Source organism: Delphinus delphis, chromosome 3 (genome assembly GCF_949987515.2).
Source record: "Delphinus delphis chromosome 3, mDelDel1.2, whole genome shotgun sequence".
Lineage (NCBI taxonomy): Eukaryota > Metazoa > Chordata > Mammalia > Artiodactyla > Delphinidae > Delphinus > Delphinus delphis.
Window position 1 is genome coordinate 60,194,058 of NC_082685.1, and position 70,763 is coordinate 60,264,820.

At 50.7% G+C, this 70,763-nt stretch overlaps 1 protein-coding gene across 1 annotated transcript; it reads right to left on the reverse strand.

Annotated features, from left to right (window-relative positions):
• Window positions 1-23,086: 23,086 nt before the first annotated feature.
• On the reverse strand, window positions 23,087-55,566 carry TGFBI (transforming growth factor beta induced). The gene is made up of 17 exons (XM_060006929.1): window positions 55,379-55,566; window positions 50,614-50,712; window positions 40,967-41,031; window positions 39,575-39,735; window positions 39,095-39,259; window positions 38,702-38,848; window positions 36,523-36,664; window positions 33,740-33,952; window positions 32,768-32,905; window positions 32,058-32,203; window positions 31,329-31,465; window positions 30,358-30,488; window positions 27,855-27,979; window positions 26,306-26,408; window positions 25,642-25,721; window positions 24,226-24,250; window positions 23,087-23,751 (listed from the first exon to the last, which is right to left on the reverse strand). The coding sequence occupies exons 1-17, from the start codon at window positions 55,510-55,512 to the stop codon at window positions 23,711-23,713; spliced, it is 2,052 nt and encodes a 683-aa protein (XP_059862912.1). The 5' UTR covers window positions 55,513-55,566; the 3' UTR covers window positions 23,087-23,710.
• Window positions 55,567-70,763: the final 15,197 nt, after the last annotated feature.

A 70,763-nucleotide genomic window follows, 5' to 3' on the forward strand; every position in this document is an offset into this window, starting at 1 on the left:
CTGGGAGAAAGGACTACGGAAAGTACTCTAGGTTAAATTTAAATCAGAAATAAAGATTGTAAGCTATGGTAAGATGAAAAGTACAAAAACATTTGGGAACAAGAGCACTGTAACCTTTATGGTTGAATCTAAAATCAAATGATGACGGGGGCTTTTGATATCAGTGTTAAATGTTAAGAAAGATGGGAAGGAGTAAAAGCTTTGGATTGAGGTTTACATAGAGGAATGTCAACAAGAGTTTCATTTGGGAGATCTCTGATTAGAGGAATAGAGGTTTAAGTTTCTTTGGAAAAAAATTAAAAGTTAATGCCATTGGAGTTAAATTCTCCTACCAAATGACTACAAAAAAAAAAAAAAGAGGAAAACGAAGCGAATAAAATATGTGTATCTCTATGTGCATAAGTGTGTATATGATTGATGGGATAAACAGCAAAATATTAACAATTGATGGTAGGTTTATGGGTAACATTTCTTTTTTAATTTATAAAAACAATGGAACAATTAAATTCTATGTGTGGAGGCAGGATAAGTTTTGCACCCCTTAAGTACAAGGGATCTGTTTTCATTTGCCAGGACACTTTTGGGGACTACCCCTCTCCAGTTCCACACTCCTATTCCCTGATCCACATGATTGGGTGCAACTGATCCCGGGCAATCAGATGGCTCTGTCCTCCTGGCAGTTGGTTCAGGGATGGGTATAAGATCCATGAATATGTGACTTTATGACTCAGAATGCACACAGTAATCTAGCTCTTTTATCTGAAGTAGCATGATGTCATCGTTGCCTAGTTTAGAATGAAGCCACGTCAGAGTAAATCAGTGAGGAGAGAGAAGGAAAGAGAGAACAGACGGAGCTAAGAAGACCGAAAGGGACAGACAATGACAAGCTTGACTCTCTCTACCCTGCCAGTTTACTCCTTAGGCTCCCCAGTTGTTTAAATCCATACCTTTTTTTTTTTTTTTTTAACTTAAGATAATTAGTGTTGGTCTCTGTCACTGTTAACTAAAAGAAACCTGACTAAGGCAATGTCCCAGCCCCTAAAAGTTCAGGATATGTTACTAACTTGACCTGTCTGGGTTTATTTTAATCAAGAATGCTTTCCCTTGCCAGCATGATATGATTTTAGCCCAAGATAATTTTTTTTTTTTTAATGAAAGCCACGGCCGTCCTCATTCTCCTTATGTATAAAAAATCTGAGGGGGCTCCTCCTCTTATCATTATCTTTGTTCCGCCAAAGAGTGTTGTTTTGGGATGGTTCCACTGCCCTCCTCAAGCCCTAAATCCTCATCTGCGTTTCCTAAATAGAGACTCTTGTTCATAGAAAATCTGCCCCCACTCTCACTGTTCCACCTCATAATCCCCTCTCACTTTCTCCCCTGCTCACTAAACTCCAGATACGATGTGAGTTTTTTGGGTTTTTTTTCTATCATGATCTCAAAAGTGCCAAACTTTTACCCAACCCCAGAGCCTTCGTCCTTGCTGTTCCCCCTGCCTGGGACTTTCTTTCTTCTGAGATCCCCTCCTTCCTGCACTTGGCTGCCTCTTCACGTGTCAGCTTGAATATTACTCGTGATATTCCTTCTCCCTGTTTCCAGGACAATCTCATCTAAGATCTGGCGTCAACTTTCATTTTACCTTTTACTTTTCTTTCACAGCATTGATCATAAAGCATAATTACACGGTTAGCTGTATTTCTGCTATCACGTGTCTAATATCTCTTCCTTTCCCTAGACAACAAGTCCTGTGATGGCAGTGGCAGGGTCTGTTTCATTCAGGGCTCTATCCCCAGTATCTAGAACAGTGCCTGACACATAGTTGGCCCTCCCTAGATGGTTGGTGAATGGATGAGTGCAGGCTAATGACCAGCCATTAATACATTGGACAGTTCCTGGAACACAGTCACAAAGAGGCCTGCTTTCAGGAACAGGGCATCTCTTATAAGGCTTGCCAATGAGACGCTGCATAGATTAATGGCCTTTACACTGACTTCAGCCCAACAATAAAAAAAGAATCAGGAAGGAGTGTTTCCAGGAACAGCCTAGAGTCTGGAGAGCAAATGGATGGCATGGACCTGGGGAAGGTTCCATCTTCCCATCTGTCTCTTGTAGACTTTGGCCAGGACTCACTTGCATCCTCTGTACAGAGTGTTTCAAGGCCACTGTTCAACCAGATTAACTGGGAAATTCCTGGCACAAACTTGTTTTCATACCAGGAGAGGGTATCCATCAAATTCTGAGGATGCATTAGAAACATCTAAGCAGCAAAGTTGGAGAAACTTCCTAACTAAGGTGTTAGACTCTCAGATCAGAAGGGAAGGGAGTGCTTTTAATATTAGAACCAAGGTTTTCCATTTTTTGAGCATTTTACAAATTATTTCTCAAATAGAGACTAATGCCAGAGCGAGGGATTTAAACTCAGCAAGGTCTGGGTTTGAATCGAGACCTGCCAGTTACTAGCTATGTGACCCAAAGCAAGTTACTTAACCTCTCTGGGCCTTGGGGTTTTTGTCTTTTTCCTTCCAAAATGGAGGAAGGAATAATATAATATCAGGAATAATATCAGAACCTACCACGTAGGGTTACAGTTCATGAGTGGGCATTAAAACGTCATAATCAAAGCAAAGCACCTAGCATAATCCCGGCACCTAACGACCCCCCAGTACTGGTTAGCTATTGTTATCTCATTGTTATTGCTGTTCTTGTAGAAGTAGGTAAAGCATCTAGAATGGTGGTTAACTGGCACATAGCAAATAGCAGTTGACTCCTGTGATTCTCTGGGGTTCATCAAAGGTGGTATCCAAATAGTTAACTCCTCTGGCACCAGCCAATCAGAGGGGGGCTAAGCATTTACCTTTTGGTGGCTGGATTTGCGGGAGGTGAGGCGCAGGCTACCATGGGGCAGGGGAGGGCAGGGATGGCTGTGGGGGGGGTCATTTTAGGGGATCTGGGCAGTGGCTATTTACCAAACAGTTCAGAAATATTTCTGCATTTAACCCACAGGGTGGCAAAGCAGCTCACAGTCAGCCCTGGAGCTGGGACTGAGTTAGATCTCGCAGGGGATCTCAACCCACAGGCACTACTGACTCTCGCCCAGTTAGAAAATCACCTCTGAATACTCATTCACACCTCTAGGGTCATCATCCATCCAGCCTCTGGACCCTTCTTTGTTCACTACCCGCATAGGAAACATCATCTCCCTCCACACCCAGTGACCTGTAGCCTCAGCGACACCTCCACCATCGCACTTTGGCAGGGACTGGCCTCTCCCTGGAAACCCTTCCCAGTCCTCAAGCCTCCCTCCATGTTCCCCTCTCTCCCCGCCCCCCATACCAGGCCGAGTAAGAACCAGCACCTCCCTCATCTGCGACACAGCAGCCTTCTCACTGCCCTTGTCTGCCATCCCCTAAACCCAGCATGAGGCCCTCAGGGGCCCTGAATGTTCACCCCATTTCCCACTCTCCAGCAGGGCTGCCAGACCCTCCAATGGTCAGAGGCCTTAGGGCTAGGCCTGTCTTCCCACCCCCAGCTGACTCTGATCTGGGAAATGGCTGGTCTCTATTTTGAGCGGAGGGACGTGTCACACCTCGGGGCCAGGACATCTCCCGCCTTGCCAAAACACCACAGTCCTAGAGTGCTTAGCCAAAGACATTTCAGTTCCGGTCTGCAAAAGCTGTCAGGACCTTTCAAGTTGCTTCAAACCTCTGATCCTCCAAAAAGTAAATCTTATTTTCTCTTTCTTCCCCACCGTTGGCTATATATAGCTCCACATACAATAGCAAACCTTGGAGGGCTGAGCCCTTGGACAGGCTTGGTCTATTGTCTTAACACCCGCCCACATGCAGCCACAAGCCACAGCCACCCAACTGGGAACTGCCTGCAGGGAGGGGTCCACAAAGAGAGCGAGGGAACCAGTCCAGCCATTTCAAGCCCCACATGTCCTGGTGCTGCTGCTTCTTTGCTGGGTAATTTTGGAGAGTTGACTTGAGATCTCTGAGCCTCAGTTTTCTAAACCGTCAAAATATTGTAAATTTGCTGAGAGGGTCAAAAGGATTACTGTACATATTTGTCAAGAATCAAACTCAAGCCTGGCGTTATGGTGGTTGCTAAATAAATACTTGCTGTTAGACTTGGGGATGCCAAGTGGTGGGGTGTGGAGGGATGGAGTGGGAGTTTGGGGTTAGCAGATGCAAACTATTACATATAGGATGGATAAACAATGAGGACCTACTGTACAGCACAGGGAACTATATCCAATATTCTGTGCTAAACCATAATGGAAAAGAATATGAAAAAGAATATATATATGTATAACTGAGTCACTTTGCTATATAGCAGAAATTAATATAACACTGTAAATCAACTATACTTAAGTAAAAAAATACTTGCTCTAAGTTATGTTTATCTGGTAACTATTTGAAATCTCTGGCTGCTTGGGCAATTGAGAAAAATGTCTTTTTCTGTCACTCACAAACACAGCACACTCACAGATACATGCTTAGAAAAGGCTATATGCTCCTCATCTTTCTAAATGTTTCACCCTTATCTTTTGATGGGCTATCATTAAGCTCGTTCCTAACATTCGTGGACCAAAAGGCAGAGTATTAAGGGAGGTCCGTATACTATGGGCCTATATACTAAACAGCTTTATTGAGGTATAATTGACACAATAAACTCCACAGGATAGGTTCTGATATATGCATACACCCATGGAACCACAATCACATAGTGAAAACATCTAATACTCCCCAAAGATTTCCACCCTTTATAGTTCCACTCTCCTATACCTCCCACTCCACCCCCCACCATTCTCAGGCAACCGCTGTTCTGCTTTCTGCCAAAATGGATTAATTTGCCTTTTCTTTTTAATTTATTTTTATTATTTATTTATTTATTTTGCGGTACATGGTCCTCTCACTGCTGTGGCCTCTTCCGTTGTGGAGCACAGGCTCCGGACACGCAGGCTCAGCAGCCATGGCTCACGGGCCCAGCCGCTCCGCGGCATGTGGGATCTTCCCGGGCCGGGGCACGAACCCGTGTCCCCTGCATCGGCAGGCGGACTCTCAACCACTGCACCACCAGGGAAGCCCCTGCCTTTGCCTTTTAGAGTTTTATATAAACGGAACTATATAGTATGTACCCCTTTTGTTTGGCTTCTCCAGCCAAGCATAATTATTTTGAAGTTCATCCATGTTGATGCAGGTACCAATAATATTTCGTTCCCTTTTATTGCTGAGTAGTATTCTACTGTACGGATATAACAGATTATTTATCCATTAAACTGTTTGTGAATATTTGAGTTGTTTCCTGTGCTGGGCTATTTCAAATGAAAGTTCCAGGAATATTCCTGTATAAGATTTTGTTTCTATATATGCTTTCTTTTCTCTTGAGTAAATACCTAGTAGTGGAAGGCCTGGATCATATGATTTGTATATATTTAGCTTTTTTAAGAAACTGCCTAACTCTTTCCCTGCCAGAGTGGCCATACCATTTCACATCCCCATCAGCAGTGCATGAGTTGTCCATTTCCTTCCCATCTTTGTCAACACTTGGAATAGTCAGGCTTTTTCATTCTAGCCATTCTAACAAATGTGTAGTGATAGCTTACTGTGGTTTTGTTTTTGTTTGTTTTTTTTGCGGTACGCGGCCCTCTCACCGCTGTGGCCTCTCCCGTTGCGGAGCACAGGCTCCGGACGCACAGGCTCAGCAGCCATGGCTCACGGGCCCAGCTGCTCCGCGGTATGTGGGATCTTCCCGGACCGGGGAAAGAACCCGTGTCCCCTGCAGTGGCAGGCGGACTCTCAACCACTGCGCCACCAGGGAAGCCCTTACTGTGGTTTTAATTGCATTTCCCTAAAGGTTAATGATGTTGAGGATATTTTACCATGTGTTTGTTTGCCATCCACATATCTTCTTTGGTGAGCTGTCCAAATTTTTGGCCTATTTAAAATAAAATGACCTTGTTTTCTTATTACTGAGTTTTAAGGGTTCTTTTATAGTCTGTACACAAGCCCTTTATCGGGTACATGATTAGCAAAGATTTTACTTTCAGTCCATGGTTTTCTTATTCTCTTAACAGCATCTTTCAAAGAGCAGTTTTAAATCTTCATGAAGTTCAATTGATGAGTTTTTCCTTTTATGAAGTATGCTTTTTGCTCTCACATCTAAGAAACCTTTGCCAAACTCAAGGTCAAAAATATTTCCTCCTAAAAGTTTTATGGTTTTTAGATTTTACTATGATCCATCATTAGTTAGCTTTCAAAAATAATTCCATTTTGTATATGGTGAGAGGAATGGCTCAAACTTTTTTTGGGGGGGGGCATATGGATAACCAGTTATTTCAGCCTCATTCATTGAGAAGACTACCACCTTCTCCACTGAACTTTGCAACTTCGTGGAGAATCAGTTGTCTTTATATGCATGGGTCTATTTTTGGAGTCTCTGTCCTGTTCCATTGACCTATTTGTCCATCTTGATGCCAATATCACGCTGTTTTAACTATTGCCATCTTAAAGTCAGGTAGTGTTAGTGCTCTAGTTTTATTCTTCCTTTTTAAAGTTGTTTTGGCTACTCTAGGTCCTGTAATTTTTATATGAATTAAAAAAATCAGATTATCAACAAAAAATCCAGCTGGGATTTTGACTGGGAGAGTATTGACTCTATAGAACAATTTGGAGGGAATTGACAGCAACATCGAATCTTTTGAGCCATGAACAAGGTATGTTTCTCCGTTTAGTTAGGTTTTCTTTAATTTGTCTCAGCACTGTTTTACAGTTTTCTGTCTATGGGTCTTGCACATGTTATATTCATCCCGAAGTATTTCATAAATTTTGTTGCTACTGTAAACGGTATTTTCGAAAATTTCAATTTCAGTCGTTTATTGCTGTAGATGAAAATACAATTGATTTTTGTATGCTGATCTTGTATCCTGTAACCTTGCTAAAATCCCTTATTAGTTCTAGTAGCTTTTTGTGTATTCCATTGGATTTTCTACATAGACAATTGTGTCATTGGCCAATAAGAGCAGGTTCACTTCTTTCTGAATTGGATAACTTATTTCTCTTGACTTATTGCATTGAGTAGAACCTTCAGTGTAATATTAAATAAAAGTGATAAGACTGGACATTCCCGTTTGGTTCTTCATCTTAGAGGGGGGAAACCATTCAGTCTTTGACATTTAGGTATGATATTGGATATAGGTCTTTTATAGATCCCCATTATCAGGCTGAGGAAGTTCCCTGCTGTTCCTAGGTTACTGAGTATTTTTTAAAAATCAGGAATGGATATTGGATTTTTGAATGCCTTTTCTGTATCCACTGCTATGATTTCATGTGTGTTTATGTATCTGTGTGTGTGCATGTGTATGTGTGTGTATACATATTTTTTTAGTTTGTTAATATAGTGAACTATATGCTAGTTAACCAACTATATGAAGGTTAAGCAAACCTTCCATTTCTGGGATAAACCCTATTTAGTCATGATATTTTATCCCTTTTACAGATTGTTTGATTCTGCTAAGATTTTGTTTAGAATTTTTACATCTATCTATGTTCATGGGGTATGCCGGTCTGTTGTTTTCTAATAATGAGTTTTTCTGGTGTAGTATTAGAGTGATGCTAGCAACATAAAAATAAATTGGCTTCTCTTTGGGTGGGGTCTGTTCTTGGGAGGATATACTGAGAAAAAGGCCCACATAGACCCTGGAAGACCATCAGGGCCCTTCTGGCAGGTGATTTTGGTATTCCAGTCACCTACAGTATGATCTAGAAGAGTCCTGGGGATGCATTTTCCCTTGGTTCTTCAACAATTCTTTCTTGCCTCATGGAGAGCTTTGCAGACAAGCCTCTTTAAAGCACCAGGCATAGGGCAGGGGCCACTTTTGCCCAGGTCTAAGGCACACCACCTCCAAGAAGTCTTCTGGAATCCTGACTCGCCATCATCTGGAACCTTTGCCCACTTTGAATCTCACCCCCCTCCCACTGTCCTCTGTGAATCACGCAGGTAAAGACACTCTCTGAAGAGTGTTCAACTTCTCCTTGCTACCACCTCTTCCCCAACAGCCTTGAGACACGCACAAGGCTCTCATCTGAAAGCCCAACAATAAAACAAAGCTCTCCTCACTCCTGAAGGCCCTCACCACCCTTGCTTCCTCTCTCCTTTCACAGCCCAACTTCCAGAAAGAACTTAACACCCTCACTCTGTCCACATAGCCTATTCACCTCTCAATAAACACGACTCTGACTCTCATCCTCGTCACTCCTGCCAAGGTCACCAACGAACTCCTTGTTGCCAGTCACTTGGGAGCCCTTCTCTGCTTGACCCTTCAGGGCCTTTGGTGCTGTTAGCTACCTCTCCATCTTGATTCCTCTTCTGTTGATTTCTCTAACAGCCTGGTCTTCCTCCTGCCTCTCTGGCTTTTGTTTCTTCCACAGACTCCTACATACTGGTGCTCCCCTGAGATCTAGTCTCTCTTCTCAGACTGATCACCTAGTTCCAGATGACTTACCCCATCCCCATCAGGAGCTACATACATTTGCTCAGGTTGTACACTGCTCAGCTCCAGAGAGCCCCATTCACATTGTGGTCATTCTGAAAGGCAATGCCCAGATTTGAAGTATGCACAACATGGCCATGTGGCTTCCCTGCTTGTCCACGGTCCAAACATAACACTTGACATCCTACAGAACAATGGTCTATTACATCTCTTGGCTGTGAGGCTTTCGAAGGCTGAATTCACCTCTTAATCATGTCTGAGGGGCCTGGCACACTGTAGATGATTTTAAGGGTGTGTCCACCACCCAATCCCAGCCAGTGTAGATCTCTCCACTGACAAGGGCCACCATGCCATAAGTGTGGGGCTGTACTTCCTTTAGACAATGTGTCCTTTTGGACTAGAGGAAAAGATTGTTTGCTAACCCTCCTCTCACCAGACACTCCCATTCTTTGAGCTGATACCAGCTGTGAATCTTACTCTACCTCTCTGAGTGTCAGTTTGCTCATCCAGAAAATATGGTCTACCTTGTAGTCTAAGGCAAGGATTATTGAGGCAAAGATGTCAAAACCACCCCTGACTTTTGGCGCCTTCACTCCACTGCACAGCACACAGGATGATAGCCCTGGCTAAAACCTACCCCAGGAAAATTGTTTCTTATTGATCATAAAGGGCATCTAAAAGAGAAACGGAGCCAAAACCCTGGGAAGCGTGTTCTGCCTTAGCCCCTGTTAGCTCTCAATGTCAATTCTATTCCTGCTTGTTAGTATTATTTAGTTATTCATTCATCCACTCATTCAACAAATGTTGAGTGCTTGCTACTGCCAGGTGCTGTTGGCAGGCATTGGGAGATGGGGATCACATGTTAGACAGATATGGTCCCTGCCCTCATAACACTGCACTCTGCCACACTTGGAAACGTCTGGGTTTATTTAGGCGTGAACTTGCTAGTACAGGAAATACACAGGCTGATTAGACAAAGAGTAAGGGGTGGGGAACGGGGATGCGGAGAGTAGAGAGATGGCTCTTTAGACAGCGTGTCTACAGGAGGGCCCTCTGAAGAGGTGGCATATGAGCTGAGTATTAGAGACGAGCTTGTAGGGTGGGGAGATCTCTGAGAAAGAATGAAGGCAGTAGAAAGGGCATGCTTGAGGAACTAGAGGAGGCAATGTGGTTTTGCAACAAAACAAGGGAAGAGGAGAGTGGCACGAGGTACTATGAGACAGGCACAAAGGCACCAGAGCAGCCAGCAAAATGAAGTCTGGGTGGGATTCTAAGAATGAGAGGAGGTCTATCAGGGTTCTGAGCGGGAATGAGTTTAGGGTTTACAAAGATGGGGGATTTCTTACTGTCCAGGGACATTTGCCCACCAGGGGGAGCGCCTGGAATGCAGCCGCTGAGTCCTCCCCTTTCTGCTGGCCAGTTCTCATTCCTCAACCTGGCTCAAGGCACCACAGCCAGGGCTGGCTCAGATCAGGGGCTGGGAATGGATAGAAATGAACGTTGGCAATTGCTTTGGTAAATGCTTACCAAGCCTACCGCATGCCTGGCCTGAATGAAGCCCATTATGACAGTGTATCTTCCCAGGCCTCCATCCGGTAAATACTATTAGTAGGCCATTTTTGGATGGCAACACGGCAATTACAATTTTAAATGTGTATGTTAGCCCAGCAATTCCACTTCTGGGAATTTATCCTCAAGATGTATTTGCCTCTGTTTGTGAGGAGGCTTGGGCAAACATGTTCACTGGAACAGTATTTGTAAACTGGTGCAGAAAACAAAAACAACTTCAATGTCCAGTCCTACAAGGAGAATGGCAAAATAAATCATAGTTCATGTTCTCTTGGGGAACTATTATAAATAATGAGATCTCCCCAGATGCTGTTGTGGGAACATCTCCCAGACACACAGTGAAGTTTCCCACAAAGCTGGTGCAGTACAGTCCTATCATATAAAGCAAAGCAAAACAGAGCCGTAACTCAAACAAAGTTATGTGTTTTTATTTACTACTATATGTAAGTTTACAGAAAGAGGACTAGAAGGAGGCACAACAAACTTTCTGAAAATAGCTGTCACCTCTGGGGAGGGGTTTGTATTGGTAGCCGGGAATATGTCAAGTATAGCTTTTATTGCCTGTAATGGTTTTAATTTTTCATGTGGTTTTTGTTTCATACAGCATGAATATAAAAAAACAGTGCAGGGACTTCCCTGGTGGCACCGTGGTTAAAAATCCGCCTGCCAATGCAGGGGACACGGGTTCGAGCCCTGGTCCGGGAAGAGCCCTCATGCCGCGGAGCAACTAAGCCCCTGAGCCACAACTACTGAGCCTGTGTGCCACAACTACTGAAGCCCATGCGCCTAGACCCCGTGCTCTGCCACAAGAGAAGCCACTGCATTGAGAAGCCTGCACACCACAACAAAGACCCAATGCAGCCAAAAATAAATAAATTTATAAAAAAACTATAACAAAAGCAAAAAAACAAAAGAAAACAGTGCAAAGTGTGAGTTTGAAGTCACATAGCTAGGAAGTAGGGGGAGCTGGGGTTCAACTCAGGTTGGTGGCAGCACGGTTTCTTACATAATGGATTTCTACTGTCCTCACTCACTCATTCATTCACCACATGTTTACTGAGTGTCTACTGTGGACCTGGCACTCTGCTAGGTACAGGGAAACAGTAAAGAGCAAAATGATAGATCTGTCTAGTGGAGCTTACTAATTATTTGAAATATTTTAAAAGACAGATTCTACAGATAACTCTTCCCCTTTCCTGAGAGTCCAAACTTTGGTTGTGTTCCTGAATAAGTCTGTCACTTTTTGCAATTTCTAATGTTTCAGTTATTTAGCTCTGAGTCTCAGTTTATTCATGTGCAAAATGGGCCATCATTAACAACCTCACCGAGTTTTTCTGGTCATTAAATGAGGAAAATGCTTAAGCCAGAGCTTGGTACCTGGTGTGTGCTCAATAAACTGAGACATTGTTATCCTTGAGGTCTCAGCCCCTGTGTTAGCAATTTATGGTAAGGTCTCCATCTAGCTTCCGAATCCTCCAAAAGAAAAGAAGTGGAGACAAAGGGGCGGGGTGGGGGAAAGGAAAAACAAGTCACCCTACTTTATCCTAGACATGGATTTTCTCCTGAGCTATGGGCCTTTAAACTCTTGGGCCTGTGGGCCCCATCTCGGCTTTCTCCTCGACTTCGAAACCCTGATTAATTCACTCACCTTCCCATGCAAAAAGCACTTGCTGACTACAAATTCTGTGTCTCCAGGACCCAGCTCAACGCCTGACACGGAGCTAAAACAACCTGGCCTCAGCCCTTGGCAAGCTCAGAGACTGCTCATGGGTCCTCCCGCCACGGATTCCCGGCCCTTTCCGTGGTGCCAATAGAAGGGCGGGTGTGCGGGGCTGAGAGGCCTCACTATGCCTGGGACAAGCTCTCAGGCACGGAGCTGGGGGCAGGGAAGGACAGGGTGACGCAAACCACTCGGGGGCGTGGCGCAGATGTAGCCCCGCCCCTCCTCGTCACTCCTTCAGCCTTTAGAAGTTAGGATCACTACTAGCTATCCGGGTTGGCTTTAGCTGAAGCGGTTACTCAGTTCCGTTGGACTTTCTGATTCCTATATTGGGGTTTGAGACCCGTGGGTGCTTTCTCATCCTTTTGTCTACTGAATTAAAAATCCTTTGATGGCTGGATGGAGCGCATGGAATGGGTCACTCTTGGGTTCCAAGTCAGTCTGGTCCTAGATGACCGACTGACCAACATCTACTGCAAGGTCGGATAGGTGCCGGCAAAAAAAAAAAAAAGAAGAAATGCACGCGACTAGAGGTTTACAGTCAAGGTCAGAGCCCCCGACCTCGAGGCCGTGGTGTGGATTACGGATATCCTACATATACGAGTACAAACAAAACGCCTCTGCAACTTTAATACAATCACGGCCATTTATCTTATCCTTGCCGACTTTTTTTCTGTGTGTGCTGCGGTCAGTGGACCACATAGTGAGATCTCCCGTTCCTTACACCTCAGCTGGCCCTCCCTTGCAACGCGGTTGTACTCCCGTGGAACGAGGCCCGTGGAACGATCGGCTGCGCATCTCCCTCCCAATTAAAAGATCTCTGCCCTTATCTTTCCTCCACCTGGTTTCCGTCATGATCTGCAGACATTGTACGTGACTTGGTTTAATGTGGGGTTAAGCCGCACTCAGGTAGGACCTTCGACCTTCGTAGTGTCTGCCCCATCTAGCACTTTGTAGGCCAGATTGAGCACACAAACGCGCACAAGTATTTTTGAGATGAAATGCCTGGAAGTGGAGTTGCTTTCTTCAGGGCTTTAGAAACGTGCTACCTTCCGGAAAGGCCGGTTGGTATGAGGGTCTTTGGTTCTTGAGGAAGGAAATCCCAGCGACCCCGGGGAGGAGGAGACAGCGCGCTGGGGGAAGGGGGCCAGGGGCATGGAGAGGGTCTCCTGGAGGCACTCTCAAGCTACATTTCCGACTCTCCTCTCGGCTCTGAAGGATGGGGACCGCGCACCAGCCCACCTTGCCTTCCACCCGCCTTGGATCACGCCACCATGTATCCCGCTTTCAAGTCTTCTCAGGGGCCGCTGCCCCCACCCCCTCGCCTCACACTGCTCAGCCCGCAGGCTTGGTTCAGGCCTGGGGCTCCCAGCACCTCCCTTCAGCCTGTGGGCGACCCAGGCAGAGAGAATTCCTGGAACCACGTGCCCTCGGGCGATGGGTGACCAAGCCTCGTGTGGTCCCCTGATGCCCCTCAAGCTGGTGGGTACGAAGAAAGCTGAGGCTCGTGCACCCCTTCTTCTCCCCACCAGATCGGCAGCAGGATCCTGAAAGAGGACTGGGAACAGCGGACAGCCCGAAAGCAAACACCCCTCATCTGGGGGAAAATAGTCCTGGCGCAGAAAGAGGAGCTTCCCTCTCTTCTCCCATTCACCCACCCACCAACCACAGGACCTTGAACCATGCAAGGGGGAGAAACTGAGTGAGAGGGGAACTGGTGCGCTAGGTCCAGCTTGGAAGCTGAGCTATTAGCTGTGACGGGGGAGGAGGGAGGGATTAAACTGGACCTTATTCAATCCTTATTTTCTAATTTTACCTGAAGAACACAAATTACTTAACTAAAACAAAACAAACCAGCAAACCCTTACTGCCATGCTTCAGAGGACTCACCCCCAACAGTCATTACGAGAGGATCTTGTTAAAACCTCACATTCCTGGGCTGCACCTCAGGCAGCCGAATCAGGATCATTCAGTGGTGCTCTGGAGTCTGCATTTTTAAAGAACTCTAGGAGAATTATTTCATACCTCCTCCCCAACTGATGGCCCCGTCTTATACTTCATAAAATAATTCACGTACACCCAGGAGAATTTCCTCACTTTCCTGCCACCAGAGCCATGTCTCCATTTCCTAGCATAGTTCTTGGCATGCAACAGGCATCCGATATATATCAATTGGAAGAATGAACGTTCAGAGGGATAATCCCACCCCCTCTTCTCAGGGAGGTGTTAACTTTCCCTATTTCCTCAGGCCAGGGAAATCCCTTTGCTTTCCAGAAGTGGACGTTTAGGCTCCAAAAAACTGATGCATTCAATTGAGAAAACAAACAAACTCTGTATTGCTCTCCCTGGCAGGTGTTGGTGAACCACTACATAGACATCTTGAGAGAGGGCTGAGCCAGATCTCATTAAAATCATAAAGTCAGTGGCTTCCTTTTAAGAATGTTGTTTTTGCATATTTGCATGATGATACCAACACGGCTGGAAACTGAGGGATTCATGCTGGGTTCCAGATGAGGCTGGCAGGACCTTTCTCTGCTTCCTGCTCAACCTGACCTGACCCCCTGGGGAAACAAACCTTTGCCTTTGGAGCCCAAAGCAGAGAAGACAGAGAACCAGACACCACTTCTCTGCCGGCCCTGAGCTGCTGCCCCAGCAGATGTGGCCATTTATCTAACAGTGGTTCTCAAACTCTGCCCTGCATCAAAATCACCTGGGAAGCTTATTCAAATTGCTGGCTCCATCCCGAGTTTCGAATCCAATAGGTCTGAGGTGGGCACCCCCAGATTTTCATTTCTGACCAGTTCACAGGTGTTGCTGTTGTGACCACACTTCCCAGGACTACGAGTTTAGGAACTTTCGTCTATGGCAGTTCTTCCAAATCTGATGGGACATTTGCCACTCAAAGTGTAACCCCCAGTCAAATAGCATTAGTGTCACCTGGAAACTTATTTGAAATGCAGACTCTGAGCTTCCATCTTAGAACAATTAAATCAGAGTCCTCATTTTAACAAGTCCGAGAAGAACCGACCTGGGGTGTGTGTTAAATATGCTAATTTCTGGTCTTCTCCAGGACCAGCTGAAACAGAATCTCACAGGGCAGGGTGTGGAAATCTGCATCTGTAACAAGGTCCCTAGGGGGTTCTTAGGCAGGGCAGTGGTAGAGAACCATTGCTCTGCACATTAAAATCACCAGGGGAGGTCTTGAAACTACTGAGGTCCCAATTCCCTTAAAACGAACTAAAATCAGAATCTCTGACAATGAGGTCTAGCCTTTGGGATTTTAAAAAGTCCCTCAGGAGTCTAACAGGCAGCAGAATTGAGAACCACTGGTCTTGGGTCCCTGCTGGATGTATGGGTTCCCCTTGGCTACCCAAAGTAGTGGTTAGAAGAGCTTTGAGTCAGAGTTGGGTCGGAATCCAAGAGAATGTGTCCTAGCGTTCAAATTATTATGGTTGGCATGGGGTGGGGGGGCGGGTTGGAGGAGCTCCAGGGCCCTTTGTGATCCAATTTCCCTCTTACTAGCCGGCTCTGCAGCCACCTGTGGCTACTATAGGCTAGAAACTTGCAGGCTGTTAAGAATGTTAAAATGCAAAGGTGGGCACTTGTTCCGAGAAGCCCCCGTGAACACGCATAGGCCCAGCTGATGGGCATCATAATTTGACAGTCAAGTGTAGTTCCACTGTGTGTGGGTGCCCTTGGGGTGACAGCTAACCCACCGGGGGGGGGTGCCCTAGAACATGTGAGGAGGGGGTGTGGCCAACCCAAGGTAGTTCTACACCCCCAGCTCTCAGCAGGTCTCTTGTGGGTCTGGGACAGTTTTAGAGGCAGGGGATCACCCCACTTCCAGAGGAAGGGCCGTGACCTGCCCGGTGGGGCTTCACAGAGCCTGGTCCTGAAGCCCAGCCCCAGAGACCCCCATCTTGGTCCAGGACACAGGCTTTTCACGGAGCGAGGGCAATTCAGAGGCCCCCGCAGATGCTGAGTAAAGAAAATGAAACTAAACTCAGGCTTATCACCAAACATGATTTTTCTAACGTTGAAAATACAGTTAGAAAGTTGATCAAAGGGTTTTTCATTTTAATTGTTTACCCGTTTAAATGTCTATGTTAGTTTCCATTGCCCCGTAACAAGTTACTGCAAACTTAGTGGCTTAAAACACCACCAACTATTTCGCGGTTCTATGAGAATTCCGGGTGGGCATGCCTGGATTCTCTGCTCAGGGTCCCCTGGGCTGAACTGACAGTGTCAGTGGGCTCTTACCTGGAGGCTCTGGAGAAGAATTGGGTTCTATGCTCATTTAGGTAGCGGCTGTTGAGGGTCTGAGGGCCCCATTTCCCTGCTGGCTGTCCGTGGGCCTGCTCCCTGCTCCTAGAGCCGCCCGTGTGCCTTCTCACTTGGTCCCCTCCATCCTCAAAGCAGTAACTCCGCACGGAGTACTCCTCACGCTGCAAACTTCTGACTGCCTCTTCTGCCACCAGCTGGAGAAAGTCTGCTTTTAAATAAGGGGCATGTGATTACATTGGACCCACCTGGATAATCTCCCTTTGGCCATCAAGGGAGTGAGGAGGTCAAGTAGGCCATCTTATAATTTGGCCTACCACAATGCCTGTTTTATCTTGAAACTTATTAGTAATTTATTTGGGCACAAGAAAGGAGGATTACAGTATGTAATGAATGCTCACATTTTCCTCAAAGACAAAATCTGGAAGAATCTGTCGCAAGAACTTAACAAAGACTATCACTGGTTGTTAGAGTTATAAGTCATCTTTACTTTTTCTTTCTGCTTCTCTATATTTTCTGAACCTTTTGCAAGGAGGAAGTGTTAATTTTACAAAAGGGAAAAAGTTATCTTCAAAAGCTAAGACATCTGACTCTATTAGATGTTAAAAGATACTAAATTAACACCAATTTAAGTGGTGTGATACAGGTACAAGCACAGATATGTGGATCAAAGGAACAGAAAAGTGTGGTCGAGACATAAGCTGATACCAATAATCAAATGTATCTCCAAGAAGGCAAAACAAAATGTTGGGGAAGGAAGGAACTGCTGGCTTCCTGGGGATGAGAGAAAAATTTGGAGGTGAAATTCCCAGTCTTAGACTAAATCAAATTCAAATCGGATTGAAAAGTTAACACGAAAATGATAGACATATTAGGAAATAAAACTAAATGTACAACTAAGACCTAAAGCTAAACATAAGGTTAGAAAGATGAAAAAGGGCTTTTGTTTTTAATCATCCACTGGTGTAAATTCCATAATCTCCAAACATGGTTGATAAATACCTTCAAAGATCTATTTTCTGTAGGGGGTATTCCTCCTAGATGAACGTCTCAAGTATTTAAACTGTAAACCACAAATAAAGGTGTTTCCACATTACTCAGGTACCCAGGGGTTCCCACCAGTGGGGATTCTCCCATGTTGCAAACTGTTTAGGTTCTGAGTAAAGGTCTTCCCACACTCCTGACACCCGCAGGGTTTCTCACCGGTGTGTGTTTGCAGGTTTGCCCAGGTGGGCTGCTCTGTGAAGGCTCTCTGAAGGCCTTTCCACATCACACCGGGTTACGACTTCTCTCCTCTCTTTTTTTTTTTTTTTTTTTTTGCGGTACGCGGGCCTCTCACTGCTGGGGCCTCTCCCGCTGCGGAGCGCAGGCTCCGGGCGCGCAGGCTCAGCGGCCATGGCTCACGGGCCCAGCTGCTCCGCGACATGTGGGATTCTCCCGGACCGGGGCATGAACCCGTGTCCCCTGAATCGGCAGGCGGACTCTCAACCACTGCGCCACCAGGGAAGCCCTCCTCTCTTGCTGTCAAGCTGCCACTGTCCCATTGAGGGACAGCCACGATGCCCTGTTGTAGGCTCATAAACGGGTTGCGCTTTGATGGCCTACTCATTCGATATCTATTGACGACCTACTGTGTATCTAAGCTAGATGCTTTGGGGCAGACTTGCTTGCCGCACCAAGAAGCGTGCAGTGCTGTGGAATTCGGGCCCGTATGAAAGTGTTCAGAATAGGACTCGAGGGGGAGTGGTCATCGAAACTGTGTTGTAGGTCCCTGTGCATTCCTCTGAGGAAAGGGTCCCCAGTTTTTGTCAGGAGTCCCTGGTTTATGGAAGATTAGGAATCCCTGCTCTAGGCTGGAAGTTACTAGGATCTGAATGAAGGTGTTTCTTCTCCGAGTTGGGCTGGGATTGGAAGCTGCATCTCGGCACTTCAGAGACTGTTCTTCCTTCGTTCTCAGGCACGTGTGGAGGAGCTGCATGACTGAAGAACGGAGGTCACAGGGTGCTTACACATTGGCCCTGTGTTCACTCTCCTCCCCCACCACGGTGGGACTGACCTTCTCCTCCACTTCCGTCATCCTCACGTCTGGGAGCCCGACTGAGAGCTGTCATCAGGGAAAGGGCCCTGCGTACAGATGGCTTCCTTGAACTTGAATTATGTATGAGCTGTTGCCAAGAAGCCACAGGGACTCACTGGCCCCCCTGACAGTGAAGAGAGCAGTTTTCCATCTGTTCATTTAAAAACTCATTTCCACCCAAATAAGGATATTTAAAGGATATTTAATTCTCCTCTCTCTCTCTCTGCTGCTCCCAAATCTCAGACCTTCTTCCTTGTAACAGAACTGGAGGAAGAGGATCCTGGAAAGGGGGAGTAACTCTCTGAGTATGAAACTTCCTCCCCAAAGTTGTTAGAAGGTCAGGTCACCTGCTTGAGATGAAGTTACTGGCTCTGTGGTGTGATTTTTTTTTTTTTTTTGGCTGCACTGTGCAGCGTGGGATCTCAGTTCCGTGACTAGGGATCGAACCCGTGCCCCCTGCATTGGGAGCGGGGAGTCTCCTTCGATGTGATTAAGTAGCCATATGTCTGTTCTCTGGACCCAGATGTTCTCCCTGACCTGGGGCCTGGTGACCCATGAGTGTGCTCTCTCAGGGAGTCTTCTTAGCCAAAGTGGACTGAAGCTGCCTCGGGGACAGGAATGCCCACGAGGCCACCGTCTGCTTTTCTGGAAGAGACCTGAGAAGGGTGCTGGATGCAGGCTTCCTCCAACCTACATCCATGAGAGCCCCCCAGAAGGATACCCCAACTGTCTAGGAAGCCTCCTCTTCCTTTTCAGAGAGCAACAGGGCCCTGAGCCTGCCATGTTGAATGAAGGGACCATTTGTGCTCTGGAAACCAGGCTCTGGGGTGACACCATTTGAATACTTACTGTGTGCCAGGCCCTGTGCTAGGCGCTGGGACCTGGGGGTGGGACAGAGTCCCTCCCTCACAGCAGATCACTCGCTAGCAGGGGAAGCGGAAAAGGAAGTTAGGGAATTACTCCAAATAAGCTATTAGGGCTGTGATAATGGATTCACAGGGAATGGGGGGAGGGGTTTCTGATCCAGGCATAAAGGATGAGGTTGAACAAATAGATTATTTCTGAACAAAGAGATTATTTCCAGTCTTTCATTTACCTACAGGTTTATCAGTCCTTGAAAATGGCATCCCTTCAAGCACTCAAACCAGAAAATGCACCTTCTCACCCCTCTTTCCCTCTCACTCCAGATTCAAGTCCTCTTGCCGAGGTTTCTGATGACATTCACGTGGCCAAATCCAATGGGCACACCAGTGATTTCACATGGTTGTTGCTCCCTCCTTGAAAGGCTGTCCTCTGGTGACTTCCAGGCCTCCTCACATATCTTCTCAACCCCTTTGGCTGCTTTCTCTCCCTCCGCCAAACCTCTAAATGCTGGGGCAGCCCCAGGCTCTGTCTGAGGCACTGTCCTCTCTCCATATTCTCTCGCTAGGTGATCTCACCCAGTCAGTGTTTTTGAACAGCACCTACAGCATTTGATGACACCCAAACACCCCATCTCAGGCCTGACCTCTTCCCTGAGCTCTAAACGCCTTTCTGACATCCCACTTGGATGTTGAACGACTTCTCCAAAGTAAAATATCCAAAACAGAACCTTCACTTTTCTTCTACTGGCAGCTTCTCCCCCATTCATTTCTGGGTATACACCCAAAAGAACTGAAAGCAGCACTCAGATATCTGTCCACCCACATTCATAGCAGCATTCTTCACAACAGCCAGAAGGTAGAAGCAATCCAACTGTCCACTGATGAGTGAATGAAAAACGAAAATGTGGTATATACACAATGGAATATTATTCAGCCTTGAAAATGAAGGAAACTGACACGTGCTATGAGGAGGATAAAGCTTGAAGACATTATGCTAAGTGAAATAAGTTGGTCACAAAAGGAAAAACGCTGTACGATTCTGTTTATATGAAGTACCTGGGGCAGTCAAATTCATAAAGACAAAAGGTCGAACCGTGGTTACCAGGGGCCGGGGGAAAGGGAGAATGAGGAATTCGTGTCAACGGATATAGTTTCAGTTTTGAAAGATGAAAAGAGTCCTGGAGATGGGTCACACAACAGTGTGAATGTACTTAATGGCATTGGACTGTCCACTTAGAAATGGTTAAAATGGTAAACTCCACGCTATGTCTATTTTACCACAATAAAAGAAATCTGATCACGGCGCAGCTCTCCCAGCGATAGCCCACTGTGGCTCCTGTCAGAAAGATAATGTCTAAAATCCTTACCGCAGCCCACGAGGCCAGGCATGGTCTGATCCCAGATATCTATCTCAGCAATTTCCTCTCCTCTCCCCACTCTGGCCGCACAAATCTCTCCAGCACGTGCCTTGGAGACTTTATGCACTTCATGTTCTTTCAGCCCAAATTCTCTTCCCCAGCCCCTCACTTTTCAGGTCTCAGTGTCAACTCTACCGCCCCTGTCACGCAAGGAGCTCCGTCGCCTGGGGTACAGATGGTTCTGTGGAACCCGCCCCCAGCAGGCCAGAGCTGGAAGTTTCCTGTGGGGCAACCAGACCTCAGCTGCTGTCTTCCTCCCCACCCAGAGTCCTCCCCCAACCCAGGAGTAGGTGTGGAGTGCAAGGTATCTGTGCCTGAGGCTCTGTCTTGGGCCGCTCAGGCCATTGGAGGGGTGTGTGTGTGTAGAGGGTTGTACCAGACTCCCACAGCCACTCCGCTTCTTCTCTGAACTGGTTCAATCTGGGATTTGAACAAAGGATCCCGTGGAGCGGGTGTGTTCCTTTCCTCGCCAGGCAGGGACGGCCAGGGAGGTGGCCCCAGCTGACTTTCCAGGACAGGGCACCGCGCCCAACCCTCATCCCGTGGCCTTCTTTCCTGGCTTTAGAAAGATTTCTGAGCACAATATTCCGGGCAGCTCCTCTCAGACCATGCCATTGAATTATGGTTTCAAGCACAGAGGTACTTTCCTCTGCATGGGAAATCCCTCTCCTCTCCCTTCTTTGCTGACATCCATGTGTCTGGGGTGTCCATGGCTGGCGCTGACCGCACTCCTGGCTCCCCAGCAGCACGTCAACAAGCTACGGTCTAGGCTGTGCAAGCAGAGGACTTCTCAGGAGGCCACCCGTGTCCTGCTGGCCCGGGGCTGCCGGGGCTCCTCCTCAGTGGACATTGGGGCGGGTGGGACACAAGGGATGGTTAAGAGTGTAGGGTTTGTGCGCCGGCCTCTTCCTATTCTGTGACCTGGCAAACTACCTTACCCCTTTAACCTTCCACTTTGACAGCAGTAAAATAGAGATCCCACGAGTCCTTACGCATTTCACAGGAGGACTGATGTAAGAAATAGAGAAGATAATGCATTCAGGAGCAGAGCCCAACGCAGTGGCCCTGGCGCCATCCCTGAGCTGGCCTGTGTGTAGGAAACGCACGCCCTAGCCTGGAAGGCCCCGGGGCCCCAGTGCTGAGGGTCTTTGTGGTCCTCTCTAGCCCAGAGCCCTGGGAGCCCAAGAGTGACAGCCGGGAGCGAAGGGAACCAAGCAAAGCCCCTTTCCCTTCTCCTTCGCCTTCCTTTACCTGGCTGGCGCTCAACAGGCAGTGCTCAGAGAGGCCTGGGCAACCTCCTGGCTTGGGCTGTTCTCTGACCTTCTGATGCACCCCTCCCTCCAGCGATCACCCCTCCCTGGAGACATCCAGTGGCCGACCCCTTGGCCCTGGGCATCCATCCTCAGATGGCAGCGCCTAATGCTTTGCCTGAGTCTCCAGGGGTGGGGATGTTTAGGACCCCAAAAGGGAATTCAATCCTCTTTGGCTGGGAGGGGGAGGCAGGGCCATGCCTGTGCATGCTTCACAGTCACAAGGAGGACTCTCCAGCTGAAAGAAGGGGTGGAGCCCCCCGTACTGGGGCGGCTGGGGTAGGGCCAGGGCTGGGGCCACAGGGACAGGTGGAGGGGCTTTGGCATTGTTAAGGAAATGTGTGGTGAGTTTTGTTTTCAATGAAAGGATCTATGGAAGTTATACGAATCACCTCTTTGGGTTCTGATGGCATCCTGTAGAGTCCAGGTGTGTACAATACTGGGTGCTCAAAGAGCAGCACCTCTAGGGGGAGCAGGGCATCCCAGGCAGCCCAAGCCTGTACGAGCCCCTGGGGGCGGGGAGCCAGGCAGAGTGGCGGGAAAGTGGCGGGAGCGTGCAGAAGGCTAAACCTCACCTCTTGGGACGTCTCCCGAGCCCCCCGCAGCCTGACCTCCACCCCTCCAGGTCAGCTCCCTCAACTCCTCTTACCTCCTCCCACATCCAGGAGCTCCTGGGTGTCCCTTCCTCCGGCCCCCACGTGCTCAGATTCCTTCCTGTCACAGAACCACGGTGCTGTCCTTCCGAGTCCACGTGGCTGGGCAGGCAGCACTGCCATTAGCTGACGAATGAGTCTCTTCCCCATGAGAACAGGGCCATGTCTGCTCCCCAAGGCCTAACACTCACATCTGAGGAATGGATGGATGAACGATTGTATTGGATGCCGTGTTAACGGCTGTCTTTCCCCAGACCGGAAGCCACACCAGGGAGGGGCTGTCTGCCGCGCCACTGCTCTATTCCCGGCAGCACCATCTTTGGGTATTTGGTCCCCTAAGTGAAATGAGTTCTCAGTCAGCCTTGGCAGTGATGTGGGGGAAGGTGGGGCGTCCCAGTCTCCAGGAAAGGGGGCTGCCTGTGGGAAAGACACTAAAAAAAGGCTCTCAGCTACACTGATCCTGAGCAGCTCCAGACAGCGTGATAAGAATAAGGATACTTAATGCTGTGCCGAGTGCTTTACAAGAATCATGTCCCTTCATCCTCGCGACGGACCTATGAAGCTGATGCTATGGTCGTCCCTAGACCATCCCTCAGGGCTTCCCGCCTAGCTGCTCCTGGTGGAATTTCCGTGGAAGGCACATCACAGCCCCAAGAAACAGAAACCCAACCCTGTGAAATACCCAAGCCAGCACACAGTTCCCATCCACAGCGGCATACGTTTCTTTGGTTTTATTATTACAGACACACCATGTCTCTACCACAACCGGGGGAAGCCTGAGCTCTGGGTACTCTACCTACCCTCTCTTTTCTACCTGGACAGGTCACACAGAAGGGTCCAAGCCACATGTGGGTGCAAGAAATGTTTGACAGAGCTGTTCAACTCATAGCTTATAAGGATGCCATTTCTACTTCTCCAACTGTGAAAGAGCTCTACAGAAACAGTGCCACGACACCCCCATGATGCTGGATTGCTTGATTCATGTTTTGTGAGCTTCAGAAACTTTGGCTCCCTTTTCCAGAGTAAGTAGCATAGGCAGGAAGTTCCACATTTGGGACAGGTCCTTCCTGGAACTGAATGTCAGGCAGTGACATCCAGGTCTCTGCATGCAATGGGGCTAACAGTGTCGTTTAGGGGGCAAAAATTAAAAGTCTCTCTCTCTCCCTCCTCCCCCCACCCTCCCAAGGCTCAGATCTCATTACGGTGTACATTATGGCCCAGGTACATTGAAGTGTGATATTTGGTTTCTGAGACATTCAGTCTCTTTGGCAAACTGAGAGAAACTGGTGGGGAGCTGCTGAAATGCATTCGTCCTGCGGTCCTTCGCACTAATGCTTCATCCTCTCTAATAACCGCTGGTAGACAGGGGCTGAAAGAGAGAGACGTGAAAGGTGAAAAAGGGGCAGGCTTCCCATGTCTGTCTAGGATACTGTCAGAATCACGAGCACGAGGGCCAAGCAGCCTTCTTCTGCCATCCTCTCCTGCACAGAGCAGGTACTTTCTGGCTTGTGAAACTTCGTATCTTACTCAGCGATGTTCTGAACCGGGATTTTCTACGTCTACCAGCTTGGGGCCACGACCTCATCATGGGCTCCTGCCAAGCCCCTGTGCAATATTCCCAGGTTCTCAAACCTAAAAACTCGTATCAACCCTAAAAAGGTTGGCACTCTTATTATCTCCATCTTAGGGAGAAGGAAACTAGGTGTTCTGTGTCTGACCCCAAAAGCCATGTTTTATTGCACCATGATGTTCTTAGCTATAGACAGCAGATGGCAGGTTTGGGCCTGCTAGGGGGTAAGACCCAAACAAGTCTACAAGGACTTCAAACCCAGACCACACTTACCTAGTTTCACAGAGCTCTGGGTAGCCTGAAAGAAAACACAAGGTGTCAAGTTGTCTAGTGGATGTAATACCTACACCTGCTCATGGCAGTGGCTTTGCCCATTGCCATCCTTGCTCAGAAAAAATGGTGGGGATGGGGGCTTCCCTGGTGGCGCAGTGGTTGAGAATCTGCCTGCTAATGCAGGGGACACGGGTTCGAGCCCTGGTCTGGGAGGATCCCACATGCCACGGAGCGACTAGGCCCGTGAGCCACAACTGCTGAGCCTGCGCGTCTGGAGCCTGTGCTCCGCAACAAGAGAGGCTGCGATAGTGAGAAGCCCGCGCACTGCAATGAAGAGTGGCCCCCGCTCGCCACAACTAGAGAAAGCCCTCGCACAGAAACGAAGACCCAACACAGCAAAAATAAATTAATTAATTAATAAACTCCTACCCCCAACATCTTCTTAAAAAAAAAAAAAATGGTGGGAATGAGGAAGAGGAAGGGGAATGTGGAACTGCTGGGCCCCGGGGAGCCACTCAGTCAGTCGTGGCAGCCCCAAGTGATGATGCGCTAGCCCCAACCAAGGGACTCTGAGGCGGACATTCCTGGGATGCCCCGAAGTCAGGCTTCCCCCCCAGACTATCCGCTGCAGCTTGCGGAGCTGGGACCGCACAGGGGGTGGCTCTCAGGAATAGGAACTCTGGGCCAAGAACCCTCCTCAAGGGGCGCGAAGGAGAGCCCTATGTCCAAAAGTAAAGGGACGTATTCCAGCTCCATACCTCTGGGTTAAAGACTACCTCCAGCAGGCTCTTCTGTGGGAATGCAAACCTTCTGTAACATGACCCGTATTCCCAAGGGGCTCCACCTGACCTGAAGGGAGCCTGAGTGGACCCCCGGGCCCTGGGCAAGCTGGGGAACGGGAGGAAAAGCACAGAAAGTCCGAGAGGTTCTGAGAGGGAGGTGGCGCTGAGGCAAGGAAGGGAGGTGCCCCACACAGACAGGGCCCTGGATCCGGCACCCACACCTCTGCCCAGCAGGGCCCCAGCACTGGCCATGGCGGGCTGCATCACAGAAAACAGAAGAGTAACTTGGAGCCCAGGCTCAGGGCAGGCCAGTCCGCTGTAAGGAAAATTCAAGATGGAGTGCCCTTCTCGGTCAGCTGGATTCCAGAGCTGTGTCCGTTCTCACCAGCTACGGCTTCCCCATGCACTGAGGCTCAGAGGCCTCGCTTGGAAGGCCTCGGCTGTCGCCCACAAAGGAAGCCGGGGCTGCCTGGGTTCTTTTCTCCAAACTCCACACGGGCCAGGGCTAAGGATGCCCCATGGGAGTGGAGAGAAATTACGGGAGAGCCCTGGGAGGACAGCCAAGGAAGACAGGAGCCCAAGCACAGGACCCAAGGCTGTTCAGGGCAGGGGCCAGCGTAGGCAGGCATCTTACCCTGGAGAACGCAGATGCCTGTCTGAAGATTTCAAGCGCAGAGTCTGCGAGCTCGTCCCCCCGTTCCTGAGGTCTGTTGGCTGCAGATAAAAAGAAAGGCAGCTTCAACGAGAGAGAAATGATTAGCGTGTCATTCATAACCACCAGGACTGAGGGGGCACTGCTGGGTTTTCTGGCTCACATTCTCAGACGAAGTCTTCCTTTATAACTTTCCATAACTCGTGGTGGAATCTGGCCCGTGGGGAGAGAGCTCAAAGAAAGGTGAATGCACAGGTTGAGGAGAGAGGCTAGGCTCCAGTGCAGCTTTGCTGGAGGTAAAGAGAGCTCACCCAGGGCGGGACGCTGCAGGAGGGGTGCTTTGACCCATGTTCACAGCGTTCACATGTAACAAACAACTGGGCTCTGTTCGAACAGGGCTAGGACAGCCGGGCAATTCAGCAAAGAGAAATCTGTCCTTGAGGTGCTGGGCGTAGTGCCTTTGAACCAAGAGTTCCTAAGTTACTTTTCAACCAGACCCAGCAATGCCGTCCACAGATGCTCAGTCCACACATCCCACATCATTCTCCTCTTTGCTTACACCAGGGCTTCTATCGAGCACCAACGGCTGTGTGTCGAGAAGGGCCAGCAGCAGGATGAGCGGGGACGTGGTTCTTTAGGGCCTTACCCGGAGGCTGCAGGACACTGGAGATGGCGTGGACCACGCCATTGGTGGCCATGATGTCAACTTCAGTAACAGGCTCCTTATTGACATTCACCACGTTGTTTTTCTGGGAGAAAAAGAGACAGCAATTGTTGAACACCAAGCACGTTTCCCTTATCCATTTTTAACCCAGCAAATGTTTACTGAGCACTTCTGGATGCCAGACCCTGTGCTGAGTGCTGGGGACACTCTGGTGACTGGAATAGACCCTGTCAGCTACAGACCTTCGGTCTGGGAGGCTCAATTTCATCCTTGTGTGGACCCAGCGTGTTGCAATTTACAAAGTGCTCTTTTGTGTGATTCCCTTATCCTCACAGCAGCGCGTGGTGAGGCGGTCGATATTATGGCCTCCTTTAAGCTGAGCAGGTGGGACAGCTGGGAACAGAAGCCAGGCGTCCAGCTCTGGGTGAAGGGCTCTTTCCACTTTTCCTCCATGCCTGGCTTCAGAGTTTCTCACAGGGTAAATCTGTCTCAGGCTTTCCTGAACGGCCCAAGGGGGAAGGGGGAACTGGAGCCTGAGACCGACAGGACCCTGACATCCCAGACTAGGAGCTGGGAGATTCTCAGGTGACCTGCAGAAGTCAAACAAGTCATGCCATCCCTGCCTGCCTTCCCGTGCTCCCGGGAGAAGCTGGTGAGCACAGGGATGGCTGGAGGCCAGGAGAGAGGCGCAGGGAGCAGAAGCTGAGCCAGCCACATGCTGCAAGGGTGGTCCCTCCACGGGGTGTCAGTGGCCTTGGCTGGTACAGCCAGGGAGGCCACAGGCAGCTTCGCAGAGCTGGGCTGCCTATCTGTTCCCTCTCTTCAAGGTAGGGACCCTCGGAGGGAGCTCCAAAGTGGAATGTGCAGAGTAAGGGAAGGTTCACAGAACAAGCGTCAGAAGAAAAAGCCTCCTGGGTTGATCTGGTTCATGGTACAGCTCAGTGAACCCCTGGACTTGGGGGGGACAGAGTGGGAAGGGGACTGGGAATTGATCTTTCAAGACTTGTAAGTAACTATCATTTCCTTAAGGAAAGGGAGATTTAATAGCTTCTCCCAGATGCCAATCAGATGCTTCATTCCCCTGAAGATCTGGAAGTTCTTATTCCGGTCTAACCACAATCTCCCTTGATTTCCCTGAAGACTCTTTTTCTTTTCCTTTCCTTTTTTTTTTTTTTTGCGGTACGCGGGCCTCTCACTGTTGTGGCCTTTCCCTCTGTGCTCCGGACGCGCAGGCTCAGCGGCCATGGCTCACGGGCCTAACCGCTCTGCAGCATGTGGGATCCTACCGGACCGGGGCACGAACCCGTGTCCCCTGCATCGGCAGGCGGACTCTCAACCACTGCGCCACCAGGGAAGCCCCTTCTTTTTTCTTTTCTTTCCTTTTTTCTTCTCTTTTCTTTCAAAATACACTCAGAGATTCAAGATGCTTCTTAAACACAGAGTGTGTGTCTAACGCCATCCTAGGGATGAGATGTGCCCTAAATCCCAGCGGTAGGGCACGGCCAGCCTTTTAATTGTGCAACGTACTCACCGAGCTGACTTCCAACTTGTCGCCTTGGAGAGACTTCAGCCGCACCAGGGCCCCGATGCCTCCGCTAACCAGGATTTCATCGCCAACGTGGTATTTCAGGATGTTGGCAAGCTCCTTGGCGTTGCCTGCAGGTTTGTGGGAAAAGAAAGCAGAGTTAATCCTAAGGCTGGTAACGGGTGTGGTCAGAGAGGGCCCAAAGGAGAAGATGGAAGCAGTCACCCCCGAGGGGAAGACCCCCTGCCCAGGTAATAGGCACTTACTGAGCACCTACTGTGTGCTCAGCCCTCCGACCCACCATGTGCGTAACGGTCAGGGGAACAAGGCATATGACCATGGCCATGACTCTACCTGTGCACTGGATGGGCTGCTAGGTTAAGTACACGCTTCTGTGATGCTGAGAAGGATTTAATCTATACTCTTCTGTGAGTATGACTCATGTTTCCATGACTAAATATTTGCTTGGAAAGCCAGGGGCCTTTACAACACTGGCATCTGAGACATTTCATCATCAACGTGGCTCCCAATAGTTATAACACAGTAGTGAAATATTTACACATTCTGCCCACAAATGCATATTTTGAGACGGCTGTTTCCTGAAGGGAGAACTTAAAAGAGTCGACAGCTGCGGTCTGGAGGAGCTATGGAGCCGATGAGGTCAGGGCCGAAGGGGAGATCCCTCCACAGCGTCCCTCCTCGTCACGTCTCAGCATTCCTTCCGGCCCACATCAGCTCCTCCACCCACTGCGGAATGCAGCCAATTATTCATAAAGGTGCACAGGCAGTCCCCAAATTAAGAGTGGGAGGCAACCTTAAGGCTGCCAGCTGCCCTCTCCTCTGCATCGGGGCTGCCCCTGATACTCATGTTACCAGCCAAATGGCTGGGTATCCCCAGGGCTTATGGACGGCTATTTCCAGCAACTTGAAACTGAGAACAGAGGAAGCTTTAAAGTATTTTGGGGAGTTCACTTGGTTATGGACGAATCCACATGAGTGCCACGGGATGGAGCCACCAGGTACAAAGGGATTTCCAGACGTCCACAGCTTGGAGCTGGCAAGAGTTTCCCTTCCACCGAAATACGGCCTGGAGGTGCTGAGCCCAGCCAGCCCCCAGGAGGGGAGGGTCTCCTTCTTCTGAGCTCTCTAACATCTGGATCACCTCTAACACGGGGGATGGGCTCCGTGCCCCAGGCGTTCCGGGGTCTAATCCTGCCCGCAGGCCTGAGGGAGGGCGTGTAGGGGGAGCTTTGCCCAAGCCCTCCCTCAGCTCCCGCACAGATGAAAATGAAAGGCAAGCCAAGCAGGCTTGGGACACCTAGGGAATATTCCGTTCCTCCTGAACAGAGAGAGAATGGCAAGTTTATGTCCAGGATGAATGTCTCCCCTCTCCTCAGGAACATACGTCAGCACCACAGACACAGGCATTCACTTAGCAATAAGGAAAATTAAACAGGACACAAATTCAGTTCACAGCTCCCCGAGCTTTTTGTTCTGCACTCCAGAGCGGGAAGGGAGGTGCAGACGATTCGGGTCCCAAGGCTCAGCCGGGATCCTTCCTCCTCCTCCTCAGACTCACCCTTCCGCACTGGGTGGATGCGACGTTCACAGGCACGCGTCAGAGTAAACACCGCAGGCCCATCCTACCTCCGCACCATCATAGCCATTATCCCATTATCGATGGGGGACGTGTGCCCAGCATTGTGGGCAATGCTCATTTAATCCTTATTAACACTCTGAGCAAGGTACTCTTACCACCTCCAGTTTACTACTGGGAAAACCGAGGCCCAGAGAGGTTAAGCAACCTGCAAGAGGTCAGCTGGTAAACGCCAGAGCCAGCGTTTGGTCTGCTTTCAGGTAATCTGGGAGCCCAAGCTCTTCACCACTAGATTGTCTCTCAAACATACTCAACATAATTGCTCAGGGCCTTGAGGAGCTTCTCGGTAAAGCTTTCATCCTGAGGTACATGTGATGCAGGTAAATGGCTTCACGAGCAGGTTCTCACAGGTCCGCAGGGGAAGCCATGCCTTGTTGATTGGGCTGGTTGTCATCTACCCTCAATTCCCTTCTACTCTCCTCTGGCTTGTTCACTGCCCGGGGAAGCCGACCACCGTCAAGTGCATCATCCAGGCTCCCTCACCCTCCTGCGGTCAGCCGCCAGGCGGCCGCTGAAGGAGGCCAAGGCACCCAGTGGCCTCCCTGTCATGGTTCTGACAGCAGCTGCTTGCGGCTCTAGCCACTGTGCTATGCCCCTCCTCCTAGGGTCTCCCTGGACCGGCCCTCCCCCCACCATCCCCTGCCCCCAGCACCCCCAGGCCTGGAGCGGTAAACACCGGGTACCATCACCCTTTGCTGGTTCCTTTGACCCTGCCCACACCTCTGCAAATAGTCTTGTCATTAAATTCCTTACAGTCAAACCCTTCCTAATGTGCCAACTGTTTCCTGCTGAAACCCTGACCGATACAGTTACTTTAGAGAAGTTGAAAAATGTACTTAGGTTGCTCTTTACCCAAGAGTTTGTTCAGTTCTCCCGGCGGCAAGGCTCGGAAGGCTTCATTGGTGGGGGCGAAGACCGTGTAGGCCCCTTCCCGGTTGAGGGTCTCGGTCAGCCCTGCAGACTGGATGGCGGCTACCAGCATGCTGCGGACACATACACGGAAAAGGTCACCTCCCTCCGTGTGTGTGAGGGGGGGTTGTCATTTGCCCAAACACCGCACCGCTGTGGGGAGGTGGAGCCCAGAGCACTGGCATTCGCACCCCTTGCTGGTTTTCGTACAGACAGGAAACAATTCCGGTCTGCGTCTTCTCTCCGTAGATGCTAAGCTCAGTTAAAAGCCAGAAGTCAGTGGCCAGAGGCGGAAGGAGGTAGGGAGAGGTCAGTGCCATGGCTGACCCAGAGACTGACTGAGCCCCAGGGCCCGAGGGATGTGATTCCGGGGAGTGGGGGTGGGGAAGAGGGTGGGTGGTCTCCTAGGCTCTTGGGCAGATGGCTGAATTCAGTGACAGGAAATGCTCAACGTCACAGCACCCAGTGGGGAGTGAGCAAACCAGAAATGGAGAGAGCGAGGCGAGAAAACAAAGGGACATCAGGAGCCCGAGAAGGAAGGAAACTTCAGGGGCAGTAAGCAGACACGACAGAGCGAGACTCACCACGCGCGCAAAGCCAGGTGTGCTCAGCTTCCCTGGGACTTTAAAAGGAGAGCAGGACGTTTCCCTTGCCCTTCAGGAATACAGGGGCAGCCCCCTCCCTGTTCCCACGGGTGTGAGGATTACACTCCCAGAAGCGACCCTTCTTCTCAACCTAAGTTTCCAAGGTGACCCTCGTCCTTTCCGAATCCCCGGCTCGGGAGATCACACGGGCGCACGGCCGGTGTTCACTGGAGCCCCGAGGAAGTGGGGAGCTCGACAGACAGCTGAGGCCACCGTCCTGCCCCAGCACGGCCACTTGCAGAAGCACCGCCCTGGGATGGGGCCGGTTACCTGAAGCGACTGTCTCCCTTCAGCACGTCCATGACGGTGCCCACTGGGGGGGTCAGCACCCGGTCCATGGTGAACAGGGTCCCGTACCTGCCCCTCTTGTCGTGGGCGGCGATGCAGCTGTTCTCAATGCACAGGCTCTGTACCAAAGAGGGGCAGAGAGAGGCCAGGTTACCCCCAACCCAAAGCAGGGGCCTCCCGATTTGTTCAGGGCACGTCCTGACGGCTTCATCCGCAGAGATCAGTGAATATATACGGGGCTGCAGCGTCAAGACTAGGATAAAAGCATGTGTTTCCTCCAGGAAAGAAGAAAATAAAACTGGCGTTCCTTAAAGAAAGAAGAGCTATAGAGGCCCCGATAAATGTACCGAGAGGGCCCATCATGGGATTATTACGTGACACGAGAGGGCCGTTGACAACGATCAAACAAAGAGATCGAGTCTCTTCATTTATTTATTTAACAAATGACAACCGTCTTTAGCCAAATGGTGCTGGCTGGTCCCGAGCGAGGGCTATGTTGTGTTGTACTTCCTATTTGATATTCCAGGGTAACTATTGGGTTTGAAGAGAGAGAAGAAACAGGAGAAGAGGGAAGAGAAGCTTCTGGACCAAGGAGGGCTGAGTGTAGCTCCTGCTTATTGAACACTTTTTTTTTTTTTTTTAACACGAATATAGCTTGCATTTCTTGGAGCTGAGACAAAGAAAGAGCACGATTTAGGGCCCAGAACTTACATTACGGTAAACAAAAACTCTCAGTTTTTTGCCGCCCAGAGTTTCTAGGATCTGTCCGTGGTACAGATACTTGGAGGCCAGCTGATCTTTAATCATGTGGTTCAGAAGCAAATTCTTCAATCGGGCATCAATTGGAGGGGTTCCATCTGCAAGAGAAGGTGTGGTCAGGTCCAGACAATGCAGCAGAAAGCCCGTCCCTCCTTCCATTTGGAAACAGAAATTGAGAAATCAAGCAAGGCTGCCAATATTCCTTAACATCTGGCATCTTCTGAGAACTAAAAAAAAAAATGTCTAGATAATCAAGGGTGTTTGGAATTTTGCCCTAAGAGGGAGGGGTAGGCACGGACACAACTTGGCCCTTCTCTGCCTTCCCCATGGCCATGGCTCAGCTGTATCCTCACTCTGACGTCCTGCCTATCACGTTGGCAACTGACCCCGCAAATAAAAAGACAAGGGAGTGCTTTGCTCTCCCAACAGATGCACACTCTTGAATTCTGAGGACAAGACTGCCACGTGCATCCTCTGCTCTACCAAATGAAATCGCAGAGCCTTTTCACTTTCTGGTGAAGTCACATCTGCTTCTGGCTGAGCTGGGTGGAAGCACGAATGGTCCACGGGGAGCTGTAAATTGGGGAGGGTGCCGTGGAGGTGACAGCGATGGGGCAGCTGTCCCCAGAGACAAACGCACAGGGATGCCTTCCCCACGATACCTTTGAAGACAGAATTCATGGGGGCCAGGAGAGTCAATCGCTCAGTTCCAGAGAGATGAGTGCCAAGGCCAGCTTGTCTGAAAAGGTCAACGGCTGTGGAAACATCAGACTCCGCAGCCAACTCAAATAGCGTCTTGGCTATAAGGAAGGAGAACGTGGGTTCAAAAGTTAGAAGTACTGTTTTCATTTATCATTCGTCCATCCCAGAGCATGACATACATCAGCAGGAATGTCATCTCTTGAGTCAACAACCCCTCTAAACACTGCTGGGGCACAGCGGGTTTGTGTCATCAGGGGAATGGTCACCCAGAAAACCTCACCGGTTGGGGAAGTGAGGTGAGGCTCAGTTGGGCAGAGGGCCTCTGTCCCAGCCCTTGGTCAGGGTCCTGTCCAATGCTGGGGAGGAAGAAAGCATTTGTCTGTGTCATGGCTTCTGAAGAGCTGACAATGCCAGTGACCACACCCACAGAAAGTGTTCTTCTGGGTTTGTTTTTTCCTGTGAAATTCCCTCACTCGTTAGCAGTAGAACTGCCTGGAAATCCAGGATGGGGCAAGGATGCTGAAGGGGACCCAAGCCAAAGTCCATTCAGTCCTTTTTCCCTGGGTCAGTGCCCCTGGGATCCTTGCGCATGACTGAGAAGGCAAATGCTCTGAAGTCAGTAGATGCCCTCTGTGCCCAACCAGCGCGGGCAGATCTTCCGAAAGGCTTCCGTGATTGAGTCGCTCCCTCCCCAGACACCTCCAATGGCTCTCCCCTGCCCACAAGGTAACGCCTGGACTCCCAAGCCTGCAGCTCTCCAAAATCTGACTGCAACCTGCCAGGTGCCCAGGCTGTCCCTCCTGGAAGGCTGTGAGCTGGGTGCAGACAGGGAAGCGGCTCCCAAGATCCCCAAATTCCCCCAGCCGCGCCACCGTGGACGGCACAGGGGACAGGAGACCTGGCAGGCCCAAGGCCCCCGAGGCCTGGATCACCTGAGTCTGGAATGAGCAGCTCATCGATGAAGTGGATCACACCGTTGGTGGCCACGACGTCTTTGTTGGAGATGATGGGCTTCCCGTCGATGGTGAGCATGTCCCCGCTGCAGCCCACCTCCAGCGTGGTGCCCTCCAGGGTCTCCAAGGACAGCCCCGCCACGATGGCTTCGGCACACATGGCCGACTTCAGGATGTGGTTGTTTAGCAGGTCTGGGGGCCGAACAGGACACAGGTCAAGTCAGTGCCAGCCGGGCTGACCTGAGGCGCCAGTTCGCCGCCTGCCCTGGCTAGGATTCCATTCTCTCCGAGGCCAATAAGCAGACGAGCCTGGGGTACCACGTGGCCTGGATCCTCCTCTTTCTCTCCTCCTCCTAGCCTCTAAAACTAGTTGGGCTCCGTGCAGTCTACCTGAGTTTGAATCCCAGCTCGGCCACTTGGCAGCTGGGGGACCCTGGGCGAGTCACTGAGCCTCTTTGAGTCTCAACTTCCTCATCAGTCAAGTGGAGATAAGCACAGCATTCATCTCCTAGGGCTGATGTAAGGAGGACATGAAACTCTGAATGTGCGCACCCAGCACAGCGGCTGACAACAGAGTAAACGCCCAGCAAATGCTCGTGATTAGCTTCTCAGTACCTGAACTTCAGGGTGAATTCTCTTATTTGTATCTGAACTTCCCAGATAGGGGGAAAACTCAAATGAGTTTACCTTGGGATTTTTTTTTTTTTATCTACGACCTTTATGAAAATGTAAAGTGTGGTAGAAAAAGATGAAAACTGTAGCAAATGAAAGTTCTGAATTATTTATACATTTTATTTGTTTTTGTTCATTTTACCCCAAGGGTCTACTTAGTTGTCAGAGCCTGTTAGAGGTTGGGGATGGTGATCAGTAAGACATGGTCTCTGCAGCCCCATTCACCCCACCCGTAAATCATAAATAGAATCGTTTAATTACTTGCCCAAGTGCTGCTTTAGGGACAGGGCAGGGGCTGGGGGTGCTGAGGCTGCAGGAGCAGTGGAGGGGACGTGCCCCAGCCCCAGCCAGGCAGAGCCGTTCCGGGACTGTCGCTCACCAGGGTCCCTGGGGCCCTCTGTCTTGCGTGCTCACCACGGAGGCGAGTTCCAATGTGTCCTGAGTGTGGGAACCAAAACCGCACTGTCACAGGCAGGAGGAAGCTCTGAGGCCCTGCAGAAGTGCTGAGGGCCTTGAAGGCCAGTGCTGACCCGATTCAGCCGGTGGGGAAGACAAAGGACGGCAAGACCGCGGTGGGAATGAGGCCTTGGGGATTTAGTTTCTCAGGGAAGGAAGCTGAAGGCCGGGGGTGGGGAGGTGGGTGACCTGCCAGGGCCCCTCGGAGGGTGAGCCAGGCCAGGGCTGGAAGCCAGTCTGCGAACGGGCACTTCTCGTCCATCTGCTGACCCGCTAGCAACCAGGAGGCTGTCAGGTGGACCGTGGCCGCCCGCCCTCCGGCCTGCAGTGGCAGCCCCACACACAGCTCCCTCGCTTTGAGAAAACAGCTTAAAGTGGGAAAAGGCAGATGTGCAAAAGGGATACACTTGGGGTGTTTTTTTCACTTTATAATAAGGTGTTCTGATAGCTACAAAGATAAAAATGTGCTCCGTACAAAACATGTTTTAGGGGGAAAACGGTTCTAACTAAACAGCTAAAATGCTGAGAGGCACCCAAGTCTCATCTCCTCGGAAGCCTTCAGGACCCTCAGGCTGCGGGTGCCCACCTCTGCTCTCATCCCCGTGACCTTGGGAGTATCTCTGAGTACTACGCTCAGCACATCAGATCCCCAGTGACCCGTTTTTAAGCCTGTTACACCAACTAGGTTTAAACTTCCTTGACTGTACCATGCTCACTTTTGCGGCCTGGGTTCCTGGTACCACCATATCTGGACATAAGAGATCCCCATCTGTGCTTTCAGAAATGTGCCCTTTCCCAGCCCTGCATAGCTGGAAGGAGAACGTTTTACATTTATGGGGTGTCTGAAATGCATTAGGCATGTCGAAGGTGGGTTTAAATAGATTCAAAAGAAATGAAGTCATCCCTGGATTATATTTGGGAGGAGGAAGTGTGATTGGAGGGTTGGAGTGCACAGGGGACCTGGGGCCTACTCCCCTTTGAAGGGGACCCAGGGACCCGCAAGCAGCATCTCAGTGGTCCTGGAGTTGGGGAGCTGGGGTGGCAGGGCCTGGCCTCCCCTCCTAATCTCCCTCACATGCCCTCACATGGTCCTTCCCTCTCCTCCAGCAATAATCGATACTCCTCCTAACTTACCAGCTCACTGAGAAGGTTAGGAAGGACTCAGCAATGAAGAGTCAAGAGTTGACTGTTTCGGGTTTTTCATTGTAATTTTGGATTATCCCTGAGGCCCCCGGCCAGACACAGGAAGAGTTCAAGGGTCAACATGATGATTCCATTTCGAGGATGCCAGCACCTGCCACCCCCTCCCCACACCTCCAAGCTACTGCCCACTCTGGCAGCCTCACTCTAGCTTTGATCATTTGGGCCTTGAACTCTTCCAGACTCTGGCCACAGCTTGCTTTGGACCTCCAGCTCCACCTCCCTCCTCAGCCCAGCTGTGTCCCTGGAAAAAGGCTGCTGGATTCCTCACCCGCCCCTCTGACCAGCGCTCTGCTGTGGCCTCTGCAGAGATACAGCCAGTTGGGCGCAATGGGACAGGACGGCAGGCAGCGTGTCTATCTTGGACAAGAGCAGGCCTTGGCCTTAGTCTGGCCACTCCAATGAGGCGGCAGCAGAAGCCCAGGGGTGCTCACCTCTCAGGGCCTCTGGGTCCCCCAGGATCCGGTTCAAGGTCTCAGCGGGGATTTTCTCGAAGGCCTCGTTGGTCGGGGCCAAGAGTGTGTACTGGCCGTCACCTTCGAGCAGGGTGTTGAGCCCCGATGCAGCCACGGCAGCCTGTGGGGAGGGGAGAAGACGCAGCGTTCCCTGAAGGCTCTGGGCACACATGGTCTCACCAGTGCTCCTCTGGAGGGATCCAGACTTCTGTAGAAGCCCTGGATGAAAAGATAGGCTGAACCGAGGCTGACATCTTCCCACGGCCTCCAGGAGCCTTGCCAGCCTGAGCTCCGCCCACTCTGACCACCTCTTAGCTGCTGCCCTGCCTTTCTCCTTTCCACCCCGGGGCTGTTGTCCTGCTGTTCCCTCTGCCCTTTCCCCCTTCTTTGCTTCTCTGATTCCTATTCGTTCCTTGGGCCTTGACGAAAATGTCGTTTCTCTAGGTAGTCAACTTGGCGTTGCCCAGCCCCTGCCCCCGCCCCTAGATGAAAATGAGTCTATTAGACACACTTGCACAGCTTGCTGTCCTTCTCACATCGTGCGATTCAATCGTTACTGGCGATAATTATTTGTGTGGGCTCCGTGAGCCTAAGGATGACATAACCCCTTCTCTACAGAGCAGGAAAATGATCTTCTAAGAGCGTCCGGCTGCTCCCAGGATGAGACACACTCCTCGCAGGGTCTGCAAGGCCCCGTAGGATCGGGCCTCACCAGCCTGGCCACTCCCGCCTCACCTGTTGGCTGCCTAGTACTCTTCCCTCAGCCCTGCAGGCCTCCTCCCTGCTCATCCTGCTTCGGAGCCTTACTCGCGATCTCCCTTCTGCCAGCTCAGCTCTTGCCCCTGTGTCTTGTATAACTGGCCATTTCCAATATTCAGGCCTCAGCTGAAAGGTCACCTCTTCCAGACAGACCCTTCCTGGACCAGCCGGTCCCCACGGGCCTCCTCTGCTCACCACTTACTGCCTGACTTCACAGCACTTAGCATGACCTGTGACTGCCTTGTCTGTTTCTTGTCTGTGTCCCCCAGAAGAATACCAGTGCCAGTGGGGACAGAGCTTTGTCTTGTTCTCCTCTATCCCTCGGGCACACAGAGCACACCTGGGAAGCAGCAGGGGCTTAACGAGTATGTGTTAGCAGAAGGACAGATGGGCATTCGAAAGCGCCAAAGGGAAGAAAAAAGGAAGGGATATGTACCAAACCTGAACAGTAAGAGGACGTTACTCAGTGGGGACCAGCTGCTATTCATCAAAAGCTGTGCCGCCAACTCTGTGGGAACATTGTCCCCCTGCAGACCCCTGACCTTTGAGTGACCCGGAAGGAAAGCATGGGAAGAGCTTAGAGGGCAGGTTCCCTAGGGCCCTCCAGAGCCACTTCCTGAGGACACCTGAGTGCCAGCCCAGCCCGGGGATGTTTGTCTCTCTGTGTTGGCGATCTCCAGGGGAAGAAGCATCCCACGCCCACTTGGTATCCTTTGTGGTCAGGAAGTTCTCCTTGAATCGGGGCAAAAACCCTGACGGAGCAGCCTGTGCTAACTTCCTCTGAGCGGCCGGTGCCAAGAGGAAGGCCCATTTGCCACCCCAGTAGTAAGATAAATGCCTGCTGGGCAGGGGGGCAGGAACAGCGTTCTGGGGCCCCAGAGCAGGCAGAACTCAGGCCAGAAGTCTAATCCCAGACTCCATGCCTGTGTCTATACATGTGTCCTCTCTGATGATCAGGGCTCCAAGGAAACAGGGGTATGGCTACATCAGGGGTCCCACGGTGGGGTCGTGTGATCCAGAAGATCATGCAGGCTGAAAGGCCATTTATCTAGTCCCACACAAGAGAACCAGCAACGGGGAGGAAGGGCCCTCCCACCGCTGGAACCCACAGTGCATGCCCAGGCAGCCCACCTCTGAGCTTCCCAGGGGAGTCAAGGAAGGGAAAGTACATAGGAGACCAGCAGGGGGAAGTTCCCCGCAGGGAATTATGATGTCTCCTTGGGGTCAAGCTGACAGCCTGATTAGTGGACTCGCCGTGTTCATGGGCATTTCAAGGAACTTGCTCCATGTCACCTAAGCGCCCACGAACATGGAGACATCCTCCACCCCTCCCGCAGAAGAAGGCCCTCTTGGGAGGTGGTGGGTCCCCAGCTGGGCCTCCCCCGGGGCAGTCCCTCACCCGAAGGGTCTCGAAGGTGTCCTCGATCTCGATGATCTGCTGGATGTTGTTGGAGATGGTGGAGATGACCTTATCGATGAGGTGCACCACACCGTTGGTCGCATGGTGGTCGGCTTTCAGCAGCCGAGCACAGTTGACAGTCACAATCTGCCCAGAGAAGGAGCAAGCGTGAGCAGTTAACACCTCGGAGGCACGGCCTCGAAGGCCCAGGCGGGGAGAACACAGGACAGAACGCGGCTTCCACGAGTGGCAGAGAAGCAGGTACAGGAGGCAGATGGCTAGGCACAGCTGACCTCACCCGCGGGACACCACCCGAGAAGCCAGCCCCACATGTGGACCGGGCGCGGGCTCGGGGGGGCACGGGGCAGAGCTGTGGAAAGCGGGATGCCCTACCCCGTTGGGATAGTGGTGGATTTGGATGTTGGAATTCTGGTACATGGAGGTGAGGGCCATGCCATGTTTCAGCTCGTCCGTCAGGACCCGTCTGTCCACCATGTGGTAGCGGAGGGCGTTGAGCAGCTCGATGTTAACGTTGCTCACCAGTGAGTCCAGTACTTCCTAGGAGGAGGGTCAGCACGGCAGTGAGGGGGCTGCAGGCCCCACGTTCAACAGAGGGGTCCCTGCCACCCTGGGAAAGGTTCCCCGGGGACCCCCATTCTGCCAAGGACCCCCACCCGTGAGCATCAACGTCTGTCTGGACACTTAAGTGGATGGGGCATTGGAAGCCACCCAGGGGGGCTTATTTTAGCTCAAGTGTCATGGCTTTATCTGAGGGCTTAAGGAAGACATTTCCTGAGACGGTGGGAAATCACTACGGAGTCTCAGTCACAGCGTCCCCAGTACGGGTCCCCGGGCAGAGGGAGGTCATCTCACAGCTGGCAAGGAAGCCCAGGCCTCGTTGCTGGGGGCGAAGATGGTGAAGCTGCCGGGCCCTTCCATCTCGGGCCTCAGCTTCTCCGTGCGGTCCGTGTACAGCTGAGAGGTGGTAGCACCAACGACTCCCAGGGTCTCGTACAAGTTGGAGAGCGGCAGGGCTGCAGGGGCGGAGCACAGAGCGGGGATGGCCTGTGGGATGCCCCTCCAACCAGACCACACCCTTGTCTGAGATGGGATGGTACACCCGCTGGAGAAGGCCAGAGAGCCTGCTGTCGGGGAGCCCAAAAGGCTGGTCACGTGCTCCTTAGAACAACTCCACGGGCCAAGTGCCTCCCTACTTGGACTGAACTGATTGGTCATTCTTAATCATTTTTAACTAAGGCAGAGCAAAGCTTTTGTTCATAGACATTTAGATAACACGGGTGGGAACATACGCCGGAAACAGATATCCCAGTTACAAGCTAGCCTTACGGATCTATCTAGCTGTTTTTGAAACTGGTTCCCTAATGGCCTCCACCAGAATGAAACAGATCTTGGAAGTACTTTAGGTATTTATAAGTAATAAAATGTTATTTCCTGAAAGTAGCCGGAAGCTCAGGAGGCCCTTCCCCTCACACAGGGAGCTTCGTGTTCCTTTTAAAGGGCCTGAAACTAAGGCCCAGAGGCTGGGTCCCACCTTCCAGGTCATCTCCTTCCCCATCCCACGTTTCCCACCTGTCCTGCCACTTAAGTCAGGAAGGCCGCGGCTCCAGCCCATGCCGAGCACACCCGCTTCGTGACCACGGCACCAACCCAATCACCCCCTTCCTTTTAAGTCTCAGTCTCACATTCTCAACTAACGAAATAGTGAAGATTTCAAAGTTAAAATAAAACAAAAAATCCTCCTCTGTACAGTCCCCAGGGGTGTGTGGGACTAAAGGAAAGGATCTAGGAAATTCACAGGTACCACGTTGTCTGTGGACCTGCACGGCCATCGTGGGACCCTACGAGCTCCATTGGGATGGCTTCCAACAGAGTGAGGTGGGGTGGCCTGGTGTTCCCAGCCCAGCCGGAGACCAGGCCCACGCCATCCACTCTCCAGCAGGGCTGATGAGAAACGCTGGATGTGTTTAGAATCACTCCCAGCCAGAGACAGCAAGGCCAGAAGCCTGTGCCTGGTGCAGAGGGCACAGGCAGGTCAGGATCGGAGTCTGCTCCCCCAGCGTGTTAAGCAGTCGGCTTATACAGGAAGGAGCAGCGCAGGAAACCTGCTGTTTCCAGCTTCCATCCTCTGGCCCTGTCATGGAGCCCCATCCCTCGGACCCCCATTCCGACTCTGCTGCCCTTCACGTGGGTGCTCCTCTCTCCCTCCTTCCTTTCCATCCGTGCCAACAGGCAAGGCTTATTCACCTGCTGGACAGCCCTTCTCTCCCGGGACCTTCTCATATCCGGGACAGCACTCGTAGCTGATGACTCTGTAACGAGACACACAAGTGTGTTAGGCAGGACTTCCCTCCCCGTCCCGTGTCATCAGCCCTCGCTCCGGGAAGGGACACGATGGGGCGCATAGCCTGCTCTCAGAGGAGATCACACGCTCGGTCATCTTTGTGCCTTTCGTTGGCAAGAAGCTTGTCATGCCTCTTCAGCTTTGTACAAGGTGCCCAGCAGGTGCCGCCACCTACAGCCATGCAACCGGGATACAGTCAGAGGATGGCGGCAGCATATCCGCGGTGGCGTTAGAAAACATCCTCACCAATAGTGCATCTCCAACACAATTCATGGGAAGCCAGTGGGCAGCATTCCCGAGAGGCAGCAGGGAGGAGACGAAGGAGCCCTGGGCCTTTCTGGCTCTGAGTCTGCCACTAACTAAACCAGACCATGCCAGCCAGTCCCGTCTCCTCTCTGGGCCTCAGTTTACTCATCTGTAAGATGTATGCATGTATCGTGCAATGGTCATTGGATTAAACAGCCCATGCTCTTCTGGTTCTCTGACGTACTAACCAAGAAGGGTAGTGTATTGTATATATGATCAAGTTTTTTCTCAATCTTCACGATCACACTTTAAAATAAAAACAGAGCCCTTCTTTTATCAAGACGCTTGTTCTTCTGTTTCTTTAAATTAAAAACAAAGTTTTTATCAATGAAAACATTATATAGTTTCAAAATCTACAAAGGATTCTATAGTAAAATGCTCCCCATCCACCCTCAGCCCTCAACCATCTCCTTGTCCTTCCAGGAGGTAACTGGTTACCAGTTTGTGAGATTCTTTGTATGTGGATGAACAAGTCTGGCCGTTTATGGTTTTAAACTTTGAAGTCATTTGGCAGAAGAACTTAAAGCCTCCTCTTCTAACTCAGACTGGTCCACTGTGGAACACTCACCACCTCCTGGAGGTCTGAAACGCAAAGCTTCAGCTAAAACATCCTGGTGAGACCCAGAAGACTGAGAATTTCCAAGAACGTCACAAGGAAGGAAGCGTTCTAGGGAAGACCTGCTTCAAATCAAACCCCCTGTCCCGTTGAATGCCACCCCTGTACCAGCGGCGTGAGCACAGCCCCTCCTCGGAAGCCCTGGAACCAGAAGCCAACAGCCCTGTCCTGCCCCTTCCTTTCTTTCACATGGATGTGCCCTTCAGGACAGGAGAGGACTCAGCCTTGAATTGCAGCCGCTTTACCACAGAACCGCTCACCGCGGCCACTCACAGGGTGTGTGATGACATCACCAGAAGAGAAGCAGGCAGATCAGACAGAAGTCTGGGCTTTGGAAGGGGGGAGGGTGCTCTCAGTGAGCCCAGGACATTCTGCTCTTACTAATTCCACTGGAGTTGTCTCAGGGAAGCCCGGGTGAGTCATGTGACGATGAAGCCTGGCTCATCTGTTATCCACGCTTCGTCTTCTGTTAACTCATCTTTCAGAGACAGATTCGTTAGGATTCTCAGGCTGCTAGGGAGCTGTGGGTGTCACTGTGCCAGAAATGAGCCCCCAGGACATTTCTGAGGAGTGACACCATGCACATTCTTCTCTGCCCTGCTCTCTCCATCCTCCTGATTTCCTCTTCCCCCTTCTCTCCCAGCCTTCCTCCCAGCCTTTTCCTTTTTAACCTTTCAGCCCTATTTAAAAGGGTTAAACAGGCTGGTGGTCTCAGGACTGATCTTGACTAACCCACGGTTTTCTCTTTGAAAACCAGTCATCTTCTGCAGCAAACGTGAGATCTGACTGACGCACAACCTTTCAAAGGCAACAGGATGTAACTAAACAGGAGACTAGGCTTGTCATCCATCAGTAACTAGCAGGGTGGCCTTGAAAGTCCACTTCTCTCTCTGGGTCTCAGCTTCCTGATCTTTTGTAAAATAAGGTGAAGTTAAAGTAGATGACCTCTAAGGTTACTTCCAATTTCACACTCAGAATTCCAGCCAATGGGATTATTTCTAGGGGGTAGAGAAGCACGTTTTCAAAGTAGGATAGTGTCTGCCGGCTTCTCGTAGCTAAACCTAGGGAGAGCCACAAGCCTTGGGCCCACAGGACCGGGAACACGCACGCGCGGAATCTCAGGCTTTCTCTGATAAATGCCAGGGCTCTATGGCTGGGGTTGAGGAAGTGGGATTTGGTCAAGCCCCCCAAAGCTTAGCTTCTTTCTAAAAGTGCCTGGTGACCTTCCCTGGAGTTGGAGAAGCACAGTTGGAGGGGGGATCTTCTCCTCAAAGCCTTCATCATCTCTGGGATCCCCCATGCACATGGTGCTGACACTCCATGCCTTGGAGCCCCCAGCCAAAGACTTTTCTGGCCAAAGACCTTCTTCCAGGGTGTCAGCGTCTGAGTTCCATCCTACAAAGCCACAAGAGAGCTCGATAGCTCGGGGGCCTCACCAGGATTTCCTTGAGGACAACAGAAAGTCAGCCCCCCAAGTGTGAACTTGCTGGTTCCTGTGGCCACGTGTGTGTGGAGGCGGGGAGAGATGGGGAGAGTGACAGGAGAAACGGAGGCTGCCGGGCAGGGGAGCAGGGACAGACGTAAGCAGGGACGTCTCCGCGTGCAGAAGGAAATGCAGAATGGAATCAGAGCTGAAAGGGCTCTGGGGGCAAAGGGGTTTCTTAGGATCACAGCTGGGGAGGGGCAGATCTAGGACTCTCCCCACATTTCAGCAAGTCCAGACCCTTTTCCGTTGCTCTTGACAGTGCACACGTTTGGGGGAAAGTGGACTGATTTGGAAAGTCTGACATCAAAAGGACACAGGTGGTCTCTCCGATGTGATCAGAGCTAACCCTTGTCAGCACTCACTGCCCCTTCTCTCCAGGTGGGCTTTCTGTACCCGTGTCCCACAGGGGCTGGACGTGGGGGACACACCACCCCCTGCAGGGGCTCAGCCCCCTAGCCAAAGGCTTTTTCCTGGTTAGCTTCTCCTAACCCTCTCGCCCTGCTGGCCTCTCCCTCCTCTTCCCTTGTGCTACCCATATTCTGGCATCCCCGGCACTCTCTAGGTGCATGGGGTGAGCCACGCCTCTCACCCTCAGCCTGGTAGCCTTATGGGTTGAAACGCTTCCACAGCTGGCTGTTACCCTGCTCAACTATCCCAACAACACCAGGTCTTTTCAGAACCAGCCTGCCTGGCCCTGGAGAAGCAGAGGGCAGCTGTAAATTGCAGACCAAGAAGACAGCCCACTGAGGTGATCCTGACCAAACCCTTCAGGACTCACACGCCCTTTTCTCAGCCCCGTGTGCCACCTTCCTTGGGCTCTGGCCCTGGGGAGAACACACATGCTGTGGGGAGACGGGCCCCTGGGGCAATCACAGAGTCATGGTTCTGATGGAGAGGTTCATCTCTCCAGGATGAACGCAGGAAAGGATGGACACAGGGAGGCCCCCATCTGTGCCTCCCTGGTTCCCTGGCTTCCCTGCACAGAGAGAACCAATCTGCTGGTCTCTGGATCGGATCTTATCAGCAAAAGCTGCTCTGATTAAAGGCTCCTGGCTTCTCCTTGGCCTGACACAGTCCAATAAGCAAAAACCTCAGAAAAAGTATATCCTCTAGGGTAATGAGACACTAATTTTCTCATTCCAACTTCCCAGGTCAGAAGAGCAATTTGAGGAAGAAAGTCAGAGAAGGTGCCTGACTTAGAAGGGCGTTTGAAAGAGGCAGGGGTGGGGTGCAAAAGGTAGTGTCAATCCAAGGCCTAAAGAATTGAAATAAAGTCTCAAAGCTCTCCTCCATTCCCCTCCAAAGTTTTACTCACGACTGGATAGAGAGAGAAGCATTGGTTTTTCTCTTCCCAAAATGATTTTTCAAGGAGGTAATATAATAAGTTAAAACAATCACTCTCTCCCAAGCATGCTTCACAATTTTGGCCGCTGTGACGGCTGTAAACACCTAGGGATTAACCTGACTCCGAAGTAGTGCGGTAAGGAACGGAGCCTGAGAGCCAGCTTCCTGTGACCGAAGGTAAACCGTCCAGCGTGTCATGATTTCCAAGGGAATCACTGAACAAACACAGGCTGACGTGGTCTAGACAGGCGCCTGCCTGGATGGGTTCATTTTCCGCACTCAGCTGAGCTCTCTTAAGCCTCCCAGGAGAAAATGAAAATCTTGAGCCCCCTGGTAAAAAAAAAGGGCTTGTTTTAACCTACTGTCTACCACTAAAGACTCCACCACTATCCCATTCACCAGGGTCCAGCTTGGCGAGCGATGAGACGGAACCTTGGGAAAACACACTTACATTTTTTGGTGACGTCTGTTTGCACATGGTTTGTGAGGGTATTTGGGTGGGGAGGGCTCCTGGATGCTGGCTGTGTCTCCTCAGTTCCCATGCTCTCCATCTGACTAGGGAGGGAGTCCCCTTGCAACAGGGCTTCTCAATGACCACCAGGCTGCGGGTGAGCAACCAGGAAAAGGTTGGTGGCTCTGGGCCAAAGGGCCTCTGTTGATCCCGAGGAGGCCTTCTCCCTGGGGCTTAGAGTCACAGGTTTTAGGGCTGAAGAGAGAGATCTGGGGCAGTTGACCCAGGCGCTCCAGGGCTGCTCACGTGGGCTCCCCCCATGTCACCAAAACTAGCTGCTGGGCTTGGTTCTCCCCCGGGGGCAGCATGTAGAATGACTGGACCTCTCCCACTTACCAGCGGATGACTGAGCAGGTTGCTAAGGCTTTCTGAGCCTCAGTCTTCCCCTCTGTAAATGGGCGAACAATCACACTGATCTTAAGGGTTGATTGTGAGAACTGAACGAGCTAACCTATGAAAAGCACTTACCAGCTACTTGATATTAGTTACTAAGCACTCAGTTGTGGAGCTTCTTCCTAAAAAATTCCAGGTATAAACTTCAAATTGAAGTTAGGTCAATAACTTCATTGAAAGCCGTGCCTTGCAGGAGACCACTGATCAAATCCCATGTAATAAATGCCCCATAACACAGCTATGAAAGTTAACAGATAGGGTCCATTGTGGTTAGAACAAATCACAAATTTAGGGACTTAAAACCACAAAATTTATCTTACAATTCTGGATGTTAGAGTCAGAATTTGGCCTTACGAGGCTAAAACCAAAGGCTGTATTCCTTCCAGAGGTCCTAGGGGAGAACCTACTCCTTGTCTTCTCCAGTTCTAGAGGCTGCCTGCATTTCTTGGCTTGTGGTCACATCACTCCAACTTCAGTTTTCATTGTCATATCTCCTTCTCTGACTCTAACCCTCCTGCTTTCCTCTTACAAGGACGCTTATGATTATATTAGACTCATCAGATAATTCAGGATAATCATCTCCCCCCCACCCCCTCCAAGATCCTTAACTTAACCATATCCGCAAAGTCTCTTTCCTTTGTAAGGTAACATATTCACAGGTTCAGGGGTGAGGATGTAGACAGCCTTAGGGGGTCATTATTCTGCCTACCATAGGGTCTTACCCCAAACGGTACATGGGTTCATGTAAATACTCAACAGAACAAGATTCCCTGTCAGCTAAGCTGACTCCTAGGAGTCTACAGAATGGGAGAGAACCTTCAGGAAGCACTGCACAACAGAGGTGTTTGGCATATGTCAAACCTGAGTTATTTCAGAGCAGGTTAGCCACGCGGTCCCAGGGGGCTGCACAGGGAATATGAAACAGGGAAGGAGGTGCTGGTGTGGGTCTGAGGATAGCTTGTCACCCCTAGATGGCTTCTCACCATCCTCTTCTTTTTCCTCTTGGGACCGAGGCTGTGGGATACAGGAGAGGGAGGAAAGGAAGGCTCTTCCTCAGCTTCACTGCAGATGTCCCTGGGTGCCCTGCCCGAATGAGATCTACAGGTAACAGCTCTGCCAAATGATGGAAAATCTCGACCATACACCAGCTGGCTTTGGTAGAAGTGAAATGTCTAAACTTGAAGGCAGTGCTGAAGAAGTATTAATATTTCAGCCCCTGGGCAAAGCAATGCTTGCTACTAGAGAAGGGGGAATGTCCTGCCAGCTCATCTTGGCTACTGTGCCTGTGAATTGCGTTGCTTGTGAAACAACGTTAAGTCTTTTGGAATGGGCAGCTGCCACCCCTACCTGCTAGCTCCTGCGCTGGCCCTCCCTGTGCCACACTGAGGATGCCTGAGCTCCTGCTGTGATTCATTACATCCCCATGATGTCAGCTCTGACTTGGCTGTTAAATGGACCTCCCTCTTGCCGGGGCTTCTACAAAGAAGGCCTGTCAGAGGCAGCCAGGCTTCCCGAGCACAATTTCCTGCACCACTGCTTCAGCTGCTGTATGTAAAAATGTTATGGTTACTGATCATCACCGAGGACTGAAATGACCCTCTTTGCTTGATTAGCTGTTGGATCACACTGGTGCTCTTTAGGATCTGAAGTTAAATGAATTTCTAAGTAATAAAATTCACTCAAGTCCCTAAATAGGGGCCCACTGGTAACTACTTCCTATAATAAAATCCATGCATCAGGCTCGACAAAACAGCACCAAGACTCTTTTCGGTAATACAGAAAAGCTATCGTCTAAAGATGATGGATGCGGTGGGCTGATGGGAGTGCTGAGTGCTGAATGTGGCCATTCCCCTCCCTCCCTCTGTGGAGGTGGAGTCGGGGCCTCACTGCAGCAGACATTTGGCTCCAGGCTCCTGGGTCTCTGCATGACCTCACCCGGCAAAGCCTTCATCCCTTGGTCCTGTACTTAGTGCCAATTATCTGCTTTCAAGTTCAAATTCTCCTGTGGGTCCTGGGCCCCCTGGTGACCTTTGCTGCCATGCATCCCAGTGCACACCTCTGCTCCAGCCTCTTCCCTGGAGTCACGCTAGGAAGATCCCCACTGCCCAGGCTGACCACATGCTGAGAATGCCCTCTTTGCTCCAACCACAACCATGCTTGCGGTTTCCCAGTCTGGTCATCTCCCAACTAAATGCACCAAGGGACCCATTGTCACCAGGATGACATCAACTCCAGCCAGCACAACCCTCTCCTCTCCTGACCAGCTATGGCACTGAATTCCCGGTGCCCAGATGGCAGCCCCTTCATGGGTCTTAATCCCGGGCACAAGCAAACTACAAGGCTGCCCCTTCTCAGCTCTCTCGGGGACAGTGGAGATGAATCCAACCACTTCCCCTTTCCCTCCCTGAGTTCTCTGGATTTCTCCCCGGTCAGCTTCACCTTCCTGACGCTGCACGCAATGTTCCAGGAAGGGACCTTCTTATCCTGGATCGTGAAGTGTTTTTTTTAATCAACTCATGATTTTCTGTCCCCATTTCCTCTTTTATTATTATTATTATTATTATTTTTATTTTTTGCGGTACACGGGCCTCTCACTGCCGTGGCCTCTCCCGTTGCGGAGCACAGGCTCCGGACGCGCAGGCTCAGCAGCCATGGCTCACGGGCCCAGCCGCTCCGCGGCATGTGGGATCCCCCCGGACCGGGGCACGAACCCGCGTCCCTGCATCGGCAGGCGGACTCTCAACCACTGCGCCACCAGGGAAGCCCCCCATTTCCTCTTTTTTAAGCTGCCCAAAGCAACAGAACATCGCAGAGTTGTAAGTGCAGGTCATCCCCTCTGGCTTTGTAAGACCAGCTCAATGGCTGGGACTGGGCCCTGGGCTCTGCTTGGCCCTGCTCTGCACCTCCATTTCCCCACCCACACCTACCAGTCTATTCCTTCCCCCAGTGCCCTGTGCTCACTGGTGCTGCACCATCACACCTTAATGACCCCTTATCAAGAACATTTGGCCAACATGCAGCTGTGCCGCCTGCACCCGTCCTGGCACATCAGTGGAGAAGGGTGCAGGTACCGAGAGCCAATAAGTCAAGGCGACTCATCACCCACAACAGCGTCAACCTGGGAACTGCTGGGGAATATTCCCAAGCTACTGTTAACTAGTCAGACAAATGCTTCAACACGGGCCACCCTGAAATATCATGGCCAACGCCACCCTGTTGCCAGCTTGACATCCTAAGTGGGTCCCATTTTTAGGGAAACCAGAAAGAACAAAAAGGTGGCATCTTGAAACCCAGGGCTCTGAGATGCTTGATACCAGGGCTTTGGTCATCTTCCAAGAAGCAATTATGTGAGGCCTGGCTCTGTGTTTAATTAAGTAATTAATTGCTTATTTTAGTAGATAATATACACACATGGGAAACGTCAAAGAGTACTGAAGGTATTCTTTTTTTTTTTTTAACTTGGGTTCCAGGTAAGGATGTGTGGTATATTATTTGCATAATCTCTTTTTGTCCACAGCAGCAAGAATTCTAGCTGGGGGTTTGTTTGCTCCCTAAACCTGGGAGGTGGGTCCTCTTAGCTCACTCAACTCTTGCCTTTGTGGCTGGGCTTGGTCAAGTGGGGAACCAATTGTCATGGCCCTGCCCTTGACAGGCTCCCAGGGAGCTACTGGTCTCTCCCCACCTCTGCCCTGATCTACAATTTCCCTGATCCATACTAGAGTTGATAACTGTGTTAGGACACAGTCAGGGTCACAAGTTGGGGTATTTATTTCCAGGTACATCTCAAGGAAAGAGCGTTTTCCCTTCCTTCAGTTAGAGGAGACATCTGCTCAAAAGCAAGTCACAAGCAATACATTTAAAAATCCCTAACATGGGGAAGGCTTCAAGATCATGGCTTAGCATCTCTTAATCCTCTCATTACACAGATGAGAAGAAGGTCCGTTCCTCACAAGTGGCTCAGGGAGTTATGCACGGCACATCTTCCTGTCTATAGGAGAGAGCCAGCTTTGAGATCTTTTGATGGTTGGTGCCAAAATAGATTAGTTTTCCCCAGAATTCTGTTAGAACACGCAGACCGCAGGGCAGTTGGGGTGAATGCCGTCTCCCTCCGTGCTGTGTTGACAGAGGCACCAGCAAGGCCTCCTGTAACCACAGGTGTCCACACCCCCCGTGTCTCACTTCCGTTTGAGGAAGGCTAAGATTTGCAAATAACAGCAGGTGGCATTTACTGAGCACTTACTATGCGCCAGGTACCTAATTTAGCCTCTTCTGTGCATTATTTCATTCAATCCTCATAACAATCACATAAGGTAGTCCTACTGTTATTCCCACTTTACAGATGAGGCAATTGAGGATTCCAAAGGTGAAGCCACCTGCCCAGGTAAGTGGCAGAGCCAGCCCTTGAATCAGGGAGTCTGAGCCTGTGTTCTTAATACGCTATGCTGTCTTATTATGCGCCTATTTCTAGGCGCTCTAAGTCTTTTGGATTGCAGAGCAGGAAGCGGGTATAAGCTCACCAATGGGCCTTCTTTCCCAGAGTCAGAGGCTGATGGCTTCTCCACTGAATATTTGTGTTTGTATCACTTAGTGAGGATTAGGAAGCACACACACACACACACACACACACACACGCACACCATGTTTCCTGTTTCTTGCAATCCCAAGTCAGCCCTGAAAAATGTATCCAAGTATTGTCAGGAGCCTTAAAAATGAAAAACAAAATTGGCCAGCCTACAAAAAACACCACTCCCAAGCACACAGTCCCCTGACATGTCTGCACACGCATCTTCATGGCTCCAGAAGGCTAGCCCACGCCCAGGGGCGACTGCAGTCCGTGCACATCGAGGGCAGCCTCCCCAGTGGCTGGCGGTCTCGGGTAGTTCCAGATACTCACGTGGATTTGCCGCAGATCTTTCTCTGGTACCACTGCTTGCAGTTGGTGAAGTACTTCTTGTTGGTGCCAATGACCTTCTGCACAGCGCACACGTTCGGGCTGAAAACAAAAGCTGCCGTGTTAGCAAGATGGTCAGCATGTCCACCCACCTCCACATCCTTCCCACCATGTGGGCCCTCCTGGGTCACCAGAATGTTCTAGATATGGAGAAGATACAGTCATTTCGGTCTTGGTTCCAGGGGCTGACTTGGGGGTACATTCTGGCCCTCATGACCTAGATTTCCAGCATCCCCCTGAAAATATCCCCCCCCAACACCGATTTAAAAATTGTCAAAGTATATCTCATACAGTGATGTAATTTCATTTAAGCATTCTTCTTTGACACAGACATTTGGTAAGTGTAACTACAAACATCTTAAAAATTTTAGACTCCGTGTTATAGATGGAGAATATCAGCTAAGTAAAAGTGGTGCGCTTGCTAAGAACAGCAGCTTAGAGAGGCCCCCTAGCCTTCCTCTGCACCTGTCCTCCACACGGAGCCCAAACACTCACAGGCTTTAACCTGGCCTCCCTGTGGGCATTGCTGGTCCCGTGGTCATGAGGTCCGGGCCCCAGCACCTCCCAGGCAGCTCCACACACAGACATCCTCTGCGTCCCTAGGCAGTTGCCTGGCTCCCAAACACGGCCTATCTGAAGCGTCCACCCTGGAAACTAGGGGGCATGGCCAGCTGCTGCCAGGACCTTGGAAGGAGATGCTCACTCACTGAACTCAGTCGTTTATTACTTAGGCCCTGGCTTGCATCCCACTCCCCGCAGAAAGCCCTCTTCCAGTGCCCCAGGTGACACACTTCTGTCCACCTCTGACCGGTGATACAGCCCTTGTTTGACGCTGGCTACCAAACAGAACCCAAAACTGATCAGGGCGTGTATGTCTTCTCTTCAATTACCCTCCAAAGAACCCCGAGGGCAGGTGTGCTGCCTTGTTCTTTCTTTCATGTTCTAGATGCGGCTGAGCACCAGATCAGGTGCAGCGGGGCCTGGAATGACCTGCTCCCAGGAGCACCCAGCTCAGAAGCATCCTGAGCGACCCTGCGCAAACACCCAGGTTCTGCTGAGAAGTCTGCTTTCCCAGAGACGTGGGCTTTTGTCTTTGCGTATTTTACCCGGTGTACCAAGTTCTGACCCAAACCATGCTCAGGCCATGTGGTGGCAGGACAGCTACTGGGAGCCCCTGGGGAAGGAGGCAGCTGTGGCTGTGTGGTGACAAGTGGGGGGCAGTCTTCCTGGGCCGGAGGCAGGCAGTTCACCTGGCTGAATCACAAGCCAGAGAAGAGCAAAGCGGAGAGACTACGGGCTTTCACAAAACCTCTACGCCCAGAGAACCTCAGGTGTCAGTTCTAAATATCATTTCCTCTGATACCTTACAAATATAATCAATTGGCATCATTTGAGATGCATGGTGTTTTTCGGGAAGACACTGATACCGCAGTGAGGGCAGCACCTGCCGTCCCCATCACATGGCTACAGGAACTTGGTCAATTCTCAAATACTCAGAGTCAGGTTATTGGGTGGGAGGGCACACTGACCCTTTACCTCTCTGCCCTGTCTCTTCTACCACCTGGATGTCACCTCTTGTCCAGTTCATGGTTCAGCAGGCAAAGGTGAGTGGGCCAAGGAAGCCCAGTAAACATTAGTGAGTTACTGTTAAGAACCTGAGGGTGAGAGAAGCTGAGGCTAGAGAGGAAACCGCAGGCCAGCAGGGAGAACAGCCCTTATCCCCTTGCTCCTGGCTGGGTCTGACCAAATGCCCACAGCCTCCAGAGGATTTTTACAGAAGCCAACTTGCTTCTCAGTTTGCTGCTCGGCCTTCATAGGTTACAGCAGTCCCAGATAACCCTGAGAGAGCCCCCGCTGGCCACACTCCAGCCATAGGTGCTGTTTATTGCTGGACAATTTCAGAAGTTCTTCTATCTGACCAAGCAGGAAACAATTACTGTTGATGAATTCCCTGCAACTTTCCGTAGGCGTTTGGCAAAATCTTCAGTGTCTCTTGTGGATGTGGCTCCAACATTCCTCTGCGGAGCGAGTTTCCACTGCCGCTGCCCTTTGAGACAGGAGCGGAGGCTGGGGGTCTCTGTGACGTACTCCCTCTCACATCGGGGTGGGAGGGGTCGGCTGTGTACACAGGAAATTTATGCTGAAGTTTAATCAAAATGAGCACCCCATTTCTGGGCCTTCTACCTCAAGGACAACAGCTCTGCTGTTCAACTTGGATTTGAAAATCAACTGCTTCAGAAAATTCAGTCCAGTTTTGGTTGTTGATATTTGGAAGTGTGACTGCATTTTTACTTCTCTTTCAGTACTGTTTTTTTCCTTCCCTATAGCAACACAGATAACAGCCGGGAGTCAAGAGACCACATCATGGTCCCTAGTTTCCCAACATATTTCTGTGTTTGGACTAAGTCACTCCACCTCACCAAGCCACAGTTTCTCCATCTGTAAAATGGGAACGCACACTACAGAGCTCACTGTGTTGTGGTAATAGATGAAAGCAAAAGTGGTGACGGTGATAAAGGGTGAGCAGGGCCTGCTTATTATTTCTTCCTTCACGCCATGTGAAGCACACATACATTTCCGTTAAAGAAGAGCTTACCTTTCCCTTCCCACCAGATCTCACTTTAAAAGATGGCGGGAGTTTGAACAAGGTTATCCATTTTGCACAGGGTGCCACCCACAAGGGCAAAGTCAGGCAGCCCGGTGAGGTTTTCAGGGACAGTTAGATCAGAGTAAACGCAACTGTGTCTGCAACTGTTTGTCACAGTTCACCTGCCTGCGTGTCCAGACTTTATTGGGGGAGGGTGCACACCAGGGACTGCTTAGACCATCCTGTCCATCACAGATCACTATAGGCCTTTCCAACTGCACTGCAAGCAGCTAATCGAGAGGATTAGCCTGCAGGGGTGGGGGGAGGGCGGGGAGGGAGGAAATTGATCTAATGTCTGAACTTTAAAATAAAGAGCATTTGCATTTAAAAAAGAAAAAGAAAACCTATTTTCCAGCTGGTCTGTGGCTTTTCTGGGCTTTGACAGGAAGGAGGCCTGCCGCAGAGGTGGCTCCTGCTGGAACCCTGTCAACACCATTGGGGAAGCTTCACTGCGGAGCGCACAGAGCCACCATTCCGGGTAACAGTGCTGCAGGGCACGCTATTGGGGCTTCTTCTTGACTTAGTGCCTAAGAAGATACAGCAGGAACAGAAACCTCCCAGGAGGACTGCAGCGCCCAAACAGGACATGCTCCATTGGTAAGAAAGGCAGAGGGACAATGGTGAGCTGGGCAGAGACAATGACAATGCCAGGTGCTCACATTCTGACTTTATGCCTCGTCTCCCCCTCGTCTTTCTGCCCTGTCCCCTCACCCTTCTGTATCCGGCCTAAGTCAAAGGGGCATCTTTCACTTCCCGAAAGCCCCCGGGACATCCCCTGTGCTCTCCTCTCTCTTGCAGGGTGCTGAGGCTGCAGCATGGCCTGGATGGCTTTCACTCTGCAGAGGGGTCAGACTCACTCTCATCAGTCCCCTCCCCACAGCCCTGGGCACCTGAACGGCCAAGTAAGGCCACAAGGCCACACACAGGCAGAGGGTACAAGGATGACTGCTCCCAAGGAGGGGGCGCTTTGAAGGGCGGGGAGCCAAGGCTTTGTAAAGCCCTATGGAGACAACACTGATCACTTCCAACGGTGAGTTTTGATCTGAGTACAGATCTGCCCAGTCACTTGGTGGTCTGGGAACCACCTGGGAGCAAATGCCAGACCCAATGGCATTCGGGCTGTGACACGACTGTCCACATACAGTTCTACCTAGTTGTGAAAAAGGAGGCGGTGCACCCAGGTGGGCTGTAAGCTGCAGCACAGCCTGGCCATGTGTGAAGCGGGAGGGCCTAGTTTGGGATGTAGAAACACTGCCCACCCCTGCCTGCGTCTGGGCCAGGGTCTTTACCAGGTCAGACCTTTTGCCTGGGTTTGCCCCCTAAAACCAACACATCTTCAGTGTCTCAAAGGAATATCTGCAATGATAACGTCCCAAATTTACAAACCCAGCCAGTGTTTTAAGAGCGATTCCAATCCCAGCTCCAGTACGTACTGAAGGTCCGTGGGGAAGTGGTGTGTCCCCTCCAGACTGTTTCCCCATCTGTACAATGTGTGCGAGGCTCAGCGCACTCTCCTGCTCTTCATCTGCCCGGGGAGCAGATGCCGCGCTGCCCTTGCTGCGCCTGGAGAGCACTGTCTGGTGCCAGGTCGCGGGTATAGGCCTGGACAGGTGAACAGGAGCCTGGGGGCCTCGGTTGCTGCCAGCTTGTGTGGCCCCAGCGACACAGCTGAAGGTGCTGGACAAGGACCTGGCTGGACTGGAATCTGTGCCCTGCTGGGTGGGCTCCCTCTCTGCCCTGGCCACCTTCCCACGGTGATTCGGGGCAGAGAGCTGCCAAGCGCTCTCCGCTGGGAGAAGCTCAAAGCCCGGGGTCCCTCTCACGCTCTTGGCCTGAGTTGGGGTGACGGGTCAGCTCTCCCATCCGCTTCCTCTACACAGTGCCTCCCTGCTGACTTTCCTCCATCGTCCCCTCCTCCCTCCCTCCACCTCCTGCAGGGCTGGTCCCTCCGAGCGTCCCACACAGCCTGCTTTAGGCTCGGGCTTTGTCTCCGGCGCCCCCAGCCCGCTCCGACGGCCCCGACGCCCAGTCCCTCCGCCCCCCATGGGGGCGCCCTCTTACCCGTGCTGCCGACCCCGGAGGCGGCTGTGTTGCAGCACCAGCTGGTAGGGAGATTTGGCGGGGCTCGCTGGCGTGGCGGCGGGGCCCAGGGCCAGTGCCAGGGCGAGGGGCAGTAGCTGCCCGAGGAGCGCCATGGAGCGAGAGGCGGCGCGGAGCGGGCGGTCGAGCGGTGCGGGAGTGCGAGTGCCGTCGCCGCCGGCAGGTTAAGTAAGCGGAGCGCAGGGAGCCGCCCGAGGGGCGGGGAGCGGGCGGAGGGCGGGCTGCGGACGCCCCGCGCCCCGCCCACTCCCCCTCCGTGGCCCAAGATCGTTCACAACTAGCCCCTCTCTCCCGTGCTCTCCAGCGTCCACCAACGGGCCTACGGGGCCTCACTCCTTCACTCCCTCCTCGAGGTTTGCAGGGTCCTGAGTCCGAACATGCCTCAGCGGTCTCAGGCCATGCTGATTCCCACAATATTCTACCCATCACACTTGCCTCTGCATTCCACGCGCACCTCTCTCCTCCCCCAGCTTGCTAACTTTAAGATGGATAGGGAGTAAATCTTTTGATTGACAGAAGACTATATATATATATATATATATATATATGTGTGTGTGTGTGTGTGTGTGTGTGTATATATGTGTGTATATGTATATATGTGTGTGTATATATGTATATATATGGCAGGTTTTGTTAGACTCCAAGCTACTCTTGGAAACCGTGGAGAAGGGTGGGGTCCGCCACCTTGGTACACGCTCATTGTCTTTTTTTTTTTTTTTTACATATTTATTAGAGTATAATTGCTTTACAATGGTGTGTTAGTTTCTGCTTTATAACAAAGTGAATCAGTTATACATATGTTCCCATATCTCTTCCCTCTTGCGTCTACCTCCCTCCCACCCTCCCTATCCCACCCCTCCAGGCGGTCACAAAGCACGGAGCTGATATCCCTGTGCTATGCGGCTGCTTCCCACTAGCTATCTACCTTATATTTGGTAGTGTATATATGTCCATGCTTCTCTCTCGCTTTGTCACAGCTTACCCTTCCTCCTCCCCATATCCTCAAGTCCATTCTCTAGTAGGTCTGTGCCTTTATTCCTGTTTTACCCCTTGGTTCTTCATGACATTTTTTTTCTTAAATTCCATATATATGTGTTAGCATACGGTATTTGTCTTTCTCTTTCTGACTTACTTCACTCTGTATGACAGACTCTAGGTCTATCCACCTCATTACAAATAGCTCAATTTCCTTTCTTTTTATGGCTGAGTAATATTCCATTGTATATATGTGCCACATCTTCTTTATCCATTCATCCGATGATGGACACTTAGGTTGTATCCATCTCCGGGCTATTGTAAATAGAGCTGCAATGAACATTTTGGTACATGACACTTTTTGAATTATGGTTTTCTCAGGGTATATGCCCAGTACTGGGATTGCTGGGTCATATGGTAGTTCTATTTGTAGTTTTTTAAGGAACCTCCATACTGTTCTCCATAGTGGCTGTACCAATTCACATTCCCACCAGCAGTGCAAGAGTGTTCCCTTTTCTCCACACCCTCTCCAGCATTTATTGTTTCTAGATTTTTTGATGATGGCCATTCTGACTGGTGTGAGATGATATCTCATTGTAGTTTTGATTTGCATTTCTCTAATGATTAATGATGTTGAGCATTCTTTCATGTGTTTGTTGGCAGGCTGTATATCTTCTTTGGAGAAATGTCTCTGTTCATAAACATCTGTATAGCACTAAGTGTGAGACAGATGCTGGAAAAAGATAGCAAAGACAAGATTTTTGCCCTGGAGGAGCTCAGAGCAAGTAAACAAACAGTCACCTGGCAGGGAGATAAGTATTCACTCAAGCATCTATTAATCGCCCACCAATTACCTGGCGCTGCTAGCCTGGGGAGACAAAGATGGATGCGTGAGTGAGATCCAGGCTCTTTCTGAAAAAGTTCACAGGCCGGAGACCCGTGGGCCAGAAAACAAGCTGCTATGGGGAGGGGCAGCTGGGGCCTTGCTAGCCTCGAGGAAGCACCGGCCTGGCAGGAGGTGGCACCTGCTCTAGGCTGGAAGGGTGAGAAGGAGTTAGCCAGGCAAAGTGAGGGCGTTCTGGGCCCTCAAAGTGTCTGGCTGGCTGAAGCATGGGGAGGCAGAGTCAAGGAGAGAGAGAAGGGAAGGCATGTCACAGGACCCAGACCCAAGCTAAGAGTCCTGCAGATGATGGAGAAGCAGGCCAGGGGCAGGAGCAGGCTAGGAGAGGATAACATAAAATAAGAAAGACTGGAGGCAGGAAGGTCAGGTGACCAGGAGGGGACCAAGAGCTTGCTCCGTGGAAGTGGAGGTGGGCGTGAAGAAGGGTGGCACACCAGGGGGTGTCTAGGAGGTAACAGACTCGGCAGAACATGGAGGCTGTACCCAGAGAGTGGCGGGGGGGGGCGGGGAGGAGCCAGGGATATCTAAGGTGCTATTGGCAGGGGCATGGAGGGAGGTGCAGATTTGCCGCAAGAGGGTCAGTGGTTTTGGACATACTGACTTGAAGTGTTTGCGACTCATCCAGCTGTCTTGTGGGCAGTTGTATGTAAAGATCTGGGCCTCCATCGAGGATCCTGGGTTGGAGATCCAAACATGGGAGTCCGCCTTAGCTGTAGGCAGCTGAAGGCATGGGAGCCGATGGATTCTCTGGCTGGGCGTGTGGAGCAAGAGGTGGGTGACGACAGATGATGGAGAGGAGGCATGGCAGAGAGCAGCCAGCAAGGAGGTGAAGCCGTGCTGACAGAGAGCAGGAGGCAATGGGCAGCCCCAGAAGGAGGGGGCTGTGAGCAGCGAGTACCGCTGCACACAGATCTGAAGCTTATCTGCTTTGTGGGAAACAGACAGGCGCTGGGGACTTGGCTATGGGAGCAGGAGGGCGAAGCCAGATGATGGTGGTTTGATGAAGTGATGGCGCCATAGAGAGTGTGGACGATTCTTCCAAGAAGATCATCTGAGAAAGGAAGGGGAGAGTCAGTGTGGAAGACAGGGGACACAGTCTACAGAGGCCTGGACATGCTAGGACATTGCTGGAAAGGAGGGAGGGAGGAGGGGATCATCAGAGTGAGGGGAAGGGAAGCAAGAAGAGGCTGGAGCAGAGCAGTTTGGGGCTGGAGGAGGGGCAGAGCGCAGAGGGAGTAAAAGCCATTGAGGGCCTGAGCTGGGAGTGTGGCGGAGGGAGAGAAGAGGGCGGTTCAGGTTTCAGGGAGATTTCAGTGGTAGCATGGACTAGACTGGGAAACCTGAGGGCATGGAGGGGAGCGGGGTGGGGAGTCAGGGACAACCTCAAGGTCTCTAGCTGGGATGATCAGATGCAGGACGGGCACGATGGGCACGCTGCGCTGGTGAAGGTGCACATTGGGTTGCCCGTGGGGAGGGAGGCATGACTCCAGGTGCGTTCGTATCATGCCTGATAAGACACCCACGTTTCCGGGTGGAGATGTGCAGGAGGGAGCTGCCTTTGAAGGTCTGAAGTTCAGGGGAGGTGTGAGCACTGAAGATGCAGATTGGAGTCATCACACTAGCAGGTGGTGGCTAAAGCCCTGGACTTGGGCAGTCTCCCTCTGGCGCGTGTGTTGGAGAACAGGAGGAGGAGATGGCAGGCCCTGGGGAGCACCCATCTGGAGGGATTGAGGGGAAACAGAGCAGGAACCCTGACAGAACCGAGGCCCAGGGAGACCCTGAGAGGCCACAGGAGAGGAGGACTTCAGAGAGCCACCATCACTGCCAGGTGGGGCAGAGGATCCAAGCTGAACCCTATCACTGTGCGGTTCCTAGTCTTTGGTCAGCAAACCAAAGACCACAAGACTACGGAATGTCTTCTGGAACATTCTAACCCCAGCTTGTACCTTCCTCATTGAAGACTAGGGGATGTTCCGGGGTGGTTTTGACCTTGGGGAGAGCCAGGTCCTTCCCTGATCCCCTTGCTCATTCCTCTCCTCCCATCTCCCCTGGAGGGAGGGTTGGGACAGTCCCTCCCCTGGCTAGCTGTGGGGCGCTGCTTCCCGGGCTGGGACTTCTGCCACTTTGGAGGAGATGATCCCTTTGTCTATCTCTGTTCAGATGGGGCTCATTCTGCTGGCTGGTGAGGACTGTCAAACGCATACTTCAGTCTGGAATGAGTGGACTTTCCTGGAAACAACTTTCTGAGGGAGGAGGACGCCTCTCCCATGGCTTTAAGTTCAGCATTCAGGCGCCTGGGATTTAGCTCCACTTTATCTATGAGTCCTTTTTCCTCACTGTAGGGTTTATCATTTTCTTTTTTTTCTGGAGCCTCAAGAAGCAAAGCCAGGGGATAGGAAGAACTGTTTTGATGATTTCCACATCAAAAATCTGCTGGCTTTGTTCTCAGACAGTGCTCGTGCAAAGAAAGAGGTGTCTTTGGCAATGACTACTCAGTGAGTCAAGGTGGACGGCTGCTAAGATCATGAGCTGGAAATCTGGGCTGAGGTCTAAGAACACAGCAGCCTCCATGGATTGTCTGGTCTAAGCTGCTGTAAAATAACTCCTTTATAAAATCGAGGTGGTCCCGACCGGAAGGGTAGGGTAAGGAATGAAAGGAAGTTTCTGGGAAGGATACATGCTGAGGAGTGAGGAAGTAGCCTTTAGCAACTTTGCTTGACGGTTTAGGTTTAAAGCTTGGGTGCCCAAGCCAGGATCCATCAGGGAGATCGCCAGCCTTGCCGGAGTGATGGCATTGGTAAAACAAAGCTGCTGAGTGCAGGCTCTGGAGGCAGGGGACCTGGGTTCAAATCCCAGTCCTACTACTTACAAACTGTGTGGTCTTGGGCAAGTTGTTCAACCCCTCGGAGCCTCAGTTGCTACTTTTCCCATAGAGTTGATAACAACACCTACCTCAGAGGACTCTAGGGTAGATTACATGATATAATTAATGTAAAGTGACCAACAGATACGAGTCACTTACCTCGCCCAGTAATGGCACTATGTAATAGAGATCACTGAAAAGATATGATAGGTTAGCACGTACAGAAGTGTAATCATCTGAAAATAATCATTTAATTGATTGAAAACAAAACATTTCTCTGTTTCAACAGGACTGCTTGGCATAGGACACTGGGAAGTGCTCACAGAGATTCAAGCTTGGGCTTGATGTCTCCCCTGGGGAGGGAGCTTGGCTGCATCACCGTTTTAGGGAAGATGCCCCGTGTGTGTAAGAGCCTGGGAGCTGTGCCTTCCCCAGCCCAGCTCTCCCTCCAGCAAGATTTATAGGCTCCGGGACAAGTCAGGTAATCTCGTTGAAAAACTTCCCTGATCTGTAAAACTAACATTCGATGACTTGAGTTTTTCCATGAGCTCAGGAAAGAGATTACAGTAATACTTCATTTACTGTTTAGATGTAAAAAAAATTCCAACTCTGTGTCCCACCACTCGCCTCCCTCCAAAACCAGAAAATGCAGAGCCCTGTGAATGTAAACACGTTCTTCCACCACAGATTGCTGCTTTGTGGGAGGGGTGCTTTTCCACAGGAAAAGATGTTGCTGGGGAAAGGAACAGGGGTCCTCCATCCCAGATGTCCTGCCACCAACTGCGGCTGGCCCCGCTCACTTTCATTTGGGAAAGATTTCCCTTTTCTTTCCATGTTAGACCAACTAAAGAGAAAGAGAGGCTTGTTTGGAACAATAATTACTAGACTTTTTCAGACACTTTATAAAAGTGGCTAGTTTCTCATTTTGTGGCTTTTACGAGATCACCAAGAACAGTTTAGTTTTTGAAAACAACCCTGTTGTGCTTGACAACAGGGCTTCAACATCAAGATGAGTGAGTAGTTCCAACAAGCTCTCCGCAAAGGAAACACAGAAAGAAACTGGTTCTGGGTCTGTCGGCAGGAGACCTGGCATTTGCCGCTTGACCAACTTCATGCCTCCCTTCTGCCATCCTCCCTGGGTGGTGTTCTGGGTGATGTTAGGCATCAGTGAAGATAGATGACACGGTCAAAATAATTCCCAGAGGACACTTGGGCTTTCTAACCTGCCACCATGTAGTGAATGAGAGAGCTCTTACAATTCAGTTCCCCACTACTCGCCAGGGAGAGGGAAGGGTGGGTTTTGGCATGAGATATCCAATTTTTAAGAGTACTTGCATCAAATTTGGGAGAAATTTTCCATTCCTCGTACAATACACAGCACTTAGAATGGTACCTTACACACTGCAATTATTCCATCCACCCAACAAACAAAGGCAAGTAACATCCCCACTTACTAAAATTAAGGGGTGATTATAGTGCAATTTAGGGGATTCAGATTTGGTTTTTCAAGGATTTTCCATAACCTGGCCACTCAAAATGTGATGTGCAACAGCAGCATCAACAGCAGCCTGGAACGTATTAGTAATGCAGGATCTTAGATACTGCCCTCTGCCCCCACCCCCACCCCGCACTGAATCAGACTCTGCATTTTAAATAAGCTTACCAGGCCATCTGTGTGTACCTCAAAGTTTGAGAAGCACAGGCCTACAGGTTTCTGTTAAATAGCTAAAGCTCAGATGAGTTTAAAATAGGATTCAATTTACATAAAACTTTTCAAGAAACATAGCCATTGACCAAAAAAAAAAAAACCCCCTGAAAATTTGTACCAAGGACCACATTGGAAATCTTTGCTCTCATGGAAGCCCAGCTCACACTGTGAATGACAGTCAAGATGCCTGGGTGACTCGCAAGTGGCTTTTTCTCTAGGTCCAGCTGTTGGGTATTTGGTGGCTTCCACTCGCTGAACTGGGAAAGGAAATTGTGTTCAGTCCAGGTCATCTTCAATTCGTCTCCCCTTTCAAAGCCTGCAAAGGGGGCGTGGGTGGTCTACAGGTTTGTAACAGCAAGAACTTAAAATAAACCTGTAGTTTCAGGCTCTACAACTGATGGAGACAGAACAGCTGTCACAGCCCTAAAATGGCATTAGGTACCCAGTGTTTACCTTCCTAAATGACTTGTATTTTCACAACTTCTCTGAACACTGGCTTTCTTAATCAGGGCTTGCCAAATGCTACTTGTTGGCTAGAATCCAACTTTATTTCCAGGGAAACTGATTTTTCACAAGAGAGTTGCATTGATTTGGCTCAGATAAAATATCTTACAAGAGAAGAATCCAGAGGCACTTTTGAGGTTGCTTCAATTGCCTGACCTCAAATACTCTTATGGAGTGATGCCCACTGTAGGGAACTTACCAGACGATTGTTGGCCTGAGAAGCAAAGCTTACTCATGCCTTTCCTCTGCTCCCGTCAAGTTTTCCTGCATGGAGGGCAAACGCCTCAGAGAAACAACGCCTTTCCAAGTCCACTAATCCTCACACCGCCTCTGTCCAGCTCCTCTCCATTTCTGTATTCACTGCCCAAGGCTGGAAAGCCTGCTTCCAGTTTTGCCTCTCCCCCCACCCCTCACGCCCCCGCCACATGCGATCGGTCACCAAGACCCTACAAGTGTTCTTTCTAAATTGCTCCTAGATGTTTGTTTCCCCATCGACCACTCAAATACCCCAGATCCCCAAGGCCTCACCTCTCACCACCTGCAGCCCACACCCCTCCTCTGATCCACAGCCATCCATCTATCCCACCACTGCTGGTCTTATCTTCCCCAAACACCACTTTCACCAAAGCACTGCTTTCCTAGGACACTACCAATGGCTTTTATTGTTTATGAGAGAAAATCCAGACTTCTCTGCCTATTTTCTTCTTCTTTTTTTTTTTTTAAATGAACATCTTTTTTAGCCACTGATTTAAAAAGAAATACATGCACATTGAACAAAGCTTGGAACACACTGAAAAGGCTACATTAGAGCATAAAAGTTATCCACCCTACACCAAATTTGGTTCCTACACCAAAACACTTCCAAGGTGTTGCCCTCCCTCTGTTGCGCCTGGCTTCTAAGTCCTTCGTAGAATTCCTCTTCGTCATCCATCTCGCCTGCTCTCCCATGTGTCCCAGGGTCAGCTCTGGCTCCTGCAGGGCACGTGCTTCCTCCACCCTCCCCACACACGGTTCACACAGCCCACTTCCGCTTCTTCTGTGCAGAGCCCTGGGCTACCTCTTTGCTTCCACTTACCTGTATAATACTCTCCCTTTAAACCCGGCTTTGTTACTGAGAAGCTGTGTGTCCTCAGGCAAATTCCTTAACCTTTCTGGGCTACTGTTCTTTCAGCTGGTCTCCCTTCCATGACCTTCCCACTTCATGGAGATTCTCCTTTGCCATGTCCACCAGCTCTAGCCTTTAGCCCTTGGGTCTGCCATCACAGATGGCCCACGTATTTATACCTGTGCTTCTTTTATAACCTCATCGTAAGTCAGCAAGGAACCCAGTTAACATTTACAGATTCATTAATGGACTGTGTTTTGAAAGGTCTAGCCTAAATCCCTGCTGGTACAATTCACACCCCTTCCAGTGGATTCTAGACAGAGACTGGCACTGCTTTAGGTGGGTGCTCCACCCTACACCCTGGTCTAGACTGACTTGTGCGGCCTTCCGGGTCAGGCAGAGACTCTGATGGGCCTTAAGGAACATTGGTCCTGGCTCGTCTCCCCACCTTCCCTAGCCGGGTGTTCAGTTCCCTAGCAGGAAGGCGTCAGCGTCTCTGGGGCCGGTGTTCCCCAATTCACGGAAGGTTCCCCCATGTTAGCTGAAAAGAAAGGCTCCACTTCCTCAGCTGCAGAGCTGTGCCAGCATCAGAGAGCAGAAAGGGGAAGCTGCTGGCTCTGTAGCAGCCATTCTGAGAGCCACATTCAAAGTGCTCAAGACAGCTTCCCTGGTGGCTCAGTGGTTAAGAATCCGCCTGCCGATGCAGGGGACACGGGTTCGATCCCTGGTCCGGGAAGATCCCACATGCCGCGGAGCAACTAAGCCCGTGTGCCACAACTACTGAGCCTGTGCTCTAGAGCCCGTGAACCACAACTACTGAGCCCGCGAGCCACAACTACTGAAGCCCGCACACCTAGAGCCTGTGCTCCACAGCAAGAGAAGCCACCTCAATGAGAAGCCCGCACACCACAACGAAGAGTAGCCCCTGCTCTCTGCAACTAGAGAAAGCCCGCGCGCAGCAACGGAGACCCAACGCAGCCAAATATAAATACATTTATTAAAAGAAAAAAAAAGTGCCCAAGAAATTGCTTCTAACCTGACACCACCCTGCCTCCACCAAAAAGCTCTGGACATTCGAATCCAGGGTATAGAAGGCAATCTGTGTAGGCTGGGGAGCTTGTGAGATGAGAGCCACAAAATTTAGCCTGTTGGTTTTAACACTGTGGAACAAACTCATTCTCCTTTACCCTGGAACGAAAGGGCAAAATTAAACCCATGCGCGTGCCCCACGATACCCACCCCAACTTCTCTGCACCCTCCACTCCCCCTCACCCAGCAGGCAGGCCCAAGGCCACACCTGTCAGCGTCAGCTAGTGCAACACCCCTTCCCCAGCCTCTTCCTGCATCTTCCTCCTCATTCTTTCCTTCAGAGGTCTCCTGATGTTTGACTGGACGTGAATGGGGTAAATGCTGCAATAAGAGGAGGCACTTAAAGGGACTTGGATGGCTGCTTCTAAGGACAGCCAAAGCAGGGAGGTCTCTGCCTCTGAGGTTCCCCCAGGTGCGGCTGTGTCTAGGAAAGGCTGTGAGCCTGAGAGGGATGCAGGGAAGCAATCAGGGAGGAGAGCGGATGTGTGCCTGCACGCGCACACACACAGTCAGAGCCTAGTAAAGGAGAGCTATAGCTTACCAACGACAGGTGCTATTCTAAGTACTTTGCGTGCATTAAGTCATTCCATCCTTAAAGTCATCCTGTGGGTTGGGTATTGTTATTTTTCCTGTTTTACGGATGAGGAAGGAAAGGCCAGGAGAGGTGAAGCAACTTGCCAGAGTAGTGAGGAAGCCAGAAAGCAGAAAAGTCAGGGTTTGAGTGGAAACAGCCCAGCTCCCAGCGCCTGCCCTACCTGTATCACTGCTCTACGCCCCTCTCCAGGTAGTGTAGCTGCACATTTTTGGAGAGCCCTGGAACTTTCTCTCCCTCGCACAGCAAGGGAGAGCAAAGCCCTGCAAGTCCCCAGGAGCCACTCTGGAGAATGAGGCAGTCTTGGTGAGGAAAGCAGCCGGCACAGTCACTGCCCCCCTACCCTAGACAGGCAGGGGAACTGAGCTGTTGGAACCGCAATTTATTTTCACCAGGAAATCAGTATTCCTTGAACGGATCAGCTAGACTTATTTAGCAATCCTTAACAACCTTGCCATGGCCACTTCCAGCCTGCAAATAGAGTGCTCTGTATCTACTGCTCAGTGAATCCGTGGGGGCCAGTACCTCCCAGGCACCAGGGTCGGGGGTCGGACGATGAGCCCAGGGCCACTGGTGCTCCGGCAGCCCCGACTTTCGGCTCCTCCAAATCATCCAGTTGCAGGATCCCCCTCTGATGAAGTCTCTAGAATTTGAGTTAAACAAGTAAAATTGCTCCTCAGCTAGCCTGGGCAAGAGGGCAATTGTTTCCTTGAACGTGTGGGAAGCACAGCCCTGTCTTTTCCCCGGGGTTTGGGTAGATAGCCGAGGGAATCTGCATCACTGACCCTGGGCTCCCTGCGGCCTGGGACCTCCTAAAGGGAACGTCCCCCGAGCCACACCCCATTCAGGTCTCCTCTGGGCTCCAGGGGCCAATTTACGGTCTCAGCTCACGTGGGATTCTTCAACATGCTGCAGCAGGAGCTGGCAAGGCCCCACCATTCCTCCTTAACTATCTAGGAGCCTCTCACAGCCTTCTGTGCTTCCACAGTGACCTCTGACTGACTCTGGTTGGCAAGATGGGTCACTTTCTTTCCTGATGTATTTCACATTGGTGATGGACTAATCTATACCTGGTGGTCATTGGTTCTCTGAAAGCACCACGAAAGGATGTAAAATAAGTGAAAGGTAATTTTCTCCTGGTAATTGGCACGACCCCAACTGTGACAACACCTTGGCAAGGAGCATTTAAAAAAACTTTCCTTTTATTCCTTTTTAAATTACTGATCAAATATTAAGTATCTGTGCCCAAGATTTCTTCAAACGAATGGCATGGACACTTTTTATTTATTTATTTATTTTTGTAGTACGTGGGCCTCTCACTGTTGTGGCCTCTCCCGTTGCGGAGCACAGGCTCCGGACGCACAGGCTCAGCGGCTATGGCTCACGGGCCCAGCCGCTCCGCGGCACGTGGGATCTTCCTGGACCGGGGCACGAACCCGCATCCCCTGCATCGGCAGGCGGACTCTCAACCACTGCGCCACCAGGGAAGCCCGGCATGGGCACTTTAATTAACATTTAATACAACAAAACCCCAGGACGACGAAAGAAATTAAAATGACCCCCAGTGTCTGTAGAAAAGATTTGCCTCCATTAACTGGCACATTTCTGAAGTTACAGTTGAATGAGAGTTTGAGTTAGTCCTGCTGGTCTACATCATTTAGAAAAATACTGCCGACAATGTATGGACAACCAAATTGCTCTGCTCCAGAGAGTGGTTCTGGACGGATTCTAATACAAACACTCCTTAAGCTCATGCTATAAGCCCAGCATGGATGAGTCAGGCGTTCTCTAAACAAGAGGCACTGAGTCTGGTTGGGGAGCCAGGCGCACATACGATGAAGTAAGTGCCGAATACGTGGCTTGATATGAAAGGAACTCCAAAGGGAAGTACCCAACAACTCGGGTGCTGCAGCGGGTGGTGTCGGGGCGGGTAACGGGGAAGAAGAGGGAGGATGGGGGGTGTAGCGGAGGGTGGGAGGGGTGACGGGGGACCGCGATTCTTCCCAGAAAAGGTGATTCATCATCTGGTTGAAACAGAGGCCAAGTCAGCAAGGTAGACTGCAACTCATCAAACCAGAAACCGGAGACAGGGTTAGTACCAGAGACATACTTGCTGGGCCGCGTTTCTGGTTCTCGTTAGGGCTTTACAGTTCCCGAGACAGAAGAGCCTGAAAGAATTGCTTTTCTGTGCGTCCACTCTTAATGGCCAAGGAAAACGCCATCTTCCCAAGATCATCCAGGGTTTTTTTCCTCCGTTGTTTAGAAATCTACTAAATATCCTACGGCTTAATTTTTGGTTCCCCTCAAAAATAGACCCAGGTCTTCTACGTGAGCACTTTCCACTCCAAAAGCAACAGGCACTGAAGCAGGCCCCTACGCCTTTGGGGCTCTATTTCATCTTCAGGGCACCATCAGCAACTAATGGCATGTTGTGCTGCTGGCGTGCAAACATGTTCAGGCTCCTTCCAAGCCTTCTACTTGCTTACGTTTTAAAGGGGGCGGGGTAGGCCAAGAAGTGTACGTCTCTGTGTGTGTCTGTATGATGTGCATGCAAACAGCGGACTGTGTGGGTCCAAATCCACAAAGTGCAAATCCTATGGGGCCCTTGAGACGGATGGGGCCGAGCTGTGCTGAGTCGGGGAGGGGTACGAGGCTCATGGCAGAGCTCATAAAGGCATGGCTCGGTGGTTAAAGTCCAACACGATACGCAACTTCAAAAACATATTTAGATACAAAGTTCATCCAAGACCCCATAAAAAGGCCTTGGTCTGTTTTCAAAGAGTATTGTGACAGTCATGGCCTCTTTTTTAACTTTGGTTCCTATAATTTACACCAGGGACCTGAGCTGATCATTCCAAACCAGTAAATTAACAAATGGAGGAGCAGAAAGGAAGACGGCAGGGTCATAACTGTTTCCAGATGTGGGGTCTGGTACAGTGTCAGCCTGGTGACAGTAACCGACGAAAGTCCCTCCTCTCCAGCTAACAGCAGGCGGCTCATGGTCCCGGCAAAATGGCCTCCTCCCTGTGTTTTCATTTCAGGGCACTTGCTCGGCTGGAAGCATGGCCCTTGCTGAGTGTTCAGTGGGCACAGGCCATGGAACTGATTCCAGTCAAACGCAAGAACCTCAGTGCAAGGCGTCTCCTGAAAGAATCGTATCCTTATAACGGTAGCCCTAAATGACGGAGACAGATGGGGGCTGAGTTGGGGGCAAACATCACATCACTAGGGAAATGGTACATGTGTAGTCGTTAGCCCAGGACCCGGTCCTTACCATTGATGAAATGTCTCCTCTACAGTTCCCGAGAGGAGAGGTGAGAAGGCAGGCTTGCTTCTGACTTCAGGGCACTTACAACCTGAGGCAGGGCACACACCCATGAAACAAAGCCAGGAGTGAATGGGGCCAGCTGAGATTTGTCAGGAAAGACATCCTATAGAACATGCCCATGAAAGGACTCATAAAGGACAGCTGGGCCTGCTTTCAGTAGCAAAAAGAGGTGCTCTTAGGAAATGGCAGGTTCTGGCATAGACCAAGTGGCCAGTGTCCGCACATGGGGAACTTGACCATGGACCTCCGACCACGGTCAAGGCATCAGTCAGGTTCCAAGAGGTCCAAGGCCGTGAGGCCAGGCCAACGGAGCCCAGGCTTCTCACATTCTGCTTCCGTCCTCCTCTGCCTTTTGGGAAAGCCTCCTTCTTCTGTTGATTTTTATTTGCCAACCTGCTCATCCAACCACAGGGAATATCAGCTCTGAATATTTAAAACTAGAAGCATATAAACTGGTTTGACATACATGTGGCCTTGTCCCGCAGACAGATAGGGAGTAAGCTGGCCTGTGCGGTCATTGACCAGCTTGGAGCCAACCATAAGAATGAATTTCACGGCTTTCTAGACCACAAGCAGCGCTTAGTTGTGGATTTCCAGGAAAATACCATGCCGAAAGATCACAGACAATTCCCGCTTTCGTGCCTCAAAAGATATATCTGATCTCGGTTGGTTTTGTTAGGGACCAGAGCTTGTTCCCGAGTCATCTGCAGGAGTAAACTGTGTACACTTGAACAGGAAGCCCCGAAGGGTGTGAGGGAGAAGGGGGAGAATGTGGCTCGCCAGGGCCACTGTGGGGTAGCAAGCAAGGCTGAATCTGTCTGCTGGTGATGGGACCTGATGGGCCAGTGACAGAGCCAGAGAGTAAACGAATGATCCTACACTCCCGTCCCTGCTGCTGTCTCTCTGCCCTTCTCTGGTCTCGGACATGAGAGGCAGGCTGACACAAGCCACACGTTTCATCCATCCCCCAGGCCCCTGGCCTCAGCCCCAGGGCCACTGGGGTGCACACCCCTTGGAGATGAAGTGCTCCTCCATAATCCCGATTTTGGAATAACGCATGAAAAGATATTTCAGAGCATGGCTTCCCAGGGATTCATGTCTTAGGGGCCAGCAGATGGGGTTCTGTTAGCCCTTTCCCTGGCTAAACTGGGTTCCATGCACTGCTGTCCAGAGCCGGGGAGGTATGAGAAGAGCTCCAGAGAAGCTCTCGGAGGCCTCCTTTGCTAGTAAGTTCAATGCCCAGCGAGCATTTATTAAAGTGTCAGTAGTGGGTTTTGCATAGTGGAGCAAATATGGGGATAAACATAAAAGATGTGGAAGATCCTTTGTGTTTTCCAGAGCATACCATCATCTGGGAGGGCCAACAAAAGGGAAGAAAAACACTGGGAAACCTTCATCTCCATGGCCAAAATTACTAAGTCTTTTCTGTTCTCAGAGACAAGCATGCTCTTTCTTACCTCCAGGCCCTTGAACCCACTGGTCAGAGGCAAGCCTGCTGCTTGACTTCCAGTTGCCCATTTTAGTTTAGACAACGCTTCCTCCTGGAAGCCTTCCCTTCCTTCATGCCCTTTCACTGGGCTTGCATCGGTCTCTTTTCTTTACTTTCTTTCTTTTTTTTACTACTGTGGCATCTGTCAGTGTTGTAACTGTCTGGTGACATCTAGACCGCAAGTTTGGAAAGGGCGGGGGAAATGCCTGCCTCATTCGCTACCCTATTCCGGGCATTCATTCACTGATGCAACAACTCATTTATGTCATACCCAGAGTGAGCCAGTGAAATGACCAGAGAAGAGAAAAGTCGTGCGTCATGAGGCTTCATTACTCAGGGAAGGCCAGTTGGACGAGGTGCATTGGAAGGTCTTCCTCAACAAAGTTGGAGAAGGGAAGACAAGAGAGGCACAGAACCTCACTGCATCACACTCCACCTTCCATGAGAATAAAATCTGGGACCCATTAATAAGGGGGAAGGGCATTCACATTCAAGGAGCTCATGCACATGCCAAGACGGTTTTCCGTTATTAACATCTGCCATTCACCCAGAGCTGGCTGCAGGCCAGGCTACTTCTGGGGCTCCCTCATTTGATCTTTCAACAACCCTGCTGAGTGGAGCTGGTTGGCCCCGTTTTTACAGAGGAGGCGCTGAATCTCAGAAGGGGTGGGATTGGGCCAAGACCGCATAATCACGGAGCCAAATTTTAAACTTGATATATAAATTTTTTCTATCATACGTTTAAGTAACCGCCAAAGATGCAGAATACTGTATTTTGAGTACGTGCGGGAC

What these genes read in the sequence shown, in the direction of transcription:
- TGFBI (XM_060006929.1), bottom strand. Translation starts at nt 55,512, where the DNA reads ATGGCGCTCCTCGGGCAGCTACTGCCCCTCGCCCTGGCACTGGCCCTG. An exon ending in CCTGGGCTTCCTTGCCAGCT is followed by an intron (nt 39,260 to 39,574) that starts GTGAGATGACCT and finishes CCCTCCTCCTAG; the next exon opens with GAAGTACTGGACTCACTGGT. An exon ending in GCTGCTCATTCCAGACTCAG is followed by an intron (nt 32,906 to 33,739) that starts GTGATCCAGGCC and finishes CCTTCCTTATAG; the next exon opens with CCAAGACGCTATTTGAGTTG.